Source organism: Hibiscus syriacus, unplaced genomic scaffold, assembly GCF_006381635.1.
Source record: "Hibiscus syriacus cultivar Baekdansim isolate YM2019G1 unplaced genomic scaffold, ASM638163v2 tig00111208_pilon, whole genome shotgun sequence".
NCBI classification, from domain to species: domain Eukaryota; kingdom Viridiplantae; phylum Streptophyta; class Magnoliopsida; order Malvales; family Malvaceae; genus Hibiscus; species Hibiscus syriacus.
The window spans coordinates 801,978-873,739 of record NW_024063020.1 but is presented as its reverse complement, the minus strand read 5'-3'; the positions used below and the strand labels follow the sequence as shown (position 1 = coordinate 873,739).

General features: G+C 34.3%; 1 protein-coding gene and 1 pseudogene across 1 annotated transcript; both read left to right on the top strand.

Annotated features, from left to right (window-relative positions):
* The first annotated feature begins 34,980 nt into the window (after positions 1-34,980).
* Positions 34,981-37,587, top strand: LOC120155831 (sucrose transport protein SUC2-like). The gene is made up of 4 exons (XM_039167291.1): positions 34,981-36,217; positions 36,941-37,004; positions 37,119-37,162; positions 37,247-37,587. Exons 1-4 carry the CDS (start codon positions 35,006-35,008, stop codon positions 37,418-37,420), a joined length of 1,494 nt encoding a protein of 497 aa, XP_039023222.1. The 5' UTR covers positions 34,981-35,005; the 3' UTR covers positions 37,421-37,587.
* A 13,074-nt stretch (positions 37,588-50,661) lies between these two features.
* Positions 50,662-55,762, top strand: LOC120155800 (annotated as a pseudogene).
* Positions 55,763-71,762: the final 16,000 nt, after the last annotated feature.

Sequence of the window (71,762 nt, the reverse complement as noted above, 5' to 3'; positions counted from 1 at the left end):
ATCATTCGGCTATAAAATACTTAGTGAACAAAAAGGATGCCAAGCCTAGACTTATTAGGTGGATCTTACTTTTGCAAGAATTTGACTTAGAGGTGGTAGATAGAAAAGGAACTGAAAATCAAGTTGTTGATCACTTATCTAGGCTAGAGAACAATTCTGAATGCCATGACACTGTAGATATCCAAGAGGAATTTCCTGATGAGAAAATTTTATATGCCGCGGCAATCCCGTGGTACGCTGACCTTGTTAATTTTCTTGTTAGTGGAATTGTGCCTTTTGATTTGAATAGTCAGGCTAAAAAGAAGTTCAAGCATGATGCAAGGCACTATTTTTAGGATGAGCCATATCTGTTCAAACATTGTGCCGATCAGCTCATTAGACGATGTGTACCTGAAGAGGAGCAAAGTGATATTTTGTACCATTGTCATTCGGCCCCAAGTGGAGGCCATTTTGGTGGAGCAAGGACTGCTGCTAAGGTCCTGCAATCAGGCTTTTACTGGCCAACTTTGTTTAGAGAAGCCCAAGCATTTTACAAAGGATGTGATCGATGCCAACAGACTGGAAACATCTCCAGACGACATGAGATGCCGCTGCAAAATATTTTGGAGATAGAGCTATTTGATGTGTGGGGCATCGACTTCATGGGACCATTCCCATCTTCTGAAGGAAAATTATATATTGCTTGCTGTGGATTATGTGTCAAAGTGGGTGGAAGCAATAGCAACATCAAGGAATGACTCCAAGACCGTACTCAAGTTTTTGCACAAGTATATTTTCACTCGGTTTGGAGTACCTCGTGCTATCATCAGTGATGAAGGAACCCATTTTGATAACAAGTTGATTGCCAAGGCATTGCTGAGATATAGAGTTCGACACAAGATTGCCACGGTATATCATCCGCAAACAAATGGCCAAGCTGAGATATCTAATCGAGAGATCAAGCAGATTTTAGAGAAAGTGGTGAACCCAAAGCGAAAGGATTGGTCGCCAAAGTTGGATGAAGCACTTTGGGCGTACAAACAGCATTCAAAACTCCTTTGGGGATGTCACCCTTCAAGTTAGTGTATGGTAAAGCTTGTCATCTCCCGGTTGAGCTTGAACATAAAGTTTATTGGGCTATCAAGCGATTGAATTTCGATGCTCAACTAGCTGGGGAGCAGAGATTATTAGAACTTAATGAAATGGAAGAGTTTAGAGCACAAGCATATGAGAATGCTCGGATATACAAGGAGAAAACCAAGAAGTGGCATGACCAAAAACTGATGCCACGGCACTTTCATGTGGGGCACCAAGTCTTGCTTTACAACTCCAGACTTAAACTCTTTCCTGGGAAGCTAAAATCTCGATGGTCAGGGCCATTTGAGGTGCATTATGTCTATCCCCATGGAGCTGTTGACATCAAGAGAATAGACAATGGGAAGATCTTCAAGGTCAATGGCCAGCGTCTGAAAGCCTATAATGGAATTCCACCACCGCACAACAAGGACGTGTTACGGCTGCACGATACTGAAGCGTGCCCAGAGGAGAACCAAAATTCGATGCTTCGGGATTGAATTTGTGTCTGTGCATAAATAAAATTTAACATTCAAGTTTTTTTTCTTTAGTTTTATTTTATTTTATTTTGTAATTAATTTTTGATCTGATTTGTAGGGACCACATTGCTGCAAACCGTACAAGGAGCGATTACCAAAGGGAGGAAAGGACAAAGCATTAATTGGAGAGATATTCTTTTGATTTGTTTCTTTTTATTTAATTTAATTTCTGACATTTACTTTTCTCTTTCCACAGTTTTTGTCCCATCATCATCATTGCTTTTTGGCAGTTTTTCCTTCCCCATACACGCACAACCCCCACCCACTAATTTCTCTCTTAACCGTCCTATCACCCTCTTTTCCCTCCCAAATTTTTAACTTTTTTCTTTTCTCTTTCTTTATTCATTTTTTTCCCTCTTTCATGTTAACTTTTACTTTTTCACTCTCTCTTACTCAGCTTCTTCCCTTATTCTCTCCATAGCCGAAATACATCCAAGTTTTTAAAGCTTTCAAAAGCTTCTTCCTTTTTCATTTTTCTTACATAAAAAACACTAAAAATGGTGCGCTCAAGACCGGCTCCAACCGACACGGCCGCTTGGCAACAGTTTGAGAACGATGAGGCTAAGGCTCGGTTCCAAAACTTCAAGAACCGAAAACTCTTTTTTGAGTTAGGATTTATTTTTACCGAGGAAACCGATGGTGGTTTTGGACCCGAAGTTATGGACATCGTGATGCCACTCAAGTGGCAGAAGTTTGCACGTCATCCTGGTTCGGTGAACGCCTCATTAGTTAAGGAGTTCTATGCGAATATTTCCAAGCCCAATCAACACTCTATCTTCGTTCGAGGTAAGCAAATCCGTTTTACATCCACTGCTATTAATCGTTATTTTCATTTGCAAGATGTTGTGGATAACCATGCCACGTTCGAAGAGGAAGCCGATAGCAACACATACGATGGGGTCTTAGAGGACCTTTGTTTCGAAAACACTGAGTGGAATAGTCGCCAGACGAGCCGATACTCGGTCAACCGGGAACGTCTTCAGTCGCATGTCAAATTATGGAATCACTTCCTCAAGCATAAACTCATGCCCACCTCCCACAACACTACGGTATCACTTTCACGCTTATTTCTTTTACATTCTATAATGGTATCCCGTCCGATCGATGTGGGTCGTATTATTGTTCAGCAAGTTCACGATTGTTTGGGTAAAAAGGCAAGTGCTTTGGTGTTTCTTAATTTAATTACCGCTTTATGTCGTAAGAAAAAGGTTGAGGAAAATGCTTTTGATGAAATTTTACCTGGATTATCGGGCATCACTAGGGCTAGACTTCCACTGTTGTTGGGAATTGAAAATCCCAAGTCTAACGACCCTGTTCATGAGCAATCTACAGGTGCTACAGAATCGAATGCCGAGGCAAGGTTACTTGCTCTCGAGGAAGCTGTGACGCAGACTCAAGCTCAAATGCATGCTTTACACGGTGACATCCGTAACTTCTTTGGATATGTGAAGCATAGAGATGCTGTGGTGGAATCATTCTTTCAAGAAATCATTCCCCACGGACAACGGAATTTTCTTGGATTCCCAGACGAAATTCTGTCGGCATTTAATGCCGAGGCATCTCCAGAGCCTGAGCACGATACACCTGATCCTCCTGTTGATGACCCTACTCCTGATACACACCGTTCCGAAACTCCTGAATATCCATCCACTGTCCCTGTCGAAGAAACACCCAGCCCTGTCCCAGCACCCAATCCTTCTCATGCACAACGTAGTGGTCGTCGCACCAAGACCACGGCTGGACGCATTACGCACTATTACTCCACTTCTTCCGAGTCCAGCCCAGCACCTATCCAAAAGCGCACCCGACGAGGAGCTGCTAGCACCTCCAAAGCACCACCACCACGTAAACATTGAGGTACCTCTCTTGCATCCATTTTCATTTAGTTGCATTTCATTGCATAACATATAGTTTATAGTTAGTTTAGTTCTCTTTAAAGCATTGAGGATAATGCTTCCCTTAAGTTTGGGGGAGGTATTGTTCTTGGTAGGTCATATGCATGATAGCATTAGCATAGTATTATGCCATGGCATCAGTAAATGGTAGGACAGTTAGATGAAATGTTTTGAGGATACCCGATGATGATAATTTTGTTAGGCTAGAATCTGAATGTAAATGACTGTTGAGAATGATAGAACTCACTCTAGGGCTTGATGCTTTGTGAAAAATATTTACACGATTTGTATGTTTTCTATACTTAGAAAATTTAGGAAATTTTTATGAAGGAACTTTAGTTAGTCTTGAAATTGAAATATAGTATAGTGTTTAAAAGAAAAATCAAAAACAAACTCCCTTAGAAATGAAACTGTGAATAAATGCTTAAGCATAGCTGTAGAGGGACACTCCTCTTTGCCGTGGCATTTCCTGGAACTTTCTTTAATAAATGGAAGCCTTGTGCATATGAGTGAATGAAAGAAGTCACGGGATAACTCTACTTAACTAGCTCAGGGATGGAAGGTATGCTCCCTTTCATCTAGAGTGTGGGAGAGTAGGTGTGATGAGCTGATTCCCTTCGTAACAGTTTAAAAAAAATCAAAGAAAAGGGAGTAAAAATGTACTTAATGATAAGTAAATGCCTTGACAAAAACTAAGGGACTTGATTAGATATTTTTTCTAAATTCGCTAAGTATAGATTGGATACAATCACGCACACACACTACCACAAAGGATTTTGACCTAGGGAAAAGTACTTGAATTCTTGATAAGTCTAGCATGTTGAAGCCTATCGTTCTGAGGGTTGAAATTCAATTTTGTCCTACTGTCTTACTATCGAACTTTGCCATGACATTATGCTTATGTAACTGCTATCCATTGCTTGAGGACAAGCAATAGCTTAAGTTTGGGGGTGTGTTAACTTCCTAAAAAGGCTACTTTTAAAGCCTTTTTCACTTAAGTTATTGTTTGTTTAAAAGCTCATTTTAGTTATTTTAGGATCATGTAGTTTCATATAGTTGCATTTGTGGTGGTTGTGCTATTTTATTTCTTAATGGTGATGTTTGAGGGAAATGTGCAGTTTGTCTATGGTGTGCAGGGAATAGCAAGAAAAAAGATTCTTTGGGAAGTAATGCCGCGGCATCACACGTTGCTAAAGCAGATTGAAATGCCTTGGCATTTCCGGTGTAGAAAAAGACAAAAAGATATTTCTGCATCAGGACAGCTGGCACTGGACAGCTGTCTCTGCACGTGAAGGACTGCTGTAATCGCCTGCCAGAGCTGCCAATGGACCACTGCCACTTGGAGGATAAGGTTCATGCACAACATGTGATTCTAGGGGTATGAGGGGTATTTTGCACCCAACAAACTCATCATTACCCCTAGATATTTTTTATTATATATGACACCTCATGGGAGAGAGAGATACACGGACAAAGAGTACACGCATAGAGTAGAAAAATCACATTTTTATTTTCTTTTTTCCTTTCTTCTTCCTTGGGATATTCCTCCATTGATAAAGCTCCAAGGAGTGGTAAGCTAGGCGCCGAAAGGAGCTAGCTAGCTAGGTGGTTCGTGGTGGCCGAGCGGAGACCTCCGGTGGCGCGTCGAAGGCTTTTTCTCGCTTCCCTTTTTGCTGCTATTTTTATATTATTTTTTTGGGTTGTTGGAACGAATATTTTCATGACTTTGTGTTTGGATATTTCGAACCCCACCATGAACTAACTTATTTGGTGGTGGTTGATTTAATGGTTGTTTAAACTTTATTTTTAGTGGTATATTTAAGTTTATTTTGATTATTTATTTGCTTTTCTTATGAATGCTTCACCATCTAGGCTTGTAAGAGGCATGGAAATGTCCATCTCTTAGATGAAGGTTAGGTATTCGGAAGAATCCTAAACTAAAAATACTTGTAAGTATTCGGAAGAAACGCAAGATAAGATCCTCATAAGCAATGGGTTATAGTATTTTCAAGGGGCTTTGAACCGACCTAGGAATATTATAACTTAATCCCTTAGATCTCGAAAGAGACTAGGATAGGATTTCAACGACTAAAAAGGGTGTCTTTATCAATAGGGTAGGCTGTCCAACATCGTTGAGTGAGAGCAGATGCCTTGGCATCCTATTCTGTTAGGTTCTTTTGAACACCTTAGGAAAGCCCTGTCGAGTAAGTAAAGACAAGATAGCTTAAATATACTTGAGAAATAAGTTTAGCAACCTTAGACCAATCCTTACCATTCATTTTTATTGGAAGCTTGTCACGTGATGATTATTTTCTTCTTATTTTATTTATTTATCTTTTTATTTATTGTCTTTACCATTTCTCATTGCCTCAACATTTCAACATACTCAACATTAAACATCCATCATTGCCACTGCATTTCTATTTGCTACACCATCACACCATCAATCCGCATCCACCAGCATACACATATCCATTGCCGTGACATTTGTATATATTAAGACTAACTATACTTAGATAGAATATTGCATTGCTTTGGTTAGACTTTTGTGATTTCACCCAATCTCTGTGGAGACGATACTCACTCATCATTATATTACTTGAGCGATTGTGTATACTTGTACATTATTTGCGTATATTTTATAGTACTCACAACACGCGAACAATATCATCTTTTAAAAAAAATTACCCTAGCCCCATTTTATTTTCCTCATCACACCGCTTCGACTTTCACTCTCCCCTCTCTCTTTTCTTTCTTTCGACCCAGAGAGAATGAAGACCTCTCCTACCACTCTAAAGTCGGTTCTAAAGAGGAATCGATGGTTTCCGATGAGGGGTCGGTAACAAACCTTTCAAACCCAAACCTAACACCCAAATCTAGCCCCACTCTTCACAATCTCTCAAACATAGAACCAATAAAAAAATGGCTACCTTTGTTGATCCAAAATGTCTCCTCCACCCCGACGAAGAAAGATGACCAGAATCGAAGGGAAAGTTCTCTTTTTTCGTGTTCTTTTTTTTCGAATGGTTCTCTTGCTCATTTTTTTCTTAGAATGGTGTTCTAAATATACTCCCATTCCCTTTTTTCTTTCTCGGTTTTCTCTCTTCCCTTTTTCTCCTCTGCACGAATCCCCCTTTAATTGATAAAATATGACCCCTTTAATTTGATGTTGATGGTTTTGGTGAAGATTGCTGGCAGAAGAACATGGATCCCCGAATTTTTCAGGGAGTGGGTTTGATATTAATGTTTTTATTTATTTTATTTTTCATGATTTTGGTTGATTTGAACAGTGATATGAGCTAACAGCAACGGGAATAGCTTCGGTTGAGGCGACGGCGACGACGACGAGAGTGGCTTGGTCTAGGATGGCTAGGGTTAGGTTTAGGTTTGGGCTTAGGTTTTTTTTTGTTTGGGCTTGTTTGGACTCGATTTTGGGTTTGAAATTTGGCCGATTGGGCCTTTGTAGTTATACCTATAATAAAAAAGAAAAATAAATAATAATAATAATAACCAGATAAAACTGATGTCTACAACTGCCCTCTTTGTCTATTCTTGTGTTAACAAGAATATGACAAAGATAAATAGACCACGCGTTTTTGTCTGGTTTCATCTTGATGTTGTCTCAAGTGAGACTGAAAACAATCCTTATCTCATGGGAGATGAAAATTTGTTTTGAGTGAAGCAATCTCAAAGTTTGTGTTTCAAGGAAAGATTGTCCCAAATGAGACAAAATTTGTTTTAAGAAAAACAATTTCAAAGTTTGATTTTCGAAGGAAAACCACCTTAAGTGAGACCAAATTTGTTTTAAGAGAATCAGTCTCAAGAGAGATAAATTTTTGTTTCGAGTGAAAACAGTAAATGAGAAAAATTGAAAATCGCTTTCTCATTTTTTTAAAACATCATGTAGAAATATCATAATGATCAAGAAGCACGCCCCTCTTGAAAGTTGACTCTTCTGTAGATCTAACTTCTCATTCTTGAGGTTCTACGAATTCAAACTCAATATCTTTCATCTTTTAACCTTTTCTCTTTGAAGGTTTTGTAATCAATTCTTAGTCTTCTCGAAAAATCGGTAAAATGTTTATCTGAAAAATACAAGGTATTTACTATGTATCTAAATAATGCTCTCAAGAACATGATAATGCAATTCATGTGTATCCTCACTCATTGGGGTGTGTCATCGTGAGAAAAGGGAAATTATTCTGGAAATATCCTCGTGAGAGGAGAAAGATCTTTAAAAAAGAAAAAATTAGGATTTTTAAAGAAATGATCATAAACAGATAAAGTTGGTTTCTACAAAGACAGTCTTATGAAAGACAAGGTTGAGGTTTCTAGGGAAACGATATTAAGAAAGATTAAATTGAGGTTGTTAGAGAAACAAGCTTGTGAAGGACGAGAGTAAATTTTCTAGGAGTCATGTCCTAAGAAAAACGAGGTTTCTTGAGAAACAATCTTTAGAAAGACTAAACTGAACTTTCTAGGATACAAGTCCTAAAAGAGTCGGGGTTTAAGATAACATTATTGAAAGATTGATTCCTCTGTATAAGAAAGTCAGTTGAGGTTTCTAGGGAAACGATCTTAAGAAAGATTAAATTAAGGTTTTTAAGGAAACGAGCCTGAGAATGACTAAAACAAATTTTTAGAGAAATGATCCTAACAAGGACTAAAGTGAGTTTTCTAAAGAAAATAAAAAAATGAGGTTCCTTGGGGAATAATCTTTAGAAAGACCAAATTGAGGTTTATAGGGAAACAATCTTGAGAAAACTAAAATGAATTTCTAAAGAAACGATCCTAAGAAGGACTTGAGTGAGTTTTCTAGGAGACACATCCTAAAAAAATCAAAAATGAGATTTTCTGAGGAACAATATGAGTTTTCTAGGATACATATCCTAAGAAGGTCAATATTGAGGTTTCTAAGGAAACAGTCTTAAGAAAGACAAAATAATTTCTCAAAACAGACATCCTCATGAGAGGATAAATAAAGATCTTTTTCATGATTTGATGAAATGATGAGTGATGCACAGATGCATGTTCTTGTAAAATGCCTATCAATTGTGTTGATGTAAACCTCCTGATCGGTTGCAACAAATGGATGCTCAAGAAGTCCCCATTCTCTTTTTGACCAAATCTTCTTTATTTTCTCTCATCGGGGTATCTTCTTAATTCTTGGGTCCCAATAGCATGCCCTGAAAACCTTTGCCCCTAAGTTTTACTTTTTTTTGCCCCAAATTCTGATTTTAAGCTCTATATATGAGAGACATTTGTTAATCTTCAAGATCTGCCCCAAAAAGATTTTCTTGCTTCAATATGTTTTTCTTCCTCTTTTTTATTTTCAAAAGTTGAAAAAAATTAATGAAGAAATTTTGAAAAATGTTTGATGAAAGAATTTCAAAAAAAAATGTTTCCCCTTACTCTACGGTTCACAATTGAGACAAATCCTAAAACAAGAGTTCATTAGATATAAAAAAAAATTAACTGCGCTTTTAATCTTTCAAAGTTATGACTCTTTGAAAAGTGTCAAAATTTGGCGAGTTGATTTTAGGTTGGATTCCTAAATTTTCTATGGTTTGTGTCATCGAGTTGTCATTTTTTTTATGTCCATGTGAACATTGTGGCATGCCCCTCATTCTCGGCTTGGCATTTTAATCGGATGCAGACAAAATGATGCAACTAGCATACTCAGTTACTAGACCTTTTAGAGCATTTCCATTTTGGTTCTCTAAAATCTTTCATTTGTTCAAGTTTTATAGATTCCTTTAGGAAAGACAATGCTGAGATATCGATCTAAAGATGAAACTCCTGAGTGTTCATGTGAAGTTGACTATAATAGGTGTTCCTCAACTCCCTTAGTACATTGTCCACTGGCACTCCTTAATCTAAACTTTAGGCATTACCACCTTTATTGAATTACCTAAACTCTTTTTTATTCATTCATTTTTATTTTATTTTTTTTCTCTATTTTCTTTTCCTTTGTTTTTTTTTTTTTTTTTGCCTTTTTTCTCTTTTTCTCTCTCGTTTCTTTCTCTTACCTCGGGAATTCATCGTATCACAATTAATGTCACTGTTTGAATATAACCACTTCATGAAGCTCATACTTACTCAATAGCTTCTTGAAATTACCTTCAAGTTATCATCTTAATGCTTTAAGCGGAGTGACCCCATTTTATTACACTCATATATCACTACATTTTTTTTAACCTTTTGAGTATTCGACTTCAAGATTTCTTAAGCTTGTTGAAAAGAACCTGTTATAGCCTAGGTGTTGTTGAAGTTCAGAAAAACCTCATCTTTAGAGTTCGCTTGTAATACCCATATCCCGTATACGTCTCAAAATACGAGCTAAAGATGTCACATCAATTTTACAAACATTCATTGATCATAAATGCTTAAAATTTTGTTCCATTATAAAACATTCCATTATTAACTTTACAATTATTCCATTAATCGTGTAAAATCATAAAATTATTATTATCATATAAATCAAGCTTAATTTTAGGCAGAAATTTAGTAGTTAAATAGTAAACAATACTGCTTAAAAATTGTCTAATTTTAAAATATTTATTTTTTCTCGTAAAATATAATCTTTATCTAAAATATAAAACTTCGATTCATATTTATAACCCTAATAATATATCTTAGACATTTCTTATTCGTATACATGCCATCAAGAAAATTTAAAATGGTAGGATGCCATTACGGATACCTGTAGTTGTTCTTTGTTGATTGATGCCAACTCGACTCCTTACTTCACTTGCCCTTCTTTAACTACGAGTGAAAATCATCGCACTCTAAGTATTCACTTAGTGAGGCATTATAAACAAACTAAGGTGACATAAAATATTAAACAACTTAACAACATCATAACATTATTTTTCTTTATATAATACTTAACTTAAAATATCATAACAATTTTAAATCATTAAATATCCAAACCGATTTATTCAATTCGTCTTTCCTCATCAGAGACATGAAAATCATCATCTCATGATTTTGTCAAAACCATGATAATTAATAATAAACATAACAATCATGTCATACTCTATTTCATTCAAATACTTTTCAGAACTTTCTTATTTTATTCTTATTTTCCACTTTCATATTCATTCACGTATTCATATTCATATTCCATGTTCATAATAAATACTTTCACATTTTAGAATTTATTTTCTGAATCAAAACTTATTTCCAGATTCATAACTTATTTTCAGACTAATAGCTTACTGTCAGATTCATATCTTATTTTCAAATTCATAGCTTATTTTCAAATTCATAGCCCAATGCATATTTATGAGAATGCAAGGTACGTGAGTAGAACATAAGGTGCGCACAGGGCACATCACGGTGCTGGTCTTAATTGAAATATATAATGCACTCCAAGTGCAATCACAACATGAGCACCAAAGGTGCAGATCATGATGTCCACGAATGTACCATAACTTAACTAGAAAGTACTCAACTTAATGGAATGTCAAATGTACCTACAACTCTCAATGCAACATACAATGGGGTTTTCTATTAATTATTATTATATATTATTCAATTATCAAAGATATCAATATATCAACATATCCAATTCTTCATACCATAACATAATGGGCAATTCATACCCTAAACATTTCATTTCCACATAACATTTATATATCATAATCATCATTAATTATCTTTCTTTAACATATAAAAATCATATTCATCATGTAATAAATATCATAATTATTATACCAATTGTAATAAATTTGACTTATTTCGAGCATTTATAGTAACCTATAACATAGGAGTAACATGAAAACATAATTTATGACAAGTTTTATATGCTAGCAGTATGCACTACTTACAAAGAAATATTATTATGTATTAATCTATACACTTAAAAATTATTTCGTTTAGACCACTAAAAACTAAAGTCGAATAAGAATCTAACTATATAAGACAATTTTTCTAGTTCATCTTATACAATTTATAGTGAATTTTCGAATCTGACCTACAATAGATGTTTTGAGTAGAATCTATTGTCTTGCTTTTTGGCCTATCCTCAATTAAAAATCATATCTTTTTGTATACCTATCGAAATCAGTATTCGTTTGTTTTAAATGAAACTATACTAACATACAAATCCAATGGTGTAAAAATCATCTTTCTGTATAATTTATGATGAATTTATAAACTTACTGTTCAGAACACAAATATGGACAAATTTCACTAACTTATATTTTCTGCTTATTCATTAATTCTATTAGCATATTAACTGAACATATATGTATGAATCACAATTCACATAATAGTTAGAAGTTACTTCTAACCATATTAATTTCGTCACTGGCTCATCACAAGCCAATGTTTGCTCGATAACACAAATACGAATTAAATATTCACTTACCTGGTGTCCTTCGCTTGTAAATCTTTCTAGCACTTCATATTACGTCCTTAAGCTTCTCCTTAACTTTAACATTGCTTGTTCTTGATTTCAATCATAATCTAAATGAACACCATTTACATAACATATACATTTCAAACCATATGTTAGAATCTTACTAACATAGGCACACAATAGAAAATAAATTCCTAAAAACCTTTCGATGCTCATTCGATACGAATATCATATCACATCATCAATGTTGACCTTAATACTTCAAATTGACCGATAAATCCATTTTTATCCAAATTCACCCAAACTTCACATAATATTTTTCAATTTTCCATTTTAACTACCATTTATGAATTCTTTTAGAATTCATATCAACTTTCCATTTTATTCCAAATAGTCCTTTGCCTTTTAGCTTCAATTCAAGTTTAAAACAACTTAATTAAATTTCTAGCATCTAATTTTCAACTCCATACCTCAACAAATCCACTATTACCACTTAAGTCATTAACTTTCTCAATATTTGTCATTTAGTACTCAAATTTTGCCAACTTTCCAAAATAGTCTAATTTCACATTCTAACATCAAATTCAATATTCTAACTTTTAATTCCAGCATAGTACATCATCTTTATAGCATTTTCACATAAATCCCATAATTTTATATAATTTTTTAATAGGTCCCCCAACTTTTATAAAATTACAAAATGGCTCAAATAACTTTATAAAGCTTGTAGAACTGTTTAAACATCATTTCTAAGCCTAGGGAAATTTTTCACAATTTTTCCCCAATTAATTCCTTAGGGTCAAATATCATAGTGGTTAGGGTTCTTGATTTTCACTTGATTCAAGCATGGTTTCCACCTCTAAACAACATTTCAGGGCTTCTACAATCAAAGCCCTAACATAATTTAACCAAATCACAATTTTCTCAAAACCCTAGGTCATGGACAAATGAAATTTCACCCAATTCCAAGTAGTTTTAATCATCATACAAGCTTTAGAATTAATCTCCAACATCAAAATCATAAAAATATTTCATCAAATCCTACATAAACCCTAATTTCCAAACTCATCATATAAGCATCATCTCCATGTAAAATTTGTCAAATGATGGAGAATTTCAAGGGGATTAATTATCTATTTAATAGCTTAATCCAAAAATCTCGAATAAGCTTAAAAAATAAAATAAATTATTACCTAGTAGCTATGGTGGTGCACATTTTGGGTCTGGAAGAAACTAAAAATTTCTTATTTTTCTTCAATTAAAACATAATACACCTGGATTAATCTAATAATACACATTCCATTGCATTATCATCCCTTTTGATATTCCAAATTCAATATGAACAAATAAAAATCCACTTTCCACCTTTGCCCTTGCAAATTTTCAAAAACTATAATTTAGTCACTAAATTTTCCAATTTTAGCTAAATATCTAAAATCGACTTCAATTCCATTGATCCACATTAAATTTCAATGTTCTAAAATTTGGAAATAATATTTACAACCTTTATCTATCATCCTTCAAATTTTCATAAAATTATGGTTCAATCCGATTTTCTTTCGAAGTTTACTACTTTATAGCTTTTAACACAAATTTTTGATCAAAATTCTAATTCCCACGAAAACATCATTCTTGGGAATGAACTATTCATCAAAATACCTAACTTTTAAAAATTACCCTTTTGGTCTTTAAACTTTTCCAACTTTTTACTTTGGCCATTAAACTTTCAAAATTTATGTTTTTGTCTCTAACCAAAATTATGGGTATTAGATCAATTCCCAAGAAACTGACCTAAACTAAGTTCATCTATTCTACCATTTCATCTAAGAATATTATGGTCATCATTGATGTCCTTAATAGAAGGATGGTCTAATCAGTTTTGCAATTTTGTCATCTCCTATACATATCTGAATATCAAGCCTTTTGATCATTTCTGTGTGGAATAAGAAGGCTAGCTTGGTCCTGCAAAAGAATGGTACGATATTCATGTGTAACCTTTGAGGCAGGATCAAGGGTCCTTATTTTACAAGGATTTAATCTTGCCACTTACCCAGAGGACATAACCTTGATTCTCAAGATAAATTTAAATTCAAATGATATTTAAAGAATTTCAAGATTAAAATTTGTTCATTGCTCATAACCTTAGAAGGTAGCATTTTATTTCAAATGGCAAGTGACTTACAAGCATTTAAACATAACATGAAAGAAACAAAAATAAGTTCAAACAAGACCACATGCTTTCAAGTGTAGCAAAGACTCATGGTATGCAATGGATTTCCTCTTTTTAGAACGCATCAAATGCTCCTTCACTCATTAAAGAACCATGAACCTCAATCAATCAGATGTTGAACCTTGCGCTTCAATGCCCCACAATCTTCAGTTGTGTGCCCCGTATTTCCTATGTGGTGACAATTTTGTAACTTTTAATAGTCATGAGACTCAACAAAATAATATCCTATAGTTAGGGGACTATTTTGTAACTTTTAATAGTAGGAAGACTCAACAAAGCAGTGTGATATAGTCGGGGACCATTTTTATACTTTACCCTAAATTTAAAGAATAATTTAAAATTTGTGTCATCGAATTTATGTATATAATATTTAATTACGGTACGTGACTAGTCTAATGTAAGATCTGAACTTATATTACGTCTTGAATCAGTTAAAGAGACAAAGGAATCCCTATGTGGCTATCTGCCATGTTATCCAACAGCATCTCATCTAGAAGTTAGATCAAATAATTCACATTTATTTCATATAAAAAAATCCATTTTATGGGTCCATGACACATAAAAATTGTCATTGTTTTTTTATATTTTTATATTTAAAAATTAGTAAAATTTTATAACTTAATTTTGATTCAACCCATTATAACTTTTTGGCTTAGCCCAAATAAAAAAATAACAAACAAATTATTTATAGAAAATCAATTATCATTAGATGAGAGATTAGGGTTTTAAGTAAAATTAACTACCTGAATTTTGAGGCTAATTATGTTGTACGGAAGCCTTAATATACGGCTAAAGAAAGGTCTTACCGTAAATGTTAATATTTTTTAACATTTTCGGTAAAGCTACCTAAAACATTATCTTTTATCAGAAATGTTAATTTCGCTAACTAGTTTCCGGTAGAACCTAATATTAACATTTTCGGTAGAAAAATAATGTTTTAGGTAACGCTTTACCGAAGATGTTGAACATTTTAGGTAGCGATCAATATTAACATTTTTTTAGAAAAAATAAAGTTTTAGGTAACGTTTTACTAAAAATGTTAAAAAAATATTAACAATTCCGGTAGCATCTTTCTTTAATCGTAAATTAAGGCTACCGCACCTGAGACATCTCGAATTTTGACATTTCAAATGAAAAAAAATGGGTTAAATCCTAAAATAATTATTCTCGTGATAAATTTTTAGAATATCGATCAGAACGATGAAAACTTGGTCCTCATTTAAAGCCAATATGCGTGGTCAACTAATAAATTGTTGACAACTCGTGAAAACATAGTAATAATGATGTTACATACATAGAATCATATCAAATGGATAAGTTGAACCCTAGCACATCCAGCCCTCCATCATACTATTTTTTGTTCTTTTATTTTTTTATTCGAATAAACAATCGGATTAAACTTTGACCGAAATGGTTATTCCCGTAATGAGTCTTTGCAATATCTATCGAGATGGAACGTTAGATTCCTTAATTAAGTCAAGAGTTTGAATCCTGATATTATGAATGAAGAAGACTAGACCGGGAGAGTTGTCCCTATGATGAGTCATTGCAATATCTCTCAAGATGAGACGTTGGTTCCTTAATTATGATCAAAAGTTTAAATCTTGATATATAAATGGAGAAAACTAGTTCTCGAGGATTGTCCCTAAAATAAGTCTTCGTAACATATATCAAAATGAGACATTAAGATCCTTAATTAGGGTCAAGAATTTGAATCATGACATTGTGAATGGAGAAGACTAGACCGTTAGGATTGTCTCCATAATGAATCTCTGTAATATCTAATCTGAATAAATTTATCGATTAATCAAATAAAGTAGGTTCCAAATGAGATATTTCTTACAAGGCAAGGGGGTTCTAAATTCCAAAGCAGTTTTAGTGTTAATCTTTGTGGTCGTAATTGGAAAGAGAATTTTGGATGATAAGAACCGGCCAGAAAAATGGAGCATAAAACTCACCACCTCATCGGATCAACTTCAGCCAAAATGAACCTAAAAAAGGTGGACCACGAATCGAGCGACTTCAACAGTAAAAGAATGGTCGTTAATCTTTATATCTTGAGATTCCGATTTCAGCACTATGAATATCAGAGTGTGAGCGTTCAATGTCAAATGATTAATACTTATCTTTGAATAAATACCGACTTATATATACCAAAAAAAAATTGGAGCGACATGGTCATAGGAAAGTGATTTTAGAAGCGGCAGCCATGAATATATGCTCCAATCATATAAATAAAAAGATCACTTAGGTAATCATGTCAGGCAAGAGAATTTCATGTCAAATGTTCAATGGCAATGCATCTGTGCAGATGGCATCGGATCAAATGTTCCAAAAGGTTTTATGGAAGGTAAATGGATGGTAGAATAATATACGAAAATGACTCATATTCGATCGAGTGATAAGAAATTCGATATTATTTTAAGATGACAAGTTTAAGTTTTGTAGAAGAAAAAAATAAATTAAACGAGTTTACAAGAGTTTGATGTGACTCAATTTTAAATATAAATAGAATTTTAAATATTGGAAATTTAAAATTAAGCCCTTTAAATCATGTAAAATAATTCATCAAGGCCCTAATATTTTTTAATTAAAAAAACCCATTTAACCCCCTATTTTTTCAAAAAAATTAATTAAATCTCTAAATTTATAAAAGTTTTAACTTGACTCCTCAAATTATTTTACCAATATACACCATTGATCAAAAATGATTATCGGTTATTAAAAGATCGTATGAAAAAAATAGGAGTCAACTAACTATTTAGTCATCCATCTATTACTTAGTTTTTGTTTTTGTCATCTAACTATTATTTTTTTCAAAATGATGCCTAATATTATGTTTTAGTTTTGTTTTGGTCACCCGTCGTTAATTTTTTAATGGCGATGTTGATGTGATATATTTTTATTTTTTAAAATAAACATGACATTATCTTATGGTGATACTTCAGTATCACTATTAAATTTTTAATGATAGGTGACCCACAGAACCAATACATAACATTAAGTATGATTTTGGAAAAAAGTAATAGTTGGATGACCAAAACATAAACTAAATAATAAGTGAGTAACAAATAGATAGTTTACCCTAAAATTTAATAGGATTCAATTCTAGATATAGTTAACAATCAAAGCAAAGACGCTAATGAAAAATGAACGGGCCTTTGCTCCCTTAAAAAATGGAAAAGTTGAACTATATCATTTAAATTTTTAAAAAGTTTTTATTAAAACTCAAACATTTTATACATTTTCAATTAGATCCCCAATTTAAAAAAAATCATTTAACCCCTCAAATTTTTTGACAATTTGAATGAACTCTTCAATTTTTATTTTTTTAGTTTTAGTTTGATTCCTCGATCTGTATTATCAATATCCGCCACGACTCGAAGCGACTATATAATATCAAAAGATCTTAAAAGAAAAAAAAAGAGAGAATAATATGAGAGTGGGATGATGAAAAAGAAGAGTGGCAGCAAAGCATGGTAGGTTTGAAAACTTTGGGGGTTAGCTTATTGTGTTGGCAGTTTACAGGAAACGGTTGGTAAACACAGGAACGATGTAGAAATTTATATTATGATTACGAACATAAGAAATTATATTAAAAATTTCAAGAGTATGGAATTATAAAATTTATGGGTTTAAAATTAAATAATAAATAAAAAATATAAAGAAAATATTTAAAATATAAGAAAATTTAAAAATGTTAGAAGATACGATAGCACACCCTCGATGGGTCAACGGTTTATTTTAGTTTGGGAAAGGTCTAGATGGTCCCATGCCATAGCATGCGTGGTTTGGTTCGACCCACGTGTTTCTAGTGTCCTCTAAAACTCTTTATATGTTTCTTTTTGGACTGCCCTAGTCTTTCAACTTTTCAACTTTGTGCATGTGCCTCAGATCACAAAATGACCTAATGGCAAAAAGAGTATGGACGAAATCATGGGAAGAAATAGTGGTTATAAATGCATGACGAGATTTACCAAAAATATTAATACGAGGACTAAACTATAAGAAATTAAAGAAATGAGACTAAACTATCAAGTTTAATATAACACAGGACAAAGACCATAATTTGATTGTAAATATTTTTATGTTTTTCTAAATATAATGAGTTAATTGCATCATATGTCCCTAAAATATGACTCATTTCAAATTAGTCCTTAAACTTCTAAACATTCCAATTTTATCCCAAAACTATGACTCTCATTCTAAATTAGTCCTTAAACTTTTGAATATTCCAATTTCATCCCAAACTATGAATATCATTCTAAATTAGTCCCTAAACTTTTGCATCTTCAGTTTTATCTCCAAATTCATCCAAATATGTAGTCCATTTCAATCATAGTTTAACTTAAATTTTATTTTTTTCAAACATATAATAATATAACTTGGTCTACGATTTTATTAACAAGGGATGTGATTAGTATATGCACATAATTTAGGATTAAATTGAAATGTTTAAAAAGTTTGGGGACTAATTTAAAATGAATATCATAATTTAGGGATGAAAGTGAAATATTAAAAGTTTGATGTCTAATTTAGAATAATAATCATAGTTTAGGGATAAGATTAAAATGTTTAAAAGTTTAGGGACCAATTTAGAATGCCATAGATTGGGGGACATATGATGCAATTAACTAAAATATAATAAGACTTATTAACAACAACCAAATACCATCAACTAGCTGGTTTAACAAGATGAGTCGCTAGACCCTTTAAGCAAGATTTGTGAATGAAGAAAACTTGTAATACCCCAAACATCGGGTCAGTGACTAAAATGTAAGGATTTAAAATTTGATGGTTTAATTTGAATAAATTGAAAAGTTCAAGGACTGGTTTTGAAAATTTGTGTCTAGGAATTATTAGTAAATATGGAAGAGTAGAAGGGCATTATGGTCTTTTAGCGAGAAATAAATTTAAAAATCATTTTTAAAGGATATTTAACTTGTGAGGATAAGAAAAGGGAATAAATATCTAGAAGCTTTGGTTTTCTTCTTCTCTTCCCTGTGACTTCATTGTTAAGGTAAGTTAATTTCAAGTTGGTTAATTCTTTCATCTTTGGGTTGGTTTTGAAGCCTTGAGTGATATAGAAGCTTAAGGAAAGCTTAAGGATGAATAAAACTAAGAGATTATTGAATTATTAGTGAATTAGTAAAATGGGGGTTTAAGTGAATTGATGAAATTTGATTAGTAATTAGATTCTAAAGGCATATTTGAAGATTTGGTACTATTCTAAGTCTTAAGTGTTCCATAGAGAAATTTGCTTGTTAAAAGGTAATTAATGGATATAAGTTAGTATTGATCAATGTTAGTAAGTTTAAGGGTTTGATTGGATCTTAAAGTATGAGATTTAGGTGAATTGTGGGAAAAAATCGAAATGAAATAAGTAAAATATGGGCAAGGGTATCGGTACTGGAAGAACAGTACCGATACTATAAGGTTAAATTGAAAGAAATTGTATAAATCAAATGAACAGTATCGATACTCATTGAAGTAATATCGATATTGATGTGGATGTATTGATACCAGGAGTGAGGTATCGATACTGTAATTTAAATTGGAATATCATAATGCCAAAATGGTATCGGTACTGAAGTGGATATCGGTACCATAGAAGAGAAATATCGGTATTGTAGGAGGGGTACCACTACTATTCAGTCTGAAATTTAAATTAGGAGTTTTCGTTCCGTTTATGTAAGTACTAATTGATTACCCGTTAAAGGAAATTCAATATTGATCTTGGGCATGTCTATGTGTAGATTCGGATCAAAAGTGTATCGGACAAATCGACATAGTAAGAGATTGAACAAAAAAATGCAACTCATTTATTTTATATTATATATGAGGACGGCCTGCTATAAGCCAACCTCGAAGTTTTCGATCGAAAATAATTTTATTTATGGAATATTTTATGATGCTTTATATAAATTTTATTTTCAAAGTATTGTTTGATTTTAATAACATTTGAATATGTTCTATGTGAAAGTGTTTTATGTGAATGTGTTCTACGTGAAATTGTTAAGCGAAAGTGTTCTATGTGGATAAAAGACAGTTGAAAAAAGTAATGAAAATTAATTATAAAGCTAAAGCCAAAAGTATATGTATAAGAATTAAAGGTATAGTTGGTATGCCAAGAGTCGAGGGTTCTACGCGGTCTTTCAGGACAAATTTTTACGTGGTCTTTCGGGAAATATTTTACGCGGTCCTTCGGGACAAATTTATGTGACACTTTGGTGCATATTCTACGTGGCACTTCAGTGCAAATTATATGAGCAGTGGTTACTGCATTAGTTCACAACCTCAGTATACTCAAATACTTTGAGTTCTCAGTAATATGCGTTGGGCTAAGATAATAAAGTGATATAAATTGAATAATGAGTAACATTATATGGTATTTTCATGAAATGTATATTGATTTCAGTATGAAATGTTTTATATGGATTGAATAAGAAAGTGTTTTTAAATATTTTGTTATACTCATTATTGTCTCACTAAGTCAACGACTTAACATGTGAGTGTTTTCACACGTAGGTTCAAGGAGATAGGAGGAGCAAAGTTAGGAAATGACATCATACACCTGAAGAAGATCAGATCAAAACAATTTGAACTGTTGGTTTCTTATCATTTTGTAATTTTGTTGGCATGTATCATCAAGTTTTAAATTGTAATGCTCTGATCATTTTTGTAATCATACTAATTTATATTTATATAAATTATCAAATATTTATTTTCATTGTGAATTATAAATTTTGTTTATTACAACTTTGTTATAAGGGTTTCACCACTTAAATACAAGTAAAAGTTTAAATTTTCAACGACTTTTCAAAGAGTCAAAGTTTTAAAAAGACAATGTGACACATCGAATTCGTATCCGGGTCAGGTACGAGTTGGGGTGTTACAAAACTACTTTGGGAGGATACTCTTGAAATGGGTCTTTTCGGTACTCGATATGAATTAATCAATTAATAGATCAAATATCAATAATCAACTGGTCTAGTGAGATGAGACATTAGATATTTTAAATAAAATTAAAGAGTTGAATCTTGACATTGTGTATAAAGTAAAATGAGTTAGGATGATCGCTCCTATAATAAACTTCTATAAAATATGATATGAATTAATTAATCAATAGAGCCACTCTCCCCTTCGCCTTTTTTTTTCTTTGAGTTTGTGTCATTTTTATAGATCAAATTCATTTCTTCTTCTTTGATTTTGTTTAGCTGACAGCGACACCGATTTTAATGCTGATTGCCGATAAGGGTGTTCAAAAGTTTGGTTAACCGATAAAACGACCAAACCGAAAAAATTTCAGTTAATCGGTCGATTAATTTTAAGTTTGATCGGTTAACGGTTAATGATTTTTTCAAAGTTCGATTATCGGTTAATTTGGTTTGAAATCGGTTAATTAATTGAATTAACCGAAATTTTTAATATAAAATATGATATGAATTAATTAATCGGTCGGTTAATGGTTTATATTATTTATATATTAATAGCTTTAGGATTATTTAAATTTCGTTTTTAACTAAATTAGTCGACCAAATTAATCGAATTAGCCAAAATATGAAATATGAAATATATAATATATATTATTTAAAAATTCGGTTAATTCGGTTGAACTTTGTGGTTCGATTAATTATTTTTGGAAAAATATTTGGTTCGACTAACGGTTAAAGCGGAAAAAAATCGGTTAATGGAAAATTTGAAAGTTCAGTTCGATTGGTTAATCGAACTGACGGATTGAACACCCCTAGTTGTCGACTGTCGGTTCTCTTTTTTCTTTGTTTTTTAATAAGAATAATTATGTCTTTGCGGCACATTTATATGTCTTTATGACACGTTTTTCGTTTTTTTCTCGGTCGTTTGGTCGTTCTTTTATTTATGTTTTCTCAAGGTTGGATTTAATGACGCCACGACTGATCCAAATGATGCTTATTTAAAATCTTGTTGATCTTCCCTGCTATAGACCCTCGGATTGAATTTGGATACGTGATTTTGTGTTTGTGGATAGTTTCTCACGACACTCGGCTCTGATTTGCGATTCTCTATGATCTTTCAATAGTTTAATTCTCTTTTGTGGTTCGTTTGTCGATGCAATCAGTTTTATTCGCATCTATTTTTGTCCGAGTCTTTTGGTTGGGTTTTTAAACTTTTTCATGTATGATCCTGATATGATCTAAAGTGACTAATGTAAATGTTATATGAAAAGTCTAAATTATGTATTTAGTTTATAATGATATCTGTAAACTCTTATTTTAATTTCAGATATTTGAATATTTGAAATTTATATGGGATATAAACGTGTGGATAGAGTGGGATGAAAAATTCAATCCGGCACTCAACTGGGAATATGTGCCTTCTCTTTCACACTAAGAAAGGCATAACATTATGTTATGAGAAAATAACCTCAGTGACCAAAAATGCCTTATAATATACGATTTTAACCAACTTTTTCCGGATTTGCCAAAATGACCAACAAAATCGCAATGCGATCGCTAATTCGCAACGCGATCTCCATTATCGCAAATTCGCGTTGCGATAGTTGAAAATCGCGTTGCGATGTCTACAGTGTCGTTGCGATTTTCCCAATTCGCAATGCGAATAAGTAAATCGCAACGCGAATTGGGAAAATCGCAACGCGAATTGGGAAAATCGCAACGCGATACTGACTATCGCAATGCGATAATACAAAATCGCAACGAGATACTGACTTTCGCAACGCGATTCTGACTTTCGCAACGCGATAATACATAATCGCAATGCGATTTTCAAAGCGCCATTAGTATCCTGGCCAAGTATTTTATTTTGAAATTCCAAAAACGAATATTAATATATTGGAACACTGAACCGTCCACAGTATATCCCGTAATCGCAACTCATAACCTAAAACCTAAAATCACAACTCAGTCCCATCTTCATCTCTCACTCTCTCACCCATCTCCGACGAAATCCGTCCCCATCTCCGGCGAAATCCGTCTATCTCCATCTCTCAGAGCCACCCTCACAATCAGAAATGGAAAATCAACCAAATCAACCAACGAGGGTTAGTTTTTTTAATTATTTTCTTTTTGAAATTTTTGCATTATTATTAGGTTTTTCATATTGAAATTGATGATAAGTTTACTGGTAATTTCAATAATAGATTAACCATTTCACTTAGATTGCTTATTAAATCAAACTGCGATTTTAGTTTCGCGTTGCGATTCTCTCGTTGCGATAGTCAAATTCGAGTTGCGATAGTCATTTTCGTGTTGCGATTTTCTTTTTCAGAAACTATTCTTCTTCTGCAAATTGAAACTTGAATGAATTGCATTACTTCAACCAAAAAAAAAAGACAAATACGAAATTCACAGTGTTGCAAATTTAAGTTTGAAGAATAAACTACTACTCTTTATGTTTATTATTGTTTTTGGTATATCTTCACAGTGTAGTTTTTGGTATATCTAACTTAGTATGTTTATTGTTTTTGTAGAACTTTTATTCGGCACAATTGACCTTAAGAAATAAAGTCAGCCTGGCCAAAACAATTGCGTCGAAGCTTTCACCTGCACAATTTGAGGATACATGCTTCGGGCCATGGCTGAAAGTACAACATCCCGGTGGAGATGCGATGTTGACACACCTGTTTCTTCAAACCATGACTAGCGATCTACCAGAGACTATACAACGTCGTGATGAAGAGATATGGTTTGATTTTCCACCGGCGTATACGTGTTTTGGGCGGGAGGAGTTTTGCTTAATCACCGGTCTACGCTTCGGACACGATGATGTAGGTCGGTACACTAGACACATTACCCGCCCATCATGGCTATCCCGGGTTTTTCCTGAGCTGGAGAGTCCGAGTCTACACGTAGAAGACCTGACAAGATTGTTGAATAAGAAAGATGGTTTTACTCGGATGGATGACGTCGACGTTGTCCGAGTATGCCTTCTAATTCTTTTGCATGCCAACTTTTTAGGCAGAGAGGCCAGACAACCTATTCCAAATGATCTAATCAAATTGGTAGAAGACCTAAATGCGTGGAACCTGTTTCCGTGGGGCTCGTATTTATGGAAAGCTACATGGAATAAGTTATCGTCTGCCTTGGATGATCGAAAAAGTTTACATGGCGATGGTTCCAAATACACTTTGACAGGCTTTATTTGGGCCTTTAAGGTAAGAATTTTTATATGATGTTTCCAAAATTATAAGTAATTATTTAACAATTACTAATGTTTGTTATTATATTGTTTGTAGATTTGGATATTTGAGGCCTTTCCCGCCATGAAGACATATGCAATAAAAACTTCAAATGATATTCCCAGGGCTATTTCCTGGAAGAGGAAACGGACCTTACAATGGGAAGATTTACTACGGTATACGACAATAAATAATGTAAGTTAACATAAATACTACCATATGTTTATAAACAAGTTATTACTAGTACACGTTTAACTTTGTTTGCGCTTTTATATTGTTAGGAGGCCAACATTCCTCTACAGAGGCTGACACCCACGGAAGCTGAGCTTGCCACTGATTGGTGGCAAGCTAGTAAGCGTTTTTTTGATGGAACGGTTGATGAGCAGCCTCCACTTCAGGAGCCATCACCTCGCCCAGAGCTATCACCTCACCCAGAGCCATCATCTGATCGACCCGGCTATACACCTCCACAACGACAGCCATCACCTATTCTGTCACATCATCGAGCCTCTTCTCCACCATCACCGCAAGATAGGCGACCGGCAAAGATGCCACGACGTTTATCTCCCTGTTCTCTACCTCCACCTCAACGGGATGAGTTAGGGGAGTTACGTGATGAGGTCAATGTCTTGCGTGAGGAGGTCGGTACTTTACGCAAAGACGATGGTGCATGGCGTGTTGAGGTATCTACATTACGCGGTGAGGTAGCCGCTCTGCGTGAGATGGTAGCATCGTTGCAGAATGAGGTTCATACTCTACGCAATGAGGTAAGTTTAAGATTTTTCATGCTCGTAATTCATTCGGTTGCTGCCAATACTGCTAAACTGTTTTTGTTAGTATTTGTTTTTGGTTTTGTTTTTGTCTTTTGGTTGAAGTAATGTAATCCATTCAAGTTTCAATTTGCAGAAGAAGAATAGTTTACTTTCGCAACACGAAAATGACTATCGCAACGCGGAAATGACTATCGCAATGCGAAATGAAAATCGCAACGACAAAATCGCAATGCGAAATAAAAATCGCAACGATAAAATCGCAATGCGATTTGTGTTTCGCGTTACGATTTTGTCATTGCGATTTTCATTTCGCATTGCGATTTTCATTTCGCATTGCGATTTTAAGTTTCGTGTTGCGAAAGTAAACTATTCTTCTTCTGGAATGTTTATATATGTTGTCCTTTTAAATGTGTATATAAGTGCTTACTTCTGGAATGTTATCTGAGCATTTTGTGAACTATGATAGAATAATGACTTGGGTGAATACAATGCTAGTTTGAAACATATTTGTCTTTGTTTAATATCATGTCTATTTATTTACTGATTTATGTATTAATTTTTTTTCAGCGGCCCGATAAGGTGGATGCTTTACGTCGGGTTTTCCTTGCACGACAGAGTTCACGCATCAGACGGCGTGGACGTGCTATTACGTCTCCGTTCACCCCAATGGTGCGAAGACTCCGCAAGAAGAAGCCCGACTCACCGGTCATCCCTCAAGAGTCCCCTCCAATCGTTCAAGAGGCCCCTATCCTCCCTCAAGAGTCCCCCCCACTGTTCAAGAGGCCACTGTCATCGTTGAAGAGGTCCCTCCCACCATTCCAGAGCCCGATTCACATGGGGTAATATATCGAAGTATTGAGAAACCCCCACCGGTTCCGGACATGATGGATGAGAGTTGGCTCTCGTATGATTTACCGGCTAGTACCCTTCCGGTATCTAAAGTGGAGAGGAGACAACTACCAGAAACAATTGTGGATAATACCCTTTAGGCTAAGACCGCAGTTGATTTTTATCTACATGAGCGGAGCCAAGGGTGTTACACTGCATCAGCAAACTCAACGATGAAATGTTTTTGTTGCTTGATCGGTCTTGGTGGGGTGTGCTATTAGGGGTTGAAGACAGTGGCTATTTGGATGGGGAGGTAAGTCTTATATTTGTCTTATATATGATTTTTATTAATTTTTTTAAAAATTAATGTAATTCACTAATATATGTATTTTTTTGTAAAACACCATATCGATGCGTGGGTGTCACGTCTACTAATAATAAGGAAGCTTAGGAAAAATAAAAAAAATTCGCGATATACAATAATGCCGGCGGCTTTTCACGCAGTTCACTTGAAGAATCAACGAGATGAATCATTTTCGTTGGGCAATGGACAAGCTAAACTTTATCCTGCATGGTGGGAGGTCGATAAGGTTAGTGTTTATTTTTTAAATTTTTTAAAGGTGTTCATAAATAAGTGCGCAAATAAATGAATTATTACTTATGATTGCAGGTGTTTATCCCTGTTTTGGAACGTCGTCACTGGCTTCTCGTCCAACTTCAGCTCCCATCCCGGAAGATAATAGTGTATGACAGCATGATCAATTACATATCACTGTCTGATTTGAGAGATATTATCAAGGGATGGAGCTCTCAGTTGGCTAAATTCTTGGATGGGATTAATTATTGGACTCATTCTGGACACAAGAAGCCAAAGAAGTTCAATGTCACAGTTGTCAGAGACGAGACCGCGCCACAGCAATCGCCGGGAGCCAGAGGGGATTGTGGTCCTCTCGTATGCATGTGCTTGGCGCGTTTGACGACGGGAAGCACAGAGTTTTTACCTCCCACCGATAGAGATAGAGCTGCAGTAGGCTTGTGGTTTCGGCATTATATGGCTAGAGTAATATATTCGAGACGCTGCCTACCTGCATCCGCGTTATGAAAGTGTCCATTGTTAATTGGTAAGTCAAATGCAAGTTTTGTTAACATATATACTCCTTTTGGTTTGAAAATGTTTGGTTAAGTACCTAGAATTCAATAATCTACTGTTTGTAGGTTTTAGATGTGTAGGAAGTCTTGTTTGAGCAAATGTTTGGTTTCTGCAGGTTAATCCTTAAGTGAGCTGTGTGAAATGGATGTACGGGGTCACAAAGTTGTTGATTCATTGATTCAATAATTGATGAAGAAATAAGAATTATTATTATTTTTTGATTGTTTAATTGATTTGTAAAAGATGATTTGTAAATGTTGATTTGTTTAATTGATGTGTACATAATTCTTATTTGTGCTTGTTTAATTGATTGAAATGTAATAGTTGATTTGTTGATTTTCAATCTGCATTATGTTGAAGGCAAAACAGACTTTCTCAACACGAAACTGACTATCGCAACGAGAGAATCGCAACGCGAAATGAAAATCGCAATGCGAAATGAAAATCGCAACGAGAAAATCGCAATGCGATTTTCATTTCGCATTGCGATTTTCTCGTTGCGATAGCCATTTCGCGTTGCGATAGTCAAATGAATGTCTAATAAGTGATAACAACTGAACAGATCATAGCAATGTTCAAACTCAAGTTACTAATACATGCCTAACTGAAAATGTTAAAAGTGCACACATAAAATACACATAATACAAAGTTTGCATTTAAAAATCACCTAAGTTAACGGTCTCAAAAGGTGAAGCCGATTGTGATTGGGATTTTGAAGATGATTGCGATTTTGATTGCCTTTTGCTTGACACCATATGAGCTTTGGATTTTGATGAGGATCCATATTTTGGTAGAGGAAAAGATGATTGTGATGGCACTAGTGAACCATATGTCAACCTTGTATGACCACTTTCCTTGCACCGACTACATGTCGATCTCTTCTTCTCTTCACCCTTAGACGGTATACGATCGTGACTTTTTGGTCGGCCAGGTAGCCTTCTGTCCATGACTGGTGGCAAAACTGTTTGTAAGTCATCTGGTATGTCCCACTTAGAAGGATGTGGAATAGGGTAGACAATCTCGGCATAAGTCTGTCGATATACTTCTGTAGTGTAGCAATCCATAGCGTATGTGCTTGAATCATCTTGGTTTAGATGAAGATAAACTTTTATAACATGGCCACACGGATAACCAGATGTTTGCCATTTCATACAACTACACGTCCTTGTATTTAGATCGACAAGCCCATTTAAGTTATTATCCAGTACTTCAAACAAAGTGCTTGAACATGGTTCAACTCTCCATGACGTTGACTTCACAACACGTTTCGTTATCTTTTTTTCAGTCCATGGTGTAACACGATGTTCCAATGTTCCTGTAAATTTAAATAAATAATACTTAGTAAAATATATGATAAGTTACGAATTCAAAGAAATAATACCTGCATGGTTTCTTTTCTTGTAGTACCACTATTGAATAGAGGCTCGAAAAAACTCCATTAACATAGTAATGGGTAATTTCTTGGGAATGACGACTTAGAGCGTTGATTGATTCTGCACTATTAGACGTCATGAAACCATATCTTGCTCCAAGTTGATGTACTCTTGACCATCTTTCAAACCCGACATCTTCTAGTGTTTGAGCACACTGAGGCAAAACACGTCTTAAACAGTTTATATGCTTATTGAAATCCACTTCCCGATAAGCTTTTACAGCCTTCCAGTATGTCCATTTGTGCTTTTTTTATACCAGCAGACCTTGATTTTAGATTTCTATACAAATGAACACCACAAAGTCCATGAAAAGCATCTGGGAAACACCTTCTAACAGCATTGTCAATTGAGTTTGCCCTATCGGATATGATTGTCAGATTGCTAATAGGACCTATACAATCCCTAAGATGCCCCATAAACCATGTCCATGAATCAGAGGTTTCAGATTTGCCAACCCCGTAAGCTATTAGCAATATCCCATTGTTAGCATCCATGGCTACTGCTAATAAGTTTACTCCAAGGTATCGACCTTTCAAATGTGCTCCGTCAACTATAATAACTGGGCGCATGCAAGTAATAAACGAACGAATCTACAAAATAATATACACAATAAATATAATCATTTAAATGTGAAATGCATGTAACTAACAAAAATGAGTCAACGGAATTATATTGATTTACTAACCGCAGCACCAATGGCGATAAACAGCAACTCAAAGCGTCCATCTCTATCTGTTTTGATATGTGTTACCGACCCAGGATTTTTCAGCTTTAAATTGTGACAATAAGCCGGCAGTTGGGCAAACGATGCTTCTGGCGACCCCCTCAACAATTCCAAGGCATAACATTTGGCTCTCCAAGCCTGAGAATATGATATACTAATCTTGAACCGAGCATTCATATCAGTCATAATTTCATGTCCCCGATATACTTTGCCATTCAAAAACATTAACTCAGCCAGAAAACCACCCAACACCTTTTTGTTTGCCTGTCTATGGTGAGGAAAAACTTGGGTTCTTGAACATGTATGTTTATCAATAAAAGTCCTAACTTGAAACATTTCACAATCTTTTATCCTCTTTGCAATCATACGCCACGTACAGTTTTTGTCAATCATACACCTTGTTTCGAAACGATCTTTGCTTGATTTGTTAACTTTTAGTTGATAGCCATCTTCCACACATTTCGTATACAAAGCTATCTTCAAGTCTTCCTTTGTATCAAAACAATCATCTTTCTTGATACGAATAACTTTTGTGTAACAATCAACTGCTTTCTTTACCAACTCTTCTTCCGGTATCTGAAGTAATTCTGGCATATTCCAGTTATACTCCCGTGGCATTTTCTTTTCTTCGGGGACTTTTTCTTCTTCTTTTTCTTCTTCAGGATTATATGAATTACAGAATGGATGTTCAACATGTTCATTCACAGTCGTAACTTCTTCCTCATTATCATCAACAACATCTTCCTCGGCAACGACTGTTTCATCATCAAAATTCGGGTATTGACCAATATCAAAATCATTACACGCAGGGTCTGTTTCTTCTTCTGAAACATCATCAAAATCCGAGTATTGACTAATATCAAAGTCCGGGTATTGACCAAGATCAAATTTCGAATACTGACTAGTACTCACAATTTTTTCTGTTGGCTCATCATCGTCTAATTGGTCAATACGAAAATCGGAATTTGGTGCTGAAAGTTGATTGGGATTTGGATTAGAGAAAGGTTGTGGGTTTTGAGAAAAACTTAGTTGATTACTACCCGCTACTGACCCAACAATACTACTTCTAGGTTCAACAACATACAATGTAACATCATCACTTGAAACACTAATGTAAGCAATGAATCGTTCAACATCTTCATTGTCGGTTAACAAATAAACTTTACCATTTCTCTGATAAGATAGCCTAAATCCACTTAGGGGCTCTAAATTCAATTTCTTTGAAACACGTAACATTAGAGTTTCATAAGTTAACTTTTTTAATGACAGTTTTAGTTGAAGATTCATGGGTAAAGGCATATATTGTAAAACACCATGAACATTCTCCCATGACCCTCCAAAACACAAATCTATCCAAACATGATCAACATTAGATGATTTCATGGTTGTAAATTAATTTACTAAACAAACGAGCTGCGAAACTAAGACCTGTTGCCGGATGGGGAAGGATGTAGGAACGGATGTCGCCAGAGAGAGTGAAAGATGGAGATGGAATGAGTTGCGATTTAGGGATTTAGGTTATGAGTTGTTGTTGTTGCGTAGATATATACCCAAAAAATTTGTGTTGCGAAACTAAAACCTGTTGCGAACTTTGAAAATCGCATTGCGATTCTGTATTATCTCGTTGCGAAAGTTAGAATCGCGTTGCGAAAGTCAGTATCGCGTTGCGAAAGTCAGTATCGCGTTGTGATTTTGTATTATCGCGTTGCAATAGTCAGTATCGCATTGCGATTTTCCCAATTCGCGTTGCGATTTACTTATTCGCATTGCGAATTGGGAAAATCGCAACGACACTGTAGACCATCGCAACGCGATTTCCAACTATCGCAATGCGAAATGCAACGCGAATTTGCGATAATGGAGATCGCGTTGCGAATTAGCGATCGCATTGCGATTTTGTTGCTCATTTTGGCAAATCCGGAAAAAGTTGGTTAAAATCGTATATTATAAGGCATTTTTTGTCACTGAGGCGATTTTCTCTTATGTTATTTGGGGAGATGAATTATAGCGCTTTTCTACATTGTTACACTATAAATGAAGTAAATTAAATTAAATCAATTATTTTTATAATAAGTTTTATAAAATTTAATTTAAATTAATTAATAGATAAACAAATGAAATCTCTGAATATAAAACAATTCAAAAATTTAATTAATTCTTTTAAAATTCGAGATCAGACACCTTGAGCTAGGGGCGAGAGTTCGATCGACTCAGGTCGAGTAAAAAAATTTCGAGTTATTCGAGTTGATGAGTCATATTTTACAACTCGAAGTTGACTTTGAATTTTTTTGTTTCAAGTCGAGTTTATAAAATTCGAGTCTAGTCGAGTCAATTTTTTCGAGTTTCTTTTTAAATTAATTATAAATATTTATAATATTATGATATTATTTGATTTCAATATAAATGGTTTTTATAAGCTTAATATAAAAATAAGTGCCTAAACTATACTCAAAATTAAATTTTGGTGCCTAAAGAATGTTTCGCTAAAAATAGCTGCCTAAAGTTTTTTCCGTTGCACTTTTAGCTGTCTACTATTAAAAAAACCTCGTTAAGTGACACGTGTCATGTCTAGATTTTTTAAAAATGTTTTTTTTTTAAAATATTTTAATTTTTAAAAAATAAAAAAATATAATGTGACACATATCACTTAACGATTTTTTAACGATAAACACCTAAAAGTGTAACGGATAAAACTTTAGGCACCTATTTTTAGTGAAAAATTCTTTAAGTACTAAAACGTTTTTTGAGACATAGTTTAGGCACTTATTTTTGTATTAAGCATTTTTTATAACCATATACAATATATGTGTATTTCTTCATATTTTTCTCTTATGTGATATATTTATGATATAAAGTCTAGGGACTCGACTCAAACATGAAAATCAATCTATTAATTACTAAAAATTTTGAGTTATTCGAGTTTCAAGTTGTATTTTACAACTCGGTTTGAATTTGAACTTTTTTCGAATCGAGTCGAGTTTAGAAATTACAACTCGAAGTTAATTCGTATGAGTTAACCCGCTTGTTGTTTTTACTTGTAAGACTTGTGAATCTCCTTTTTCCTGCCAGCATGTGTGTTTTTGTAAATTTTCTTGTTTCTGCAACACAAAACGAGATAGAAAAGGGGAGAAAAAGAATCTCCTGCCAAAAGAATTCCATCGCTTTAACCCATAATACCAATATCTGGTAACATTACGTGCTAATAAGCAGATATCTTTCTCGGCAACCAAACAATATTTATAAACAATAATAATCAAAAGTAGGCAATTGCATGATTGAACCTTCCATTTCAGAATCGAAAACCAGTCCCTATATAAATCGATATACGGATTCTCTCTTCCCACTACATTATTCCAAGCTGTAGAGCTCACAACTCTGCAACACTTGGTTTTCTTCTTCTTCCCTCTCTCTCTCATAAAACCTCAACAACTCCAGCTTAACTTGAAGAAGGACAAGGGGTGGATTTTCAAGCCGGTAAGTGATGAAACCTGGGATTTGGTTCTGTTGTTTTATTATGGACTACTTGTCGGTTTCATATTTGTGTTTTTTCTTTCCCCCTTCCAAATCATGGTTTAGTGGAGAAGAAAGAAATATTAAAAATTTGGGTAAATAACCCGTTTAGTACCTAAACTAAGTTTTTAACGGTGGAGGTACTAAAATAAACAAAAACTAAACCTTAGACATGATTTTGAAAATTTTGAAAACTTAGGTACTAAAATTGATAGATTAAATAATAAATACGTAAGTTAACTTTAAACTTTTGGGTTAATCTTAAAATATTTATTTTAATTTTTTTAACACCGATTAATTTAGATTATGTATTACAAAGATTTATTAAGTGATATTGATTTTTTAATTCAATTTGCTCAATTCACAATATCAAAATTTGAATTATATCTTATTAAAAACTCTAACTACTCATCCCAACAAACTAATGATAATGTTTTTTTTCCTTTTTTTCTTTATATATATATATTTATAAAGTATATAATAGTTAAAATAATGATGTGGGTTAATCTTAAAGTATTTATTTTAATTATCAATATATATATATATATAATTTGGCATCAAAATAATAATTAATATCTCTTGAGATTTGGAGGGGAAAAAGTCATGTATTTTTTATTATTTTATTTCACCTTTTGATTTTTTAATAAAATAGTTTATTTTTTTATAAATAAAAGGGCATATATTTTACATAAATTAATTTATTAAAATTTTAAAAGACTCAAATTATTAAATGTATAATAAAATTTTAATCAAATCAAATAAAACTTATGTCTGAATTAAGGTAAAGTATATCAAAAGTCACTAAACTATGTCAAAATGATCGTTTTGGTCATTGAACTTGTAAAAGGTATAAAATAAACATTAGATTTCATCGAACTATTATAAAATAATTATTAAATTGTATCTAATTATTACAAAATGATCATTAAATTTATCAGACTCCGACACTATTATAACTTTACAACAATCGTTTTATAACAATTTAATAAATAAATAATCATTTTATAATTTTTAAAATTTCAATGACCGAAATAACTTAATTCGATAACGTAGTATTTGAAGACATATACACAGATAAATGTGTTGAAGATTCTATAATTAACTTTTTTCCCATAATTTATTATTATTAGTTTTGGTTACCCTTTCGGTTCTAACGCTTTGCCTTAACTAATCTAGACCGACCCGCGGCGCACACCTAGTTTTGGTGTGTGAGTCTCCCAGCAGAGATTTTCTACATACATAATGACTTGAACTCGAGACATTACTTAAACGATATCAAACTGATTACCATTCGATTGGTCCGTAATTTATTATTTTAAGTATGAAAGAATAAAAATTAATGGCCTTTAGTTTATGATAATTTATGTGTGAATAGAATAATTTCAACTATTAATGATGTGGTGAGAGCAGAATCATGATGGATAATGTAGAAAATGGGGTGAAAATGGACTTTAGCATAAGATTGACGTGGCCAAGAATAATTAAAAGGATATAACGAATCATCACAACATGGAATTCAGACAAGTGATCTTCACACACGCTTGGAAAGTCTTCAGTGGTCGTTTTCTGCCTGAAAACCTTTTATCCACATAAAATTTAATTTCTTGGTGAAATCCAATAATTTAATTTATAATTATATCTTATTATATTATTATTATTAAAAATTGTACATATGAAATGATTGTATGATCCAGGGATAATAAAACTAAAAGGGTAAATTATATATTTAATACCTAAACTATCAGTTCTGATCTATTTTAATATATAAACTTTCAAAAAAAATTAAAATCATACTTAAAGTTTAGTTTTTGCTTTATTTCAGTACCCGTCAAAATTTAACGTTAAATTTTGAAAACAATTGAAAGTTTAGGTATTAAAGCAGACCAAAACTGATAATTTAGGTACTGAATGCATTAAGTTTTTAACGACGAGGTTCTAAAATGAAACGAAAACTAAACGTTAGATATAGTTGTTTGAACGTTATAATAAAAGATCCGAAAAATTAGTTGTTTGAACGTTATAATTGGGAAGTAACATAGTCAATAGATCCATAATTTTACTTCCTTATCAATAAATATATTTTCACGTACATAATCAACAACTTTAACATCTTAAGAAAATAAAAAACTTTCAAATAATTTTAATTTAAAATTATATTTTTTATATTTTATAATAAATATATTTTATTACAGACATGAAAATCATATGATAGAGACAAGAATTTATGTTTATTTTTTAAAATATTATTGTTGTTTTTAGTATTTTTCAGCTTGGAAGAATGTTTATATATTAGTAACACAAAGGAGTCTAGTTTTACAGATAAAACACATGGCAACTACAATGGAAAACGGAGTTCCGCCATCTCCAAGCTCGATAAGGAAAATCATCACCGTCGCCTCCATTGCCGCCGGCATCCAGTTCGGCTGGGCTCTTCAGCTGTCTCTTCTAACCCCATACGCCCAGACCCTCGGCGTCCCCCACACATGGGCGTCTTTCATTTGGCTCTGCGGGCCAATCTCCGGCCTCCTTGTTCAACCCATCGTGGGTTACAACAGTGACCGTTGCACCTCCCGGTTCGGTCGACGCCGACCCTTTATTGTCTCTGGAGCCGCCTCGGTCTCCATCGCCGTCTTCCTCATCGGTTTCGCTAAAGACATGGGTCACCATGCAGGCGATTCGTTGGAGAAACCGACGAAACCGAGAGCCGTAGCGATATTTGTCGTCGGGTTTTGGATCCTCGACGTCGCTAACAACATGTTGCAAGGTCCGTGCCGGGCCCTACTCGCCGACTTATCGGCTAACGACCACAAAAAGATGAGGACGGCCAACGGTTGGTTCTCGTTCTTCATGGCGGTTGGAAACGTTTTGGGCTATGCCGCCGGTTCTTACTCCCGCCTTTACAAGATCTTCCCCTTCACAAAAACAAGAGCCTGCGACATTGATTGCGCCAATCTCAAATCATGCTTCATCATCGATATAATACTCCTCGTCTTAGTCACCGTAACCGCCGTGACAACCGTCAAAGAATCTCCGTTCACGAAGCAAGTCGACGAGGAAGAAACAGAGAAAAGGTCTCTGTTCGTCGGCGAGGTCGTGTCCGCTTTCAAGAGCTTGAAGAAGCCAATGTGGATATTGTTGCTGGTGACTTGCCTCAACTGGATGGCGTGGTTCCCGTTCTTTTTGTTCGACACCGACTGGATGGGGACGGAGGTGTACGGAGGGAAAGTGAAAGGTAACGCGCACGAAGTCAAGAATTATGGCGACGGAGTTCGGAAGGGTTCGTTGGGGCTGATGATCAACTCGGTCGTGTTGGGGTTGTCGTCGCTGGCGTTGGAGCCGGTGGGGCGGTTGATCGGTGGGGTAAAAAACGTGTGGGGGGTCGTGAACTTTATCTTGTGTGCGTGCTTGGCGTCGACGGTGGCGATTACCAAGGCTGCCGAGGCTTGGAGACATCGTGCCGGACCCGAGTTTGGCCATCCTCCGGCTAATGTTCTAGGCTCTGCGTTGGCTGTATTCGGAATTTTGGGTATTCCACTTGCGGTTAGTCCATCTCTCTCTCTTCTCTCGCTTTCGTTTCTAACCATTATTGTATGCCAGTATATATACGTTAACATAAATTTGTTTATAAGATTAACATAAATAAAATTTTAAGGTAAAAATGATCAATAATATAGTTAATTATCCGAAGAAAAATCAGATTTTAAGGTGAGCATTTGCCTACCTTATCCGGGAGTGCATCCGCCACTAGTTATAGTTGGGTCAAATTTTTAGATCACCTAAATTCGACTCGAAAATTAAATCCTTCTCAACCTAATAATATTAAAGTGTGTATTATTGTAATTATCCATAAATATATAATAGATAATTAAAATGTTATATCAGGTCAGATTGGTTCTATTTTTTACCTTAAACCTTAATCTGACCTGATCTTTAAAAAAAGACTTGTATCCAAATTTTTTAATATAAAATAAACTCGATCGATCAGGTCAAATTAGATCGAAACCGATAAGATCCGGGTCAAATGTCCATCCTAATCCACGCAGAGTCGATTGTGGTCTTGAAAATGATAGTCAAAGACAAAGATATACGTGTATTGGTATGTTGCTTTATCTTGAATTACACGGTAAACTAGTAAAAAAGAACCACTAATTTCATAAACATTAAGAAACCGAGTACAATAATTGAACCATTTTCTACGAGTTGAAAAGTCTTCGGAACAATTGACTGATCCATGATTACCAATAACAACTCGTCTTCATGCAGGTAACATTCAGTATCCCATTCGCTCTGGCATCCATCTACTGCTCTTCTGCTGGTGGTGGTCAAGGTATACATATACATATACATATACATATACATATACATATACATATACATATACATATACATATACATATACATATACATATACTGATTCAATGAAACTTTCTGAACAAGGCAGGTCTTTCTCTAGGAGTGTTGAACATGTCTATAGTTATCCCACAGGTGATACACTAGTCTATTTGATTTTCATGATTATGAGCACTTTTAACTGGAAAGATGATTGATTTGTGTGTAAAAAAATTGCAGATGTTTATATCAGTAGTTAGTGGGCCATTGGATGATGCATTCGGGGGAGGCAACTTGCCGGCCTTTGTGTTCGGGTCAATAACGGCGGCCGTCAGTGGATTGTTGGCGATACTGGCATTGCCGAACCCGCCGAAACAAGTATCCCTCTCACCGGGAATGGGCGGCGGCCATTAGTACTCGATCGGTAGCCTTTTGCATGCATGTGCCGGTTGTGTGTAGGTTGTTTTTTTCTTCCACATAATATTTGCTTGTGATGATGCAATGCGGTCATGGCTCAGTCCCATGCATCCTTATGTATTGTTTTTAAGAGGCTTTTTCTTACATGTAGGGAAGTTTGCAGGGAAAAGAACAGAAAAGAAACCATCTGTTTAATGTTGTATAATCTAAGCTTGCATTTCTATATATGGGCCTTTGATCAATGAAAGTTGGAAATAACCGTCGAGTTATGTTTGCTTTCTTACATATCTTCTCTAATCGAATTAACCGATATCTGTTGGAACGAATGATAAAAAGATAGACACCATTCGAGTAAAGAAGACCCCATTAAGATAATGTATGGGTTCAAAGGTAATATGTTGTTTGGGAGCAACTGAGGTCGGAGCATAAATCAGGTTGCCTAGAGAGAGTTGTTATCAGTGACGGAGCCTGAAGTTTAAAAATGAAGTTAAAAAAAGTAATACTCATTTTTTTAATAAAATGACTATGAATATTTTCCCCTTTTTTCACTTAATATATTGAATTATATTTAATTATTTATTAAAAAATAATAGATATGTATTTGATCTCTTGCAAAGCCAAGTGCATCCGCCCTAGTTGTTAAAGTGACGGTAAGGAAGGCCTTTTAAGAAAAAAGGTTAAGAATTATTAACTAAAAAAGTAAATTGTAATACCCCAAATATTGAATTAGTAGTTTGAGTTGACCCGAGACCCATAGATGGAGCTCAAAAGGATTATTAAAATAGTGTGGATCTAATTAAATTGGAATTGGACTTGGCTTGGGCCATAGTGTTAACATTTGGGGTTGATTTTTAAATCTGAAATAAAAGGAAGAGGGCCTAGAGTGTAAATCTCCCATTTTTCAAATCAAGATCTAAAACCCCTTATTTTCTATGATATCAACGTGAACCACTCTCCATTTGTCCTCACCAAACACTCTTCCTCTTCTCTTCATTTTTCCCTCTTTCAAGTGAAGCAAAGATTAAATCTTTAAGGATTTCAATACTTAGTTGGGTTATCTACGGTAAGGAAGTTATTCTCCTTTTCAAGAGGTTCATTTCAAGCCCTATATGTTAAGTTTTAGGCTTTGAAGCAAAAATGGGTTTAGAAGGAATTGAAGGACCTAGGGGATTCTAATTTGTTTTGGGGGTAAGGTGAAGCTTAGAAAATGTTTTTAAACTTCTAAATGTCCCATAATTGGCTAGTAATATCATTTTTATGTTATGATAGTGAAAGAAATTGAAGAGAGGTCCAAAGCAAGGGGTAAAGAGAAGTTAACTCTTGGGTATTTTGGACATTTTCCAGCTACCAAGACCTTGAGATAACACCATTCTAATATTCCTAAACCATTTGTAAGCCCTTTTTATGCATTGGTGTAACTTGCATTAGCTTTTGGAGATTATAAGCATGTTTATAGTAAATCATGGATTTATGTGTTTTAAGTGTTATAATGACTCATTATGACTTTAATAAACTCAAATAATATACTAATGATGTTTAGGGACCTCCTTAGGGCCTCTAGGATGGTTTAGAGAAGATTTCATATGCACTAACAGGGCATTCATGGGCATTGATATCGATATTGGAGGAGCAGTATCGATATTGTTCTTATACAAGGCTTAAATGAGTAGGAATTAAAGTATGAGTACCGATACTCATGCATTGAGTATCGATACTAAGGGCTCGATGTTGAACCTATTTTGATATAAAAATTTAAGGGCAAAATGTTTTTTGGACTAGATTGAATTTATGCAAAGTTTTCAAAAATAATTCAAAGTCCACAAAACTTGAATTTGAACACAAAATATTTTTTGTGCTAGAAGTATCGATATTGACTCTACAGTATCGATACCACATGAACAAGTACCGATATTGTTCTTGTAGTATCAATACTCAAGGTAAAGGAAGTATCGTTACTCTCATTGTAGTACCAATACTGCCCATTGGTTTTAAATGTGTTTAGATTCTAGAATGCAAATTTGGTATCAATACTATGCAGGTATCGATACCCTAAACCCCAATATCGATACTCCCTTTCCAATGGTCATATAACGGCTATTTTTTATTAGAGCAGTATCGATACTCATAACTCGAGTACCGATACTCCCTTGTCTGGACAATTTTATTTTGCAAAAAATTAATCCCTAACAGCTCCAAAACATCTCCAACTGCTAGAAACATCTAGAAACTCATTTCAACATATAAAAACAAGTTCAAGACTCTTGAAGAAGGTTACACAACACCTATCCAAGAATTGATCACCAAGAGAAAAGCTTTTTTTACTCTTTATCTTTTCTTTTCTCTTGTACATAGTATTTTTAGTGAGCTTAATTGTGTAAACACCTTCCTTTGAGAGGTTTTTGTTTACAATCTTTTATCCTCTGTAAAAGGTGTTTTGGTTCTATCTTAGCCATTAAAAAGATAGGGAAATTGTAAAGGTTACTTTTGAGCTAGAAAAAAATAACAAATTAGTGAATTTGTTAAAAATCCTCCGTGAGGAGCTAAGGTAGTGGATGTAGACTTCATTGAGGAATTTGAACCATTATAAATCATTATGAAAATATTTTGTATCATTTCTCTTTATTTCCCTAAAATTTCAAAAAGTCGATTCACCCCCTCTTGGCTCATTTTCGGTTGATTGATCGAGTATCGTAAATCCTAACAATTGGTTTCAATACCTGAGGAAAGGGTCTCGAAACTAAAAATTTCATAATACAATTTTGGTACTTATATTTATTGGAGTATTGATACTAAGAGTCGAGTATCGATACTCCCTATAGAGGTATTGATACTATATATTCATCATAACTGAATTCTAAGCCATTGGTATCGATACTTTAAGATGAGTATCGATACTCCTAGGTCAGTGTTGATAGTGAAGGATTCAATATTGATACCAACTCAATCTTCAAATTAATTAATCATGGAAATTTTAAAAGTATTATTGAGGGACCCAAACCATTGTTAAATCCTCTAATAAGAGATCAAGTGAGAACATAATTAATATTATGAATTTCACTTAGAAACTCCATAAATTAGGGAATATTAAGACTAGCTTTGTGCAATATTCGGGAAACAAGATAGACACTCGAATCACTCTAGAACAAGGACACGATTGTATGTTAAGTTTTGGACAACTTTAAGATAGTGCTCTGGGCGCTTCTTTTCTAATTGGGTGTAGATGCCCAAAGCTCGATGGAGCAAGTTAGCCAGGTGTGTAGTTTTAATGTAGAATTTCAGATTTCACCCATGATAGGATAGATGGGTGCATGAGCTCCGATATTGTAAATGAACTCGTATATGTCGAGTCAAAACGATATGTTTAAATATTTTGTAACTTTTAAATTCAAGTCATTTTGGGGACTCTTATATCTATAAACAAGCATTTTGTATTTATTTTGTTGTTTATGTCAATATATGGATTCATGATAAAGAATATGTTATTTTAAAAAGAAAATTTTTAGGTTAGCCATTTCGGTGGTCCGTGTGACATCATAGTTCATTGACCTTTGTGTCATACGGATTATGACGTTATATTTAGTGGTATCAGAGCGTCCATGTTTAGTCGTTCCTAGGACTTATGGGTTAGAGTCGGTAAATTTTTATATACATACATGCCCCTATAATTTTGAGATCTACTTTTGAGTCTGGAATAGCTATAGTAACCCTTCTTTTCCTTAATATTTTAATGTATGGGTATGGATGATGGTTCAGATCATAGTCAAGATGGTAAAGTAGAGAGTCATCCCTTTTTAGCAGGCGACTCTGAGGATGAGTTTGTCTTAGACACAGAGTTTGAGGTTTTGAGAGATGACAAGGTCAATAAAATGACCTTTTTAGGGATTCGATGATGACATTGAGGCGCATAGTGAGAGTTATACCTAGGACTTCAGTCGTGCCACCTCGTCTATCTGTACCTCCAGCCCTACAGTAGTACCACATTAGGAGTCTTTGGTAGAGTATCTGCGTTGATATAAGACGATTGAATTCTTTGGCTCGGGAGACGATGATATTATTACAGCAAATCAGTAGCTTAGAGAGACCCTTCACACCCTTAGGCAATTACATCTAACCCCTGAGGGTAATCTGGATTGTGTTATCTCCTTGCTAAAGAGCGACACCATCTACTGGTGAGAAACAGTCGAGTTAGTTGTGGAGCCGAAGAGGCCAACATGAGAGCTTTTTCTATCTTAATTCAGGGAGAAGTATATTAAGGAGGCTTATATTGATGACCTAAGGGACAAATTTCTCCATCTTAAGCAGGGAGACCGATCGGTGATGGAATATGAGAGGGAATTTCTTTGGCTGAGGGAATTTCTTTGGCTGAGTCAATATGCACAAAAAAGATATCGTCAGAGTATCATAATTGCAGAAGGTTTAAATAGGGCCTCGACCTGATATCCTCACTCAGCTAGCCGTCGACCCTCCTAGAATCTTTACTGAATTAGTTTACTAGGCGAAAACTATTGAAAAAGTCGTGGGAATAGGAGCTAGAATGTCCAGTGTAGTTCCAAAGAAGAGTCAGGGGCAGTACAGTCCTCGAGGTCAGTTCATACGTTAGCCAAGAGGGTCAGAGGTTCTCAGGGTTCATGGAGGACCCCAATGAATCAATCTAGGAAGTCGGCTCAGAGCTAAGACCACGGGGGTAGATCATAGTCCCATAAGTGGAGATCGTTAGTGACATTATTAGTAGCTAGTTTTGGAGGTTCAATAAGGAACCTTATCCAGACTGTCACACATGTGGGAAGAAACATTTAGGAGTATACCATTTTGGGACTAGATGATGTTATGGTTGCAGCTCACTTGATCATTTTATTTGGGATTGTCCATAGGCATAGAGGACCACTCTGAGTTAGACTCGAATGTTCACTCAATTAGATTAGAGGGGTTAAGGACCCTCGAGAGGTGGTAGTTATGCTTCAGGCCAACATGGTAGGGATGCCGCTAGGTCTATGGCCGGCTCAAAAATATGAATAGCTTCTCGTCAGTACGTCGTACGAGCTTATGAGGAGTATGACCTAGGCGATGAGATTTCATGTGTTTTACTGTGTTTTCCATTTCGATTACAACATTGATAGATCCAGTGTCTACACATTCTTATATATGTTATGACCTAGCTCAAGAAAGAAACATTTCAGCTGAGGACTTAGAGATATGAGTTAGGTTGTCTAGTCCACTAAGGCTAGATTTCCTAGTCGACAAGATCCATCATCGTTGCCTTATTAAAGTCTATGGTCAGATTTTCCCCGCCGATTTGATGAAGCTGTCGTTCAGAGAGTTTGATATGATTCTAGGCATGGATTGGCTTTCAAAACACGATGCAAGTTTAAGGTGTAAGGTCAGACGACTCAAGCTTAGAAATGATGATGTCATTAAGATAGTGATGAGTAGTGGAAAACTTGGGTGTTTATGAATGATTTCAGCAATCAAGGCATAGAGAATGATCAAGAAGAGTTATAAAGATTTCCTAGCCCGTGTAGTTGACATTCGAGTTTTAATTATTTGATTGAGGATGTTAGAAATGTCAGAGATTTTCCAGATGTATTTCCTGAAGATTTACCAGGGTTACCCCCAAACCAAGAATTAGAATTCAGTATTGATGTTTTGTTGAGTTCCACTTCGATGTCCATTGCACCTTATCGCATGACACTGACAGAGCTCAAGGAGTTAAAGGTCTAACTTTAAGAGCTTTAGAGAAGGGTTTCATTCGACCAAGCATCTCTCATTGGGAGCGTCTGTTCTTTTTGTAATGAAGAAAGACGAGTTGATGAGGTTATGCATCGATTTTTGTCAGCTAAATAAGTTAACCATTAAAAACAAATACTCTCTCCCTAGAATAAATGACTTTTTTTATCAGCTTAAGGTAGTTTGTGTTTTATCAAAGATAGACCCAAGGGCAGGGTATTACTATTTGAAAGTTAAGGATGTCGATATAGCCAAGAAAAATTTTGAAATAAGGTACGGCCATTACAAGTTCCTTGTGATGTCGTTTGGACTCACCAATACATCAGCGACATTCATGGATTTGATGAACTGTGTCTTTCACCCGTACTTGGACCAGTTCGTGGTGATTTTTATAGATAATATTGTGGTGTACTCACGATTAAAGTATAAGTATGACCGAAACCTTCGTGTAGTTTTGCAAACATTGTGAGATCGTCAATTGTTTGCTAAATTTGGGAAGTGTGAATTTTGGCTTTTCAAAGTATCATTTTTAGGCCATGTAGTATCAGTTGAAGGCATCCGGGTTGATCCTCAGAAAATTCAAACAGTGTTGGAGTGGGAACCACCAAGGAATGTGATGGAAGTTCATAGTTTATTAGGTCTTATAGGAGATTATTGTCGGTTCATGAAAGGGTTCTCAATGATAGTCGCGCCAATGAAAAAGTTACTTCAGAAAGGAGTTCTGTTTGTTTGGGATGAAAAATGCTATAAGATTTTTGAGCAATTAAAGTATGTTCTAACCCAAGCACAAATTTTAACCTAACCAGAATCCGATAAAGAATTTATAGTGTACAACGAAGCTTTCTTGAATGGTATTGGGTGTGTACTTATACAATAGGGAAATGTGGTAGCCTATGCATCCCGTCAACTCAAGCCGCATGAACGTAATTATCCTACCCATGACTTAGAACTAGCATATTTAATATTTGCACTTAAGATATGGAGTCATTATCTGTTTGAGGAAAAGTGTCATATTTTCACGGACCATAAAAGTCTCAAGTACTTGCTTACCTAGAAAGAATTAAACTTAAGGCAACATAGGTGGGTAGATTTGTTAAAGGATTATGATTGTGTGATTGACTATCACTCGGGAAAGGATAATGTAGTGGCAGATGCGCTGAGCAGAAAGTTGATGTCAGACTTTAAGATTTTGTTAGCAGCTGAATTTGTCTGAGCGTGTAGGATTATTAGTAGAACTTTGAGCAGAGCCTGAGTTAGTGGGTGAAGTCAAGAGGTTGCAAGGTTCATATGATTTCTTGAGGGCTCGTGTGGAACAAGTTCGTCGAGGTGAGGCCCCAAGTTTTGAGCTAAAAGATGGAAATATATTATTTTTTAGAGGTTGTTTATGTGTTCCTGCAGTCGAAAAGTTGTGTAACAAGATTCTTCATGAATCACATTACAATATACTTTCAATTCACCCAAGGATTAATAAGATATACCAAGAGCTTTAATCGTTATATTTTTTGTTGGGTATGAAAAGGGAAATACCTGAGTTTGTAGTGAAATGCTTAATATGTCAGCAAGTTAAGGCGGAATACCAGGTTTTTTTTGGGGTTGCTTTAAACGATTTAGATTCCTCAATGGAAGTGTGAGAGATTGACTATGGAATTTGTAACTGGGATACCTATAACCAGGCAAAAGCATGATGCACTATGGGCTATCGTGGATAGGTTAACGAAGTCAGCTCATTTTCTCCCAATGCGAATGGATTTCACCTTAGAGAGGTTAGCACAGTTGTATATCCGCGAGATAGTAATATTGCATGGCGATCTGAGCTCGATCATATCTAATAGAGACCTCCATTTCACTTCCTGATTTTGGAATGCATTTTACCATTACTTAGGCACCAAGATACATTTTAGTATCACTTTCTACCCCCAAACAAATGGTCAATCAGAGCGTGCTATTCATATTCTCGATGACATGCTTAGGTGCTCGATCATGGACTTTGAAGGTATTTAGGAGGACACCTACCACTAGTGGAGTTCGCATACAACAACAACTACCATACAAGTATCCAAATTGCTTCATAAGAAGCTCTATATAGACGTAAGTATAGGAATCCCCTTTGTTAGACCGAGCTTATTGAAGGAAAGTTAGTAGGTCCCGAATTGATTATAGAAACTGAGGAGAAAGTTCAGTTGATTTAGAATCAATTAAAGGAAGCTTCTGATAGATAGAGATCTTATGCATATTTAAAACGCAAGGACATCGAGTTTTTTGTGGGTGGCAAGGTATTCCTTAAAGTATCTCCATGGAATAAGGTGTTTCATTTTGGGTGCAAATGAAAACTAACTACACGCTTTATAGGACAATACGATATTCTTGAGAGGATTGGACCCGTAGCATTTCGTTTAGCCCTGCCTTCGAAGCTGGAAGCTGGAACGTATCCATTATGTGTTTCACGTATCTATGTTGAGGAGATATCGTTCTGACCCTTCCCACATTCTTCCTGTAAAGCAAATCGAGTTAAGTCAAGATATGACGTATAAGGATGAGCCGATAAAGATATTGGCAAATGATGTAAAAGAGCTGCAATGCAAAAAGATCCCTTTAGTGAAAGTGTTATGGAGGAATCATAGTATCGAATATGCCACTTTGGAAATCGAGGAAACCATACAACTTCAGTATCCACATCTCTTCTACACAGGTAAATTTTAAGGACGAAATTTCTTACTAGGAGAGGAGAGTTGTAATACCCCAAATCCTGGATTAGTACTTCGAGTTGACCTCGAGAACCATAGATGGAGCTCAAAGGAATGATTATAATAATATGGATCTAATTAAATTAGAATTGGACTTGGCTTGGGCCCAAGTGTTAAGATTTAGGGTGATTTTAATATGAAATAAAAGGAATATGACCTAGAGTGTAAATCTTCCATTTTTTAAATTAATAGCTAAAACCCCTTTACTTTTTATGATATCAACGTGAACCATTTCCTATTTTTTCCTCACTAAACACTCTTCCTCTTCTTTTCATTTTCTATCTTCATTTTCCCTTTTTCAAGTGAAACAAAGATTGAATCTTTAAAGATTTCAACACTTAGTTGGGTTATCTAAAGTAAAAAAGTTATTCTCCTTTTCAAGAGCTTCATTTCAAGCCCTATATGTTAAGTTTTAAGCTTTGAAGCAAAAATGAGTTTAGAAGAAATTGAAGAACCCAGGGGATTCTAATTTATTTTGGGGGTAATTGAAGATTAGAAAGTGTTTTTAAACTTAAAAATGTCTCATAATAGATTAGTAACACCATTTTTATGTTGTGAAAGTGAAAGAGATTGAGATAGTTCCAAAGCAATGGGTAAGGAGAAGTTAACTCTTGGGTGATTTTAAGCATTTTCCAACTACCAAGACTTAGGGTAACACCCTTCCAACCTTCCTAAACCATTTGTAAGCTCTTTTTATACATTAGTGTAGATTGCATTAGCTTTTGGAGGTTATAAGCATATTTATGGTAAATCATGGATTTATGTGTTTTTAGTGTTATAATGACTCATTATGACTTTAATAAACTCAAACAATATAATAATGATGTTTGAGGACCTCCTTAGGGCCTCTAGAATGGTTTATAGAGGATTTAATATGCCCAAACAGGGCATTCACGGGCATTATTATCGATATTGGGGGAGCAATATCGATACTATTCTTCTGCAAGACTTAAATGAATGGGTATTAAAGTGTGAGTACCGATACTCATGCATTGAGTATCGATACTTAAGGGCTCAGTTTAGATACCTAAAGAAGAGGTCTCAAAACTCATATTTCATAATACAATTTTGGTATCGATACTCATGGGAGTATCGATACTTCCCATAGGGGTATCGATAATTCATATTCATCATAACTGAATTCTAAGCCGTTGGTACGATACTTTAGGAAGAATATCGATACTCTTAGGTCAGTATCGATACTGATGAATTCAATATTGATACCAACTTAGTCTTCAAATTAAATACTTATGGAAATTTTAGAAGTATTATTGAGGGACCCAAACTATTATTAAATCCTCTAATAAGACATCAAGTGAGAACATAATTAATATTATGAATTTCACTTAGAAACCTTATAACTTAAGGAACATTAAGACTTGTTTTATGTGATGTTCCGGAAACAAGACGGATACTCGAATCACTCTAGAACAGGGACATGATTATATGCTAAGTTTTGGCCAACTTGAAGATAGTACTCTAAGCGCTTCTTTGCTAACTAGGCGTAGATGCCCCAAGGCTAGATTGAGCAAGTTAGTCGGGTGTGCAGTTACAATGTAGAATTCCGGATTCTACCCTAGGTAGGACAGAAGGGTGCACGAGCTCCAAGATGTAACTCAGTCGCACCATGATACCTACCTTTGTATGTATGATTTCTTTAGCATACTCGTATGCTAACCTTTATGTTATAAGCATGTAAATTAGAGGATGCATATAATATAGCTTGGTTATTAGTGTGGCAATGAGCTTGTAAGCTCATTATTCGGAATTTGTTTCCTTACGCAGGTTAGTGGAAGAAGCTTTTGGAAAGAGTCATTGCCTAAACCTTATAATAGCCAGCCACCAGCTTTTGAGTATGTCTCAGCTTGTTATTTAGTGGGCATGTATTGTAAATGAACTCGTGTATGTCGAGTCAAAACGATATGTTTAAATATTTTATAATTTTTAAATTCAAGTCATTTTGGGGTTCTCATATCTGTAAACAAACATTTTTTATTTATTTTGTTGTTTATGTCAATATATAGATTCATGTATGTCGAGTCAAAACGATATGTTTAAATATTTTGTAACTTTTAAATTCAAGTCATTTTGTGGGTTCTTGTATCTATAACAAGCATTTTGTATTTATTTTGTTGTTTATGTCAATATATGGATTCATGTGGAAGAATATATTATTTTAAAAAGAAAATTTTTGGGTTAGCCATTTCGGTGGTCAGTGTGACGTCATAGTCAATTAACCTTTGGGTCATACTGGATTAGGATGTTACAAAAATAATATAAGATTAATATGAAATACATGAAATATGAAATTTAATGTGATTTGATTTTGTCTACTTTGATGAATAACATAAATAATAATTCTATATAAAAATTCATAAAAAGTACAAATACATAAAAGAAAATTATATCGTATAACTTTTATACACACACGCGAACCCCCAAACACTCTCTTAACTTCTCTTTATACAAACTAAGCATTTTCTTTCAATCCTAAAATTTTTAGCTACTTGTTCCTTTTTCTTCTTTGGTTGTAGAAGGCAGCATCAACCTCAGTGTTGTTCCCTTTTCTTCTTTGGTTGTAGAAGGCAACACCAACATCAATGTTGCTCTTTTTTCTTTTATACTATGTTTTTATAGCACATTTTTCTCTACCTTTTGGTAAGAGTGTTCAAAATTTCAGTTAACCGAGTGAATCGAAATTTTTTTCGTTAATCAATTTCTAACAGTTAATGACTTTTTAAAAGTTTGGTTATATGTTAATTCGATTCGAAATCAGTTAATTAACCAAACCAATTTTTTTAAAATATTTAGTATATAATTTATATATTAATATCTTTATGAGTGTTTAAATTTCGATTTTAACTGAATTAATTGACTGAACTAATCGACCAAATTAACAAAATTTCAGTTAATTCGTTTGACCGACCGATTAACCGAACTTTGTTCGGTTCGGTTAATTATTTTCGAAAAAATTTCGGTTTGGTTAATGGTTAAAGCAAAAAAAAAATCATTCAATGAAATTTTGAAAGTTAAGTTTGTTTGGTTAACCGAACCGACCGATTAAACACCCTTACCTTTTGGTACGTTTTTTGTCGTTTGGTCGTTGTTTTCGTTTATCTTTTTTCTTAGGGATGGATTTGACATTGCCACGACTAATCAAGATAGTGATTATTTGTTATCATGCTGATCTCCCTTGCTTTGGGCCCTCATATTAGTTTAGATATACGATTTACACTCGTGAATAGTTTTCTCACATTGCTCGACTCTGATTTGCGATTTGTCAGTGGTCTTTCAGTAGTTTCATCCATTTTTGTAGTTCATTTTTCAATGTAGTCAGATTTGTTTATATCTATATTTTGTTCGAGCCTTTTGATTAGGTTTTTGGGTAAACTACTTGGATGACCACCCACTATGGGGTTGGTATCAAAATGACACCATTTTCAAATTTGCGCCAATATGACCACTGAACTATTTAAGTGGTATCATTTAAGCCATCTGTCGTTAAAATATAACGGAGAGGTGACATGACAATTAACAAAAATTTGTATAATTACACATTTGATCTTCAAAATTTTATATTCTATTAATTTAGTTACAATTTAAATTTAATTTTATAAATTAACTCTTCAATCAGGAAGTTACACATGTTAATATATGGTCATGACACATGTCATTAGTCCTAAATGCATGTTAGTCGGTGACACATGACACTAATGACATGTTTCATAACCTTGTATTGAAACGTGTCACCTCCTTATTCAAGGGTTAATTTATAAAATTAAATTTAAATTAGAACTAAATTAATAGAATATACAAGTATTGAGGATCGAATGTGTAATTATATAAATTTATGTTCTGTCACGTCACCCTTCTATTAGATTTTAACGGCAGATGGGTTAAATGATATCATTTAAATAGTTTAGTGGTCATATTGAAACAAAATTGAAAATGATGGTCATTTTGATACCGACCCCATTATTGAGTGGTCATTCAAGTAGTTTTCCTTAGGGTTTTTTAATATTTTCCTTCTTCGGTATTTGTGTGATCTATGTGACTTGTTTTTTGTGTCAACGGTTAGAGTAAAATGTCCTAATTATATTTTAATTTACGTGTACGATTATACTTGTAAACCTTCATTATAATTACAATTCCGAATATTTTCTATTTTTAATAAAACTAGCAACTTTCTATTAAAAAATATCTTTATACAAATTTTTTAAATTATTGATTTTCAAATTTTCAACAACTTCTATTCTTAAAGTTAATTACCCCTTAAATATCACCTTAAAGCGTCATCTATCTTCAATAACCTTTTTAATTTAAATCATTTTTATAGGCACTAACTTCTTTCCCTTTGTATTCATTCCTACTCCTGCCGCTGCATAAAGTATTTTCACTGGGAGAGAAGGATTGGGGTTTCTTCTCCAATCTTCACAGTTTTCCAATCTTTTCTCCCAAACTTGGACTTGAGCTAATGTTTTGATGTTGAAGGAATGCTATGCAAATTTCCCTTCATACATTCCAAGGCATGCCATTGCTATGAAAATCCTTACTGAAAGATTGTTCGAATGCTTGGTTTTATCAATTAGGAAAAAGTGATCATGTTTTGCATTTCAGGCCACTCTAAACAACTACGGTGAAAAGCCCTTGCTCTCAGCTGCTGGCAATTAGCAATCAAAAGAGCTGTGAATGTTCTCCACTCATTACAATTTATGTTGTTTATCTGCTTATAATTGTTATATGATTGATGATGATGATGAAGATGATGCCATTGTTTGACATTAATGCACTTAAATATCTCACCTACCAACTCCAAATTCTCAACTGCCACCATTTTCCATACCCCAAATAGAAAACCAAAAGTAAATCCCACCATATTTCTCTCCTACTTTCACTCTTTCCATGAATATTGGGAATCCGTTAAAAAGAAAAAGAATACAAATTTACTCCTTTTTCTGCATGACTGCTTATTCTCCCAAAACTCCCAAGTTTTATTTGATTTAACCATTGATGTTTTCTCAAAAGTTTAGTCAAATGGATATGGATTGGTTGGTTTCATGGGATGAATCCACCTTCATTGCATATAATCAGCTGTTTACTGCCCTTTCTTCGATTCCCATTTCGCATTATGTGCTGCCATGTATGCTGGCATGGGTAGTTTTCTTTTACAACTTCCTGGAATTTCATTTATTTGAAGACTTCTTCTCGGGATTTCGAGGTGCCCCTGTTGGTTTAACCTTTCACCCAGCTTCACATATATATCATGGCGTGGTTTCCAAGTGTCGGATCCTTCATGGCAGGTACCCTTTTTCACTCTTTTCCTGGTTTTACATTCAAATTTGGCTTTGTTCGGTTCACCCTTCTACTTTGGGTGGAGGTTTACGAATCGATAAAAGAACCATAGTTGATCGGTGTTCGAAAGGAGAAGAGAATGGATTATCATGAGGATCGACCGGTTATGAGTAGTCCATCCTCTTTCTAATCTAGATTGTATTGTTCATAGTGAGCATGTCATAAGGTTACGATGATTACTTGTAGACTGATCAAGTTAGAAAGATTTGGATCAGACTTGTCGGGTCTTGTCTAGGTCTCGTCTATGCACTATAATTGATTTGAGAGTTTGTGTTTGGGGACACAAGCTTTTAAGGGCTCCAACAAGATGAGAGGTATGTGTAAAGACTAATTGTTGAAAAAGTGCTGCCGGATCTAGTGAGATGGAGATTGAGAGGTTTCCGGAGGGTGTCTCCGGAGGTATAACAAGTTCTTTCACTTTGAACCTTGATCTTGTTTTGTTGTGAATTGGTAAACTATTGCAGGTATTTAGCCACCCCATGGTTATCAAGTCCTCATTTTCAGACTGCTTTTCTCAATTTCTTTGGGAACCCTCCTGCTTTCAGCTACCGCAGGTCCCAAAATTTCCACTTTGCACTCTCGTAGGATGTTTTTGATTTAGAACGAAATCATATATTTATACAGGTTGGTCTATATGCTTTAATCTCACAAATACCTGTATTTCTATGTTTTCTCAGACAACTTTTTCATACTTCTGATGGTGGAACCATAGCTCTAGACTGGCTCACAAGTTCTGATGGTAAGTGCAAGGCTTATTTATAGATTCGTTGTGTGTGTGTGTGTGTATTTTTGGAATCTTAGTATTTTTGTGCAAGGTTAAGTTTTGAATATTTGATTTCTTTTTCTCTCTTGGGTGATATACGATTAGAGCAACTAAGAAAATGTTAAAAAGGTGCATTTGAAGACAATTAAGCTATCAAAGTACCCATGGAGACTACCTCAAACTGAACTAGTTGAAAAAATCATGGTTTGGGTTATAAAAGTTCGTACTTTTAATATGTTTGATAATCTCACAGTTTCAAGAGGTGTCTGTGAGACGAATAACGCTATCTCGAAGGACGACACGACTCCTTTGGTGGTTGTAATTCCTGGCTTAACAAGTGATTCTGCTTCTTCTGTAAGTTAAATATCCGCGGGTGATTTGAATTATGAAAGTTATGAAAGAGATTGTTGTGGAATATAGTTTACTAAATTGGGATTTTCTTGATATAATTCTTATGTCAGTACATTAAGCACCTTGCATTTGAGTTGGCAAAACATGGTTGGAATGTTGTAGTTAGCAACCACCGAGGACTCGGTGGCGTTTCGATTACTGTGAGTTGTCCATTTTCTTCTATGTATTCTTTTTTCGGTTGGTCTGTTTGAGTTGGAATTTTACTGGACACTGAACTTCCATATAACTATTTTCCATTGGCCTGTGAAATCAATCAACATTGAGAAATACTTTGGGGTTTTTGTTTAACTAATGAGCTTTACAAACAATTAAGTTCATGGACGGTTGATAGAAACGCTGCAATAATTCGATTCAAAAAAGGATATAACATTACGTATTCAACCTGATAATGGTAGATAAGCTAGGCCTATGTTTCTCGGATGTTTCATTTTTCGTAAATACCTGTATCTGATAGATATTCAAGAACCATGGGGATCTGTCCCTACCATATGGACATACTTCGAAAAAAGTTCAACCGTACCTGCATATAGTGCTGAACTCTGTGTCCGAGTAAAATAGAATTAGGTTGTATTTGGCCTGTATGCCATGCTCCAATGAAGATGTACGTATGAATGAAAACTATAGTTAATTGGATAAAAGCTGAGGTGTTTTGTGCTTCCTCTGTACAATTTTGGAGATGTTAAGAGATATCTTAAAGTCGAATAAAGATCAGTCCTCGCTTAACCATTCTGTTAATCCTAATAATTTCTCCATGATTTCTATAAAACTTAGTTGTTAATGTGCAATAGATTTATTTCTTTAATGTTGTATTTTGTAATAACTCTTTTGCAGTCTGATTACTTTTATAATGCTGGCTGCACAGAGGATGCCCGAGCAGTCATTGATTATCTCCATCGTCAATGCCCAAAGGCTCCTTTATTTGCTGTTGGAACTAGCATTGGAGCCAACATTCTGGTGTGTTACTTGATCTGCAATTCTTATTCTTTTGGATTTTTTTATTACGAACTCTATTGCTCGAATTACCTCTCCTGCGCAGCTACGACTGGTCTCGTCTACGTCAAATGCCAGTTATTCACTGTCGATGTATAAGGATATTTCCTTGTCTTAGAAGAAAGAAATGTTTAGCATCTCCGATTCTTGTGAATCCCCTCTTTTCAGCTTATTTAGAATGGAATAAGTTGGTTTGTAGTCCACTCTATTGGTCCTATAAACGGCCATATGATTTCCCTTGGTACGAATTATTTTCGACAGGTGAAATATCTCGGAGAGGATAGAGAGAAAGTACCTGTAGCTGGAGCAGTTGCTATTTGCTCCCCATGGGACCTTGTGGTTAGTGCTTTATCTCTATCAAAATGTAGCTAATAGACTTTCATGTTTTCAAGTGGGAAAAGTATTATGGAAGCAATTTCTCAAAGTTCCATTACATGTTATAATGCTGTATCTTCTTTAGTCGCATCAAGTTACTCGTGTTTGGACATTGTAGCCGGATATGTGATAATCCATATGAATCTGCAATCGTTCTTCATCACGTGGTTAAATTTTATGCTCTTATAATTGTTCCTTTTTTTCATTTAAATTTAAATCTTATGCAGATCGGTGACAGGTTTATATGCCGCAGGCTAGTTCAGAAGTTATATGATAGAGCCATAGCAACTGGCCTTCGAGGTTATGCAAAAATGTATGTCTTCTCTGCTTTCCTCGAATAACTTGTCAGATTTGAAGCCTAAATGCTGGTCCTAGTAACCGGTTTTTTGACCCCGATGCTTACTTCAGGCATGAGCCTCGCTATTCTCGATTGGCTAATTGGGAAGGAATAAAAAAGGTTTGTTTTTTCTTTTGATATGAGGACCCTCTTCTCTTTTGGATTTCTCCCCTTCTTTCCACTACTTGCATACTTATGTTTACTGCTAGTACAACGTTTCTCAGCGTTACCCCCTTTGCGTTGCTGCCAACTCCGTTGGTTATCACTTATCACCTTCGGTAGTACTTCGTGAGAAGTGTTGATTTCCATTCAAGTTATTTGTTATGCTAATCTTCCTTAGATCTTACACTTTATTGGTTTATCCTTTTGGCCTTCGACAGTCGCGTTCAATTCGAGATTTTGACAACTTTGCTACATGCATTGCTGGAAAATTTGAGGTAACATTTGGAACTTCATCCATTGTTGCTTCTTTGCTGTTATATTACGAGTCACTAAAGTATCGTACTGTTTTCGCAGACTGTGGATACGTACTATAGGCGTTCTAGCAGCTCTCCCTATGTGAAAATGTGTCGGTGCCATTGCTCTGTATCGGTGCTCTAGACGATCCCATCTGTACAAGAGAAGCTATTCCTTGGGATGAATGCAGGTGGAGCTCTGCAACCACGCTCTACTGAATGCTGTCTTCGAATTTCTTATGTTATATTGAGCAACTGATCCGGTAAATCCGTCTTTATCAGGGCAAATAAAAATATCGTGTTGGCCACCGCACGGCACGGAGGACATCTAGCATTTTTCGAGGGAATAACCGCATCCAGGCTCTGGTAATTCATAGCTTCGCATTAGTACGTAACCAACTAGTTTAACATGTTTCTCAAATCCATTGATGCTATATCAGGCTTCCCATGATAAAAGAACTTCATGAAATTTCTTCAGACATCGAATGGAGGACGTATTCTCTGATACGTATTTTTTTTCTTTTAATTATGCAGGTGGGTTAGGGCCGCCGATGAATTTCTCGATGTCCTTCACTCTAGTCCACATATGCACATAAAGAAGGTTTGCTTCTTTCATGTTCATTGCATTTAAATTTGCCTTCCTAGGTGTATGAAGTGGTCTCAATGCATTTGCAGACAGAGACTTCAGCACGGGAGGTCTCGATGGAATCATTGATCGATCAGGATCCATACGTAAACATCGCTGAAGACAGAATGGTGGCTGCAGTTGGTAAAGAGCATGTGGGAAACGAAGTAGTCGAACACTTCGCCAAGTTGGGGAATATTCACGATAAAACGGTGGTTTTAGCATCGGAACAAAAACAGCAGTTGACGGAAGAAAAGCCCGAAGTTGCAGGCAGCGGCATTGGTGAATTTTCGGGCGAATCTTCAAGCCTGAAACGCATCAAGTCGTTCGATACGATCGGTGCGACAAGAAGATGGTTGAATCATCTTTCCCGTCAAAACGGAAAATCGATGTGGTTACTGGCTTACATTGCCATAATCACAAGTTGGCCGATACTAAGTTCAGCTCTCCGAATATTTAACAGGAAGAAACTCAAGAAAGCTTCAGCTGCAAGGTAGGGTAAGGTAACTAATGTTGTAGTTTTCTACACGTTTTGTGTGTCAAAGACTTGTGAACCATCCATATAGGGTGCTTTCAACATTTATTTAAATGTACTACAGATAGAATTTCGAGACTAAATCGATCATAAACACCCTAAAATTCAATATCAATTGTTTGGGGTTCAATCATCTATCCGATAAACGAGTCTAAAATATAATTTGTTAATATAAAAAGTTAAAAAATTGCATAAATCAATTGCAACCGAAAATCTTGCCGAAAGATAAAAGCTTAATTTTTTATGTTAGACAACGTCAGGCTCGGCCTTAAGGGGTGTTTAGGTTGGGCAATGGCCAAGGGCCCAAGATGGTAAGGGCCCAAGATGGGAAGGACCCAATGTTAGATCTAAAAATAGTTTTAGAGAAAAAAAACATATTAAGACAAAAATAGAAAAGGAAAAGAATTGATGTACTCGTCAATCACGCACACCTTTATCAAAAAATTAAAAAAAAAACTCTTAAGTTTCATCAAAGACCCTTGAATCAAGACTGCTTCATCACTATCGTCAGAAACTCTTCGAATTATCTGTTTTCTGTCTCTCTCTCTCCAAGATTCAAATTCAATTCCTAAATCTTTACCCACCTTTAAAATCATGAAAATTTTCCTTATTTCCCAAAAATAAAAATTAAACCGTTATTAACATCAAAGCTCCTAAACCTTCTCTTATCAATGACAAAGGGAGTTTTATTTTGTTTTATTATATATTATTTTTTAAGGGACTCCAGTTTACTATTTTGTCTAGGGCCCCAAAAAGATCAGGACCAGGGCTAGACATGGTAACAGATTAAGTTGAAACTGAAAATATTATATTTTTTTATAACATTTTCAGTTGCAATTGAAAAATATACAAAATGTATAACTTTTTCAGTTGTAATCTGAATCCACTGCAATAGAATTTTTTTAAATTATTATCGAAAATATTTTATTTATATAAATTTTAAATTAAATTAAATAATATTTTAAATTAAAACTGTCTTAAATTAATTCATCACACATCAACGCTACTTAACAAATGACACTATCAAGATATTTCTCAAATAATGGGAAAATCCTTCATCAAAATTATTAGTTACATCATTTGTCTTAATAAATTTAGGGTTAACCATATCAAGCTCCTCCAAATTATGACTTAGATTTTAAGTTAATCCCAAAACTTCACAACATTTTAATTGAGTCCATCAAAATTTTCTAGATATCAATAATCAAATGTTTGGTGTCGATACCTTTTACGAGAGTTTATCATTGTAGTAAGAATTGTTTGTCAAATAACCTATCAGAATAATTCTCTTAATCTTCGCGTCTACATCAATATTGTGATTAGGTTCGAATAGAGACGGAGAGGTAATTGATAGTTACTAGTTTTTTTAAAGATAAAATATGTATTTAATAGAAGATTTTGATTTTATTTTTTTTCACGTCTTTTACATTTTCCTATCTGAATTGTGTCTCTTAATTTTTATTTAATAAAAACCTAATTTATTATTTTAAAAAAATAAAAATATTGAAAATTTAATAAATAAATTTCATAAACAATCATTGTTATATGTTATGTAACATTCACAATCACATTGTAATAGACATTACAATCATGATTTAATATGTATTGATAAAAATCCATGTGTCTCAAAGGTGAAAGCATACTCTAAATAATGGTTAAACTATATTCCAAGGTTCTATATTGTTCATATATTTAAAATATAGTCCTCCTTTTTTCACTTTTAGAAATTTAATCTTTATTTTTCAAATTTAAAAATTCAAATTCAAATTCAATTATTAATATTATTAGATATTTTTTATTCGATTCAAGTCAATTATATATCATATTTTCTTTCATGACTGTAAAGTTGGTAATTTTTTAGTTTTAAAATTCACATTAACAAATTTAATAAAAGATATAGATTAAATATTAAATGTATGAGAAGTATAAGTTTTTGAATCAAAATTTGACAATAAATAAATTTTAAAATATCACAACAACAAATCAATTGGATTTGTGTTTTCAAATTGGCTTAATAAAAAAAAAGTGCTCAAAGTATGCTTTGAAAAACGTTAGTGTCTAAAGAATTTTCTCAAAAAATAGGTGCCTAATATTTTCAACGTTATATTTTTAGGTATCCGGCCGTTAACCAGTGTTAAAAATCTCTATTAAGTAACACGTTACGTTCTGGTAATTAAAAAAAACAACGTACTCTATCCCTTCCCTCTTCCCTCTTCCCCTTCCCATAACCACCGGTCAATCAGTCGTGACCGTCACCGCCCCCATCATCAGCGTCGGCATCAACCCCGATTAAACCCTCATTAGTCTTTCGTTGTAATCTGCCACCATTTGTTGTAGAGAAGCGTTCAAAGGTTCGTTAATTTTTAGGCCACTGTCGTTGTTCTTTGTTGATTTCAGTCTATTCTGACGTCCATAAGCCACACCCTCCACCACCATTCGAACCACCGTGTAATTCCAATCAAAATCCAACGGTTTGGCGATGACAATAATGATCGAAGATGGCCGACAATGGTTGGTAATGGGTTAAAATGAGAAATTTTAGTTTTTTAGGTTTTTTTACAATTTCAGAAAAATGGGGTTTTTAATAAATAAATATTTTTTCCTTTTTCTTTTTTAAAAATAAAATTTTTATTATTAAAAAATATAACGTGTGTACCTAAAATATAACTGAGAAAACGTTAGACACATTTTTAACAAAAAAATCTTTATGTATTAAAACGTTTTTCGAGACATACTTTGAATCTTATTTTTGTACTAAGCCTTTCAAATTTTAAAAAATATAAATTAAATTTTAAATGAATGAAATGTATAGGGACTTGGATCAGAATTTAGTCCCAAATAAAGCAAAGTAGCAAATTTTCGTAAATTCGTCATAAAACCCAGAAAACCCCGCAATTTTCATCCTATGGACACATAAATAACAGACTCCGCTCATTTTAATTTGCTGACCGTTTGATCCACCTGATATTTTTTTTGAGCTTTTGAGATCTGAATCTGATTAAAACAAGAAGGCATGGAAGAGTTGAGATCAGCAATGGAGGAGCACATGGAATTGGTGGCGGATCTAGTTCAGAAGCTATCGTCGGCCGTTCCGGTATCCGACCCGCTTACGATAACTTCATAGGTTTCTTCCATGCCATCGACTGGAAGGTCCGTCTCCTCTCTTTTCCCGCTCTATATAGTTTTTTTTTTTCTGATTGATTCCTGAGAATTCGAGGTGAAATTCAGATCGCGGGAGGCGAGGATTCAATTCAAAGCTTTTTTTTCTGATTGATTCCTGAGAATTCGAGGTGAAATTCAGATCATGTGAAAATGTGTTTTTTTTTCTTTTGTTCTCTCTTCTGCGTTTTTCTGCATAACCGAATAGGGAAATAAATGAGACAATACATATAGCAAGTTATTCGAGTTTGATTCGAACAAAGTTTGGTTAACATTAGATTTGAATAGACTTAACTCTTGTTTGAACTCAACTAGAATTCTTTACAAGTAGCGAGATATTTGATATCCTACTTGAAAAGATAGTGAACTTACATTTATAATTTTTTAAATTAAATTATTAATAATACTAATATTTATATGTTGGTCTTAAAAAAATACAATATAAAGTTTTTATATATTTATGTTCGAGTTAGAATTTTAATCGAAGTTAAGAATATTTCTAGATCAAGCTTTTTCGAGCTCGAGTAAGCTTAAATTTTTAATTTCGAGTTCGGTTCAAATTTAATAATACGAGCTTTTAAGTCAAGTCAAACTCAATTTTGAATTTTTTGAATTGAATCGAGCTCGACAATACTCGAATTTGACTTGGTTTGTTTACAACCCTATAATAAAGAGAATGTTACATATGTGGTGTTTGTTTTTACAGAGGTAAAAAGTCTGCAGTCTGCGGACCACATCTGAAGGTATCTGCAGCAGAAGAGGTAGACCAAAAGTCTGCAGTCCGCAAGAAGAAGACTGTTTGTTTTTTAACGTCTGCAGACTGCTAAAATAAACTGAAATATAAATAAACTGATTTTTTAAACTTAAAAGAGTTTTGCAATACTGAAATTTAAATAATCTATACAACTACGATAATAAATTTTTTAAAATAAATCAATTCATATTTTAAAATAAATCAATCCATATTTTAAAATAAATCAATCTATATTTTAAAATAAATCAATCCATATTTTAAAATAAATCAATCTATATTTTAAAATAAATCAATCCATATTTTAAAATAAATCGATCCATATTTTAAAATAAATCAGCCCATATTTTAAAATAAATCAATCCATATTTTAAAATAAATCAATCCATATTTTAAAATAAATCAATCCATATTTTAAAATAAATCAATCTATATTTTAAAATAAAATTTTTCATATTTTAAAATAAATCAATCCGTATTTTAAAATAAATCCATCTATATTTTAAAATAAAATTTTAAAATAGATTTAAATAATTTTTATTTATTTGAAGATGTTTGAAGATCTTTGAAGACATAAAACCATGTCTGCACCAAGAAGACCTCGCGCAGACGTTAAAAGAGCTTTTGTCTTCTAAAAAACAAACGGTTTGCGAAGCCCAATGTCTGCGCGTGGTCTACGCGGCACAGACATAAGAGTTTTGCAGACCTTGCACAGTAAAAACAAATACCACCATAGTGTCAATGTTGGTTAGAAATTCTGAGTGTTAGTGTTGGTTTCGCAAAATGTCTGCGCGTGGTCTACGCGGCACAGACATAAGAGCTTTGCAGACCTTGCACAGTAAAAACAAATACCACCATAGTGTCAATGTTGGTTAGAAATTCTGAGTGTTAGTGTTGGTTAAAGGACTAAAATCAGGAGTGTTGGGGGGGGGGGGACTCTGCCGTGTATGTAATTAGGTGATTAGGCCTGTAAACGAACCGAACGCACACGAACGGATGTTTGTTCATGTTCGTTTATTTAATAAATAAACGAACATAAACGAACACGAATATAATAAATGAACATAAACGAACAGCACAAACAAAAAAAACCTTATTCGAACACAACAAATGAATGAAAAAAAAGTAAACAACAAGAATAACAACTTAAAATTATTTAATATAACCTACAACTTTAGAGTTAATTTGTTCGAATACGAAAAAAACATAGTTAATTTGTTCGAATACGACAAAAATATACATAAATCATAAATAAGTTATATGAACATAATAAAGTCTTAAAGTTAATTTGTTCAACAAAACAATCTTCTTGAAATCCAAACAACTTCAATAATCTTCGTAACATATTCAATTTGCCCTCTGTTCGAACATAAATGAACGAACATATAATCGAACGTTCACGAACGTAAATGAACGAACGAGCACTTTATTCGTGTTCGTTCATTTAATTAAACGAACACAAAATCTTGTTCATGTTCGTTTATTTAATAAATAAACAAATATAAACGAACTTTCCACCGCACGGTTCATGAACGGTTCGTTGAACGTTCAGTTTATTTACAGGCCTATGAGTGATAATACTGATTGCATGATGCACAAAGTTCCATAAATTGGTGATTTGAACAATGCGAAACTTCCAGTAATATCAGGTAATAATGTTCTAGCTTAAACCATACCTGATCTGCCTTTGTAAAGGCAGTTTCCCGAGTTAGATAGGTTGCAGCTTTATGTTGATACTGATAAGTGGTTTTCTAAGTAAAGATTATGCCACCGAAAGATCCACTCTTTTTTCAGGGGCAAAAAATTCGAATTTTCTTTTTGTAGTTTTTCATTTTATTAATTGTGTCCACTTTAGGATTTTATTTGTGGCTATTCACATACAAAAATTTTGTGTTGTTAATATATGTGCTTACCTTAAAAAATATTTATGGATCCACCACTAGATGTTTGTGGTTTGTGAATTTAGCTGTTGTTATTTTGAAACTTAAATTCATAGTTCTTACGTCCAATATGGAAACATGGATATATGTTTCTCTAAAAATGTTAAGATTCTTTATTGCTTGAGTTCATGACCCGCCATCTATTGAGAACAATTCTCTAGCTCACTTTTTCTCCCTTCTTTTTGCAGGAACCATGTCCGTACTGGCATTCCATGTTGTCTTACTGATAATAACAATCTTCTCCAGGAAGAAAACTAGTTTCCAGATGTGTCTGTTCCTTCTTAGAAGTAAGTTTATCGCTTTATGTGTTATCGATAATCATTGTACATATACGAGTATTTTGACCATGAGTCTTAGATCTCTCTCTTTTATTTATGAGAGTTGTTACTAATCAGATTGATTACCTGCTTTATTTAAATGTGAAACTTCATAAATAAGCTGCCTTCTTGTGGTTGAATGATTAATGACATATAACATTGCACTTTGATATATCATAATTACCTTACAGTCTGATAATGATTGGCCCTGTAGTTAGTTATTAATCTTAAATCAGGTAGTAGAGATTCCAGGACATTGAATAGAATTTAACAGCTTCCACAAGTTATGTCTTCTCCCCTTAACAATATTTCGTTAAGCCATGGTTATTTAAAATTCCTGATGAATTATGATGTCTTAATTACTCTTTCTGTCTTACATCTTAAGGTAATACGTAGTCTTGTAATCTGAAATTCCAGATGTGAGAAGGATAAATGCTGATGCATATATTTGATTCATACACTTCATATTTGATAGACAATGTGAGAACATTGAAACGTAGAAATAATGAAAGTAGAAACACAGAGATTGTGAAGCAAAATATAGTTGTCTCGTTCCACAGCTGCCTTAGAAATTATAGATGTCCTGTTTCACAACATAGGAATTTCATCAAATCGTTGCATGCCAAATTGGTGATTTAGAGATAGAAGCCTAGTCTTTGAGAAGGTGTCAATCAATTGGATTACATTTACCTGAAAGAACTCTTACTGATTCTGAACCCATCAAGTGGCCTCGGTGGTTAAAAGGAGTGTTGTTCTCCTTAGAGGTATTGAGTTCAAGCAACTGCGTCTGTAGGTGTATGTTGTCAATGACTTAAAAAATTCTGTACAGATATTACCTTGTAATCACCCTAGACTATTGAAAAAAAAACTTTCTGGTTCCAAATAATAACCCGTATTAATCTTCATATGTGAGGGCAAGCACACTTCCTTGCTCTGCTCCTAGCCCCAAGTCCTGTAATCTTGATAGTCAGCCGTGTAGATATGGAACATAAAGTAGGCAAATCTTCCTAACAAGTTAACGTCTAATTAATCCCTGGGTCGTCTTGCCAGTGAAGGAGTCCATAAGAGAAAATGGTTGAAGTTGCTATACGAGTTTACATCAGTTTATAGGCTACATGTGCTGTTAGAAATTTTGACTAACAAATCTTAGTAAAAACAACCTACCTGCCCTGGGAACTTCTGCTATGCGGCGCCTAAAAAACGGCGTGACCGGTTAAATAAGTGATAGGTTAAAATTTAGACCGGTTATGTTATATCATTTAACCGGAAATATTATCAAGCACAATAACATATTAGGTAGCGCTTAGATAATGTAATATGTAGCGCTTATATAATAAAATAGGCATTTAACAGGAAATATTATCAAGTACAATAAAAAATTAGGTATCGCTTATATAATGTAATAGGTAGCGTTTATATTGACCTATTTTCTCATAAAAACGGTAAATTTAAACCGGTTACATTATAAATTGACATATTACATTATAAATATCGGTTTCGATGTTTTCAGGATCGATACAATTTTAAATGTATTGACACTTTATGCGTGCAACTCGTTTGTGCTTTATTTTGGAAAAAAGTATCGACACATATTTAAAGAGTGTCGATACATAATGTAGACCTATTTGCTAATTAACCGGTATATTTTAACAGGTTACATTGTAAATTTACCTGTTACATAATAATTATCGATTTCGATGTTTCGAGGATCGATACTTTTTAAAAATGTATCGACACTTTATGCGTACACCTCGTTTGCCATTCATTTTGAAAAAATGTATCGACACAAATTAAACAAAGTGTCGATACTTTATGTTGACCTATTCTCTCATGAACCCGATATATTTCTACCGGTTACATTGGAAATTTAGCTATTGTCAATTTACCTATTACATTATATCATTTGTCATTAAAATAGTCTAATTTTACCACCTACATTGTAATTTTACCTATTACTTTAAAGTTATTGAATTCTGTAGTTATTGTACATACATGAATATGTCCTGCAAATTTAATGTTGTACCCACCCTTCAACTACCACCGCTACCAATACCACATCCTATTGAAAGCACCACTGAAACATGTTGTTAAATGAACCTTTACTTACATACATCTCCATCAACTCCTGTTGGGACCACTGAAATTGCACAACAAAATTTTTGCCATGGATCATACTGATGCAGACAATGTTAAGCCAACCGAGGAATGCAATAAAGTACATAATGTTGATGAATCTGACATATTGGTTGGTAAGCTCTTCTCTTCACGTGATCAAGCTTGGTACTTTTACAAGGAATTCGCACGGGAACATGGGTTTAGTGCACGTCGGGGAACAACACGGCTTGACATGGAAGGGAATGTGAAGGCACAAGAATTTTGTTGTTCCAAAGAAGGGTTTCGAGTATCAAAAGTCAATACCGTTAATCGTCAACGTGCTCATACGCCAATCACAAGAACAGGATGCAAGGCTAGAATCGTAGTTACAGCAACAAATACAAACGATCAGTGGGTTATAAGTAAGTCTTATCAGAAACATAATCATGCATTGTGCACACCTGCTATGACACCATTTATGCGTTCTAATAGAGCTGTAAGTAAGGCTGATATCGATGAGGCAACAACATTGAAAGAGGTCGGTGTTGGCACGTCACAAGTAATGAACTATTTAACGCAGCAGGTAGGGGGCTATCATAATATTGGATTTACACATAAAGACCTCTACAATGCACTTCAAAGAGGCAAAGCAAAGGAAATCGTCGATGGGGATGTGAATGCGCTTATTGCTTACTTTGATTATAAGAAACATGATGATCCCGGGTTTTTTGTTACATACTCGGTAGACGAATCAGGGGCGTTCCATAATCTTATTTGGTCGGATTCTACATCGAGATCAGATTACATATGCTTCGGTGATGTAATTGAAACACAAGAAGACATATTTAGATGTTGTTCGTGCAATTGAAGATGGAATTAGTAGAATGCGTCTGAACGAGTTGAAAGCGGATTACTTAAGTTTCTAGACGAAGCCCTTCCTGATCACAAAACTGGTTGAATTTGAAAGTCATGCTTCTGAGATTTATACGCGCGAATCTTTTCGTGCGTTCCAAGAACTTCAACGGGAGACATTGTACCGGATTCAGGAAGAGATTGAGTCATTATCAGATGAATGTCAATATTTTTATTTGAAAAAGTACAAAGAAAAAAATAGGACATTTGAAATTAATTTTGATTCTCGTACGGAAACCCTAAATTGCTCATGCAAAAAATTTAAGACAGTTGGACTTCCATGTCGCCATCAACTTCACGTTTTGAAGCACTTGAATTACACATATTTGCCCGGGTCTTTGATTCAAATTAGGTGGACTAAGGATGCGAAGGCTTCTGCACCCAGTTTTGTTGATTTTAATGTGCCTCCAGAAATAATGCAAATGACAAGGTTTGCTTCTCTACGTGCAACAGCAAGTATGCTATGCTATGCTGCATCAAAGACAGACGCGTGTTTCAAAACCGCAAGAGATGAGATGAAAAGATTAACAGAAGAATTTGAGAACTCGTTTGGTTTGAATGATTCAGTCAATCAGAGCAGTGTATTAAACAACGTTCGCGACCCTCAACGAAAACAACGCAAGCGAAAAGAAGTAACAAAGAACAAGGTCGAGAAGAAAATTAGGCGATGTGGGTTCTGCAATGGTGAGGGACATAACAAACTAACATTTCCTCAAGTTAAGCTGGGTTTGAATACAAGCACGCAGCCTACTTCAACTGATTTTTTTGAAGACGAAATGGACTGGCCATTCAGTCCCACATATGATGTTAGAGACATTTGAAATAATGCAAACAACGATCTCCATATATCCTAAGTATCAACATGACTCCTACTGTGTATAGGAAACATGTACAACAACATATTGTTATTGCAAATTAACCACATCATTCAATCATGTTTGAACATTACAACTATATTCGTATAAAATTAAAAACAATTCTTCAACAACTGAATACAACTATTATATGTAATGTTCAATCATGTACTCCTTATGTTGTAGGGATTCAGTCCCTAAACCCTCAAAAGAAAGCTTATCTTACCAATTCGTAGCTTACCATTTGGACCCTGAAAGGGTGTTTTATTGGCTATGCAGTCAACATGATTATGAGTTTCCTTTATTATTTTGCATTCAGTCAGACTGTAGAGATTTGAAATTTGTAATGAATTAAAAGATCTTAAACACTTGAATCCAATTACCATTTCAAGAACAATTACATGAATACATTGATACTTACTGGTCGCTTTCGATTTTCTTCAATGTTGATACGTTGGGGCTCCATTTGAAGGTCATCACCGTCAGAGTGGAAGAGTTCTCTGCCTTTAGGGTTTTTCGTTTTGAGTTTTGTATATATAAGAAAAAAACACGCGTAATTTTCAAAAGTAGCGACACTAATTTAAAACGTGTCGATACATTCTGTAGACCTATTTTCTCATAAAATCGGTAAATTTAAACCGGTTACATTGTAAAGTGGCCTATTATATTATAATTATGGGTTTCGATGTTTTTAGGATCGACACTTTTTCTAAATGTATCGACACTTTTTCGTAACTTGTTTGGAAAATTTATTATGGACATAAAGTGTCGACACAAATGTATAAAGTATCGATACAATATGTATACCTTTTTTTAAATAACCAGTCTATTTAGACCGGTTACATTGTTATGTTACCGATTACATTATAATTATGTGTTTCGATGTTTGTAGGATCGACACTTTTTATAAATGTATCGACACTTTGTTCGTGCACTTGGTTTGGAAATACATTCTAGACAACATGTATCGACACAAATGAATAAAGTGTTGACACATATTGTAAACCTATTTTCTCATAAAACTGGTAAATTTAAACCGGTTACATTGTAAAGTGACCTATTACATTATAGTTACGGGTTTTGATGTTTTTGGGATCGACACTTGATATAAATGTGTCGACACTTATTTGTGAACTTGTTTTGTTTGGAAAACACATTATGGACACAAAGTATCGGTACAAATTTATAAAATTTCGATACTTTATGAATACATTTTTTCTCATAAACCGGTATATTTAGACCGGTTACATTGTTATTTTACCTATTACATTATAATTACGGATTTCGATGTTTTTGGGATCGATACTTTTTATAAATGTATCGACACTTTGTTCGTGCACTTGGTTTGGAAATACATTCTGGACAACATGTATCGACACAAATGAATAAAGTGTCGACACATATTGTAGACCTATTTTCTCATAAAACCGGTAAATTTAAACCGGTTACATTGTAAAGTGACCTATTACATTATAGTTACGGGTTTCGATGTTTTTGGGATCGACACTTGATATAAATGTGTCGACACTTATTTGTGAACTTGTTTTGTTTGGAAAACACATTATGGACACTTGATATAATTAGTGTTGATATTTCAACAAGTTTTGAAAAAAGGTAAGTAACATTGTTACCTTAGCAATGGAATTTGATGTTATCTCCAGATGCATCCATTGAGTAAGTTATTTTTTGGATGGATGGAATTTCGGTTTAGGGCTAATATTTATAGTGGAGCCGAAATTTATATTTAAATTCAAACTCAAATTGTGAGTTGATGGGTTGTCACAGTGGTCACATGGAATGTAATATTTATTGTATAAGTCACATGTTATAATGTAATATTCATATTAAAAGACACAGCTACTGTGTTATATGATTTAGTTTTTTTGAATGGAATGAAAAATATAATCAAACCATAACATATATAAACAACAAATTTCTGGATTACAATGTTCAAATAATGTACCTACAACGAAATTAATCTGATGGAAAAGGGTTATCGCTAACGAAGTCCGGAGCATTAGGCGCCTTCAACAAATTTTCCAAATACTCGCGTATGGTACCACCTTTGTCTGAGGACATATATAAATAATTTCAATAATCAAACTAATCAGGTGCAATTTTACTAACAAGAAACTAAATGAGCATAATCAGGAATAAATTTTTGTCATACTTAGAGCATCGTCGTCCGAATGGGAAGCAGCGTCGAAAGAATGTGGACATATGTAATTGTTTATCTAATAAAAAACATAAATTGTTAATCAATCAATCTATGAACAACTGTTTAACTGGAAAAATATGGCATAACTGTAACTTACTGGATTATGAATCATTTTTCGCGGTGAATCATCGACCAACAGTGTATTTAAGACATTAAAATCAGTAAACTCGTTCCAAACATCATTGAGATCTTTACATTATGTAAACTTATCTGCTGTTTTGCACTTTCTTTGATCCTGTTTACAAACAGTCGAACATAAATATGTAGGAATCTTAGACAAATTAAAGTTAGCAAAGTGTAATGACAATCATCTTACCCAAACGAATAGAAAGTGATCAAAGAACGAACGTAGTTTATCAAGTACACGGTCCATGTTATGCCTGAGATTTTAATCAAGTTTGAATGTTAACATTTAATTGTATATTAATGATTTTGGCTATAGTAATTTGAATTGCTCAATAGTTCTAACCTCATCTTGGATGACTAAATGACAACAACAAAATTCTGTGTACAAAATTGCATAAATTCACATAATCCATTTCTGAAGATAACACCTGCAACATGAAAAAAATGAGATTAAAGTTGTATGCTTATATGTTAAAATAATGGATACAAATTAACAGAATTGAAACCTTCTGGATGTCTTGGGATGTAAGCAAGGACACCATTGACATAAAAAATTACTAGTTTTCTTGAAGGCGGCGTTACAGACACGATATATTTGTTTGGATCATCATCATCTTCATCGTCATCTTCATTGACCGCTTGGATGTCCACATCTGTTAAAAGAAAAGAAAATACATTTCGGAACGTGTAAATGTTTAGAAACATAAATAATTAATTACCTAACTCGTTTGATGTCGTTGATGTAATTCGTTACGCAACATGGAGACTTCATCGCGCAATGATGAAATATCGGCTCGCATTCCGCTCACAAGGGAATCAATATGATCCCGAAAGTTGACCATGTATTCCATCACTGTCGTAATTGTGACATCCTGTCCAACTTGAGCTTCTGGAGCTTCTGCAGCTTCTTCCATCATTGCGTCTCCTCCCCTGTCTCCCATTGGTTGGTCGTCTTCATTGTCCTCCCTCTCTAGATCCAATCCGAAATCCTTGACACGCATCCAACCGACTTTTTCAACAAAATCATATCCCGCTTTTTTAATAAATAACATGTCAATCTTGCGGGTTAATCGAACAGGGGCGTCAAGCGAAAAATCAACTTCTTCCTTTTTCAACAGATGGGTGATGACACATCCATATAGTAGTGAAGTTGAAATTGATGCTTCCTTTGTGACCATATATACAAATGTTTTAAACATCAGTTTAGCAATGTTTGGAGCCGTTTTGGATATATACTTTGCTATCTACCAATAATCGCTGTCTCGAATCGTTGAATGTTTTCCCCCATAAGGCCAAATAAACCAAGTCAGCATTTTGTGAAACACTCTCGCCTCTACATCTAGGTTAATTGGTCTATTTCTATCAACCCGTTTTATTGTAGTATCTAAGTCAGTTTCATCTAAATCCCCTTTATTCTCGACACCTATACCCGAAGAAATAGTCTCCGGAGATATATATATATATCCTTCCCCATGACATGGGTATTAATTCCTATTATATTACTCTTATTAGGCTCATACTGGAAGGAATCATTGTTGTAGAATACTCTAACTAGGTTGGGGTAATATGTTGGTTCTACACCAAGGAATTCAAGCCAACCCCACGATGTAAATGTTGATTTAAAACTAAAATCATATTTACCATCGAACAAGAAACCCAGGTCAATGACACGTTCGGGACGAATCTTCCTTACTTTAAAACTCCTTTGCCATCTTTCTTTCTCCGCATCGGATCTAAAGTTCTTAGTGTCGAACGACCTGATATCCTCAGAAGAGGTGGGTTGAGAAGAGCTGGGTTGAGAAGAACCTCGATTTTGACGCTTACGTTTTGGAACCATTTTTGGTGTGGATGTTGTTACATTGGAACACAAACACATTAAGGAAACAAAAGTGACCAATCTGCAAATCAAACAAACCCTAATTTATGGCAAAATATCGATAAATTTACCTGAATATCTGATCGTAACTGTTATGAACGCTGGTATTCGTCGGAGTCGATGAGTTCTCTTCTGCCTTTAGGTTTAGGTTTAGTAAGGTTTAGGGTTTTTGGATTTTGAGTTTGTATCATATAAATAATGAATGAAAAAAATGCGAGTAATTTAAAAATGTATCGACACAACTATAAAATGTGTCGATACATTATGATGACCTGTTTAAAATTAAATAGGTATATTTGTACCGGTTATATTGCAAAATGACCTATTGCATTCAAATTATGAATTTCATTGTTTTAGGATCGATACTTTTTATAAATGTATCGACACTTTTGTGTGCACTTTTTGACCATTTAAATTCTGGACACAAAGTATCGACACAAATTAAAAAAGTGTCGATACTTCATGTACACATGTTTTCTCATAAACCGATGTATTTAAACTGGTTAGATTGATAATTTACCTATTACATTATAATTATGGGTATCGATGTTTTTGGGATCGATACTTTTTATACATGTATCGACACATTATGGTGACCTTGGTAAGGAAATCATTCTGGACACAAAGTATCGACACAAATTTAAAAAGTGTCGATACTTCATGTACACCTGTTTTCTCATAAACCGGTGTATTTAGACCGGTTAAATTGATAATTTACCTATTACATTATAGTTATGGGTCTCGATGTTTTTGGGATCGATACGTTTTATAAATGTATCGACACATTTCCATGCACTTGGTAAGGAAATCATTCTGGACACAAAGTATGGGATCGACACAAATTAAACAAGTGTCGATACTTTATGTACACCTGTTTTCTCATAAACCGTTGTATTTAGACCGGTTAGATTGATAATTTACCTATTACATTATAATTATGGTTCTCGATGTTTTTGGGATCGACACAAATTAAACAAGCATCGATACTTTATGTACACCTGTTTTCTCATAAACCGGTATACTTGGACAAAATGTTGGAATCAAATATGTGTTTATTAATTTTTTCAGTGTTATTTTCTATTTTTACCACCTACATTGTAAATTTACCTATTACTTTAAAGTTATTGCATTTTGTAGTTATTGAACATACCTAGATATGGATGGTCATTCAGTCCCGCACATGATGACAATTATGTTAGTGACACTTGGAATAATGCAGAATCCTACTGTGTATAAGAAACATGTACAACAACCAATTGATAACTTTTCCCATCTCATACATAATTACATTCACATACAAAATTATAAATCGTATACAAAATTAACCTTACATTTACATCATCCCTTCCTTTTGTTATCCTTGTGTAGCATGGCAGCTTTTGTCATCTTCTCTCTTAGTTGATTTTGATTATGGCATACGAGATCGTTTAATATTCGCATACGATCCCATTCTCCAACAACCTATATTCAAATTGTCAGTACGTTAAGTATTGTAAACCACAGCATTCAATCTACGAATTTTAACAATGTAACGGCAAACTAATTTTTAATTCTACTTACAAAATCACCAGTAGCCCCGCTAGAACCGATCGATTTCATCCACATCATCACATAGATGCCGCAATCATATACATTCAATTGTTTGGTCATCTTATGCTCCACGAATTTGAATCTTTGCAAGGGGACTTTTCCTAGAGAGCCACATGCTTCTACCCAAATGTGTTTCTCATTATAACTATCTAATATTTTCATCTGCATTAAAAAATATGAAGTTATGATCC

Coding starts and splice junctions, on each gene's coding strand:
- LOC120155831 (XM_039167291.1), top strand. CDS start 35,006: ATGGCAACTACAATGGAAAACGGAGTTCCGCCATCTCCAAGCTCGATA. Junction 36,218..36,940: donor TTTTGGGTATTCCACTTGCG/GTTAGTCCATCT, acceptor GTCTTCATGCAG/GTAACATTCAGTATCCCATT. Junction 37,005..37,118: donor TTCTGCTGGTGGTGGTCAAG/GTATACATATAC, acceptor TGAACAAGGCAG/GTCTTTCTCTAGGAGTGTTG.